The sequence below is a fragment of the Eptatretus burgeri genome, chromosome 2, assembly GCF_056783735.1.
Source record: "Eptatretus burgeri isolate ZD-2024b chromosome 2, Ebu_testis_v1, whole genome shotgun sequence".
Classification (NCBI taxonomy): Eukaryota; Metazoa; Chordata; class Myxini; order Myxiniformes; family Myxinidae; genus Eptatretus; species Eptatretus burgeri.
The window spans coordinates 56752895-56820394 of NC_140962.1; the positions used below are offsets into that span (position 1 = coordinate 56752895).

At 41.5% G+C, this 67500-nt stretch overlaps 1 protein-coding gene across 8 annotated transcripts; it reads left to right on the forward strand.

Annotated features, from left to right (window-relative positions):
* The first annotated feature begins 21380 nt into the window (after positions 1-21380).
* LOC147032095 (inositol-tetrakisphosphate 1-kinase-like) lies at positions 21381-51621 on the forward strand. 8 transcript variants are annotated; one of them, XM_085869400.1, is made up of 12 exons: positions 21541-21812; positions 21924-21999; positions 26682-26794; positions 26881-26905; positions 28412-28537; positions 28620-28737; positions 29523-29621; positions 30992-31032; positions 33054-33219; positions 40186-40253; positions 49335-49500; positions 51155-51621. In XM_085869400.1, the coding sequence occupies exons 2-12, from the start codon at positions 21937-21939 to the stop codon at positions 51304-51306; spliced, it is 1137 nt and encodes a 378-aa protein (XP_085725526.1). In that variant the 5' UTR covers positions 21541-21812; positions 21924-21936; the 3' UTR covers positions 51307-51621. The 8 variants fall into 8 exon arrangements, with proteins under 8 accessions (XP_085725531.1, XP_085725527.1, XP_085725532.1 ...); XM_085869405.1 differs by lacking the exons at positions 21541-21812; positions 21924-21999 and adding an exon at positions 21381-21505; XM_085869401.1 differs by lacking the exons at positions 21541-21812; positions 21924-21999 and adding an exon at positions 21450-21482.
* Positions 51622-67500: the final 15879 nt, after the last annotated feature.

Below are 67500 nucleotides of genomic sequence, written 5' to 3' on the forward strand. Positions count from 1 at the left end.
CGACCAACCAATATACTTCAAAAATGTTAGATTTTCGCAAGTAACAAACAGACAATCAAGAAAGATGTCGTGTAATCTGTCCAACACCCCCACCCCACCCCCCAGCCACCCCCCCCACACCAAAAAAAAGTTGCCATGGATACATCAAATTCTCCATTTCAGTAAGATTAAAATTGATGGTTTTAATCAAATCTCAGGTCAATCGAATGAAAAATTATTATTTTTCAGATGAAAATTGATTTCAGAAAGTTGACTTTGAGTTGACCTTTGACCTTTTGACCTCAAAATAGTTGGATTCCCAATTCAGTGACCCAATATGCAAATCCTGTTCAACTTTCAAGTCAACCAAGTAAAAAAGTCAATTTTAGAAATTTGACCTCAAGATGACATTTGATCTCAAAATCAATTGCCTTCTAAAAACCAATTGACCTCAAAAGTATAACGTGTGATAATTTTACATTTTGGTAAAGTTTCATGATTATTGGTTTGGAATTGTGACCTGTACGTGATTGACAGACATAGAGACAAACAAACAGACAAACAATAAAAAAATCGATCGACTAACCGATACATTTGCAAATGCTCGATTTTGCAAGTAACAAACAAACAAACAGACAGACAAGCCGGTAGGCGACGAGGGATTCGCTAGGATCGAAGCACTGGTTACGATGCTTTTCATTCTGACCGATCCACCGACGAAGATTCATTGCCAAGACGTATTGGTTAACATACAATTGTTCCTCTGCCTGGCAAGATTTTTCCTATTGCGTATTTTGCCAACTGGCACTCCTCATAAAAATGACGGTAAATAGACACCCTATTTTTGAAGGACTACCATTTGAAAAATAATCGGTTTGTTGGTTTGTGCTGTGGAGCCTCCCGTTGCAGACACACACACACACACACACACACACACACACACACACACACACACACACGCACACACACACACACACACACACGCACACACGGAAAACCCGATACGCTTCTCTCAATCCTCTTGTTTGACCACACCTCCTGAGCCACACAATATTTTTCCTACGCCACTCCGACTTTTCATCAACCACGTCCACTTTCCCTAAGTTCCGCCCACTTTCCTAAGCCCCTCATAAAAAAATGACGGTAAATAGACACCCGATTTTTGAAGGACTACCATTTGAAAAATAAAACCTCAATCAAAAATCAGCTCAAGTACAATTTTCTAAATATCTCGAAGTGTTTAATTCCGAAGTCTGGCTTCTCTACATTCAAAACTGAAGGAAAAGTATTGAAAATATTGTACGCGGTTTTTCGGCCGCTGCACAGCAACGGGTGGTTGCTGGGAAACGAAATTCAAACACGCACATTCCGAACAAATACTGCACATGTTGGCAAAGTTTCATCAAAATCGGTTCACTGGTTTGTGCTGTGGAGCCTCGCGTTGCAGACGCACACGTACACGCACACTCGGACGAGCTAACTGGAAGGGCACTCGGCAGAGTGCATCCCTCAGACAGGCTGAACAGTTTACATTTTGTATCCCACAGGTAGGCTGATCCGCATCAGGACATGAACCAAAATCGAATCTGCTTATTATTGTCACTTAACCAATCATCCACCTAGTTTTGTCATCACTCGTTTTGTCGTCACTCCTCCACAACTTTTTGAGTTATCATGCCATATATCGTTTTTGGCCCCATCTCTCAATGGTGTAGAATCACTTGGTAATTTTTTTTTAATTCTCATATCCAAATGAGATTTTCGGATCGTCACCAAAATCGAATCAATTTGTCCTTGTCACATACCCAACCTACCCACCAAGTTTCGTCTGAATCCATCCGCAACTTTTTGGGATACCATACAATATCATTTTTGGTCCTATCTCTCAATGGTGAAGTATCCCGATCCAGATCCGGACCAAAAAATTAGCGTTGTTGTCCTTGGTCGGTCATCTACACAGACATAAATATTTTCAGAACGATTTCTGGAAAACTGAACAAAAATTAAGTGACAAACAGAGACAGACAAACAGATGGACAGACAGAACAGACAAACATACTTGGCAAAATTATGTTGCCAAGTAACAAGCGGTCATAGATCTATACTTGTGAAATCCGTCGTTGTGATTTTACCATCGACCAGGGCCGGATTGTGGTCCTTGTAGGTCCTTTAGGTGGATGCATTTTTAATCTTCATCTTCGATGGCGGAGGTTACTGTTTTCACCCCTTTCTGTTTGTTACTTCCGAAATCGAAAGATTTCGTAAGTATATTGATGACTTCCGTTTCTGTTTGTTTGTTACTTCCGAAATCGAAAGATTTCGTAAGTATATTGATGACTTCCGTTTCTGTTTGTTTGTTACTTACGACATCTAAAGATTTCGTAAGTATATTGATGACTTCCGTTTGTTACTTACGAAATATAAAGATTTCGTAAGCATATTGATGACTTCCGTTTCTGTTTGTTTGTTTGTTTGTATGTTTGTTTGTTTGTTTGTAGGCACAATAACTCGAGAACGGAAGAAGCGACCAATGTCAAATTACACCACGTGATTCAGGAGGGTGATGGCTAGTGCTGATTAGATTTTGGTCAAAATCGGTCAAAGGTCAAGGTCACAGTGAAGTCAAACATCCAAAAAATGATAACTCGAGAACGGAAGAAGCTACCAATGTCAAATTACACCACGTGATCCAGGAGGGTGGTGGCTCGCGCTGATTAGATTTTGGTCAAAATCGGTCAAAGGTCAAGGTCACAGTGAGGTCAAACATCCAAAACATTCGATTTTTGATGGTTTGGTACAGAATCATCGTAGAAACTTGTGGTTTGCGTCGCTACCTTCTCAAGAGACAGCTTTTATTAGACAAGCTCAGAGGTCAAGTTGATGATTTCGTAAGTACCAGTCTATGACTGCTTGTTTGTTTGTTTGTTTGTGAACAGTATTACGGAAAAACTCCTCGACGGATTTCGACAAAACTTGGTGAGGGGATTAGGTCTGGTCCAAGGATCATGTCATTAGATTTTGGACTTGGTCCAAAGTCCAATATGGCCGCTATGGCGGCCATTTTGAAAAAATATTTGAATTTTTATTTTTGCATTTCTTCATATTTTAAGTGATTTCCAACCCCCCCCCCTAGAAAAAAAATTGTTAGAGAAAAAAACCCAGAAAATTTTGCAACCTTTTTTTTCAACAAAATTTCGATTTTTTTTGCATTTCCACATGTTATAAGTGATTTCCAACAAAAAACATGCCAAAATTATAATTGCAGCTGATTTTGCAACTTCAGGTGGATATACCCACGTAAAATCAATTTGTCTCAAGGAATCTAGTTATGACGAATGAATTGAGTATGTAAAAGTTGAAAGTAAAAGGGAAAGTTGCAAACTATAACTCTGTGAGCACTGTTGACATCAAATTGAATGAATAGGATATCAGGTTCACTTGAGTGACCTAGCAGTATTGGCGGCGGAGGTTTTGCACTCTACCGAAAGCTCCCCCTCTCGGTATGGATGTATCTCTGGTGTTAATTTCTTGCACTTTATGAAAACAAGCTCAGATTAGCTAAGATCCTCGTCCTCTTAATGATGACGTCATAAAAACGAATATGACGTCATTGTGATGTATCAGGTTTGCGATAAATTATCTGTGCTAATGCCCGGCTTGATTCCCGCAAACAAAATTCAAACAGCTTGCCTAGTTTCGGAGATAATGGTAGAGGCAATTTCCATTAGCGGCGATATTATGACGTCAACTTTTTTTCTAGGAAGAATTTCCAAAATCGGAGATGGTTACTGCCTGTGTGTGGGTTTTCTGCATATACATGGCAAGTTTCACGAAGATCCCATGAAAACTCTGGGTTGTGAAACAAAAAATGTCAAAAAATAGGAATGACGTCATAAAAATTTATATGACGTCATAGTGATGTATAATATGTGCGGTAATTCATCTATGCTAATGCCCTGTTCGATTCCTGCAAACATAATTTAAAAAGCTTGCCTATTTTCGGAAATAATTTTTTAGGCGATTTCCATTAGCGGAGATATTTTGATGTCATAACTTTTTTTCTCGCAATAATTTTCAAAATCGTAGATGGTTACTGTCTGCGCAGGGTATTTTTACATATATACGCCAAGTTTCAGGAAGTTTCGATGAAAACTGTAGGTTGTGAAACAAAAAAGTCCACAATAAGAAGCAGAAGAACAACGTGAGTAAGACTTTGAGATCCTCCACGAGGATCTAAAAATAACTATTGACATTGAAATGACTGCCTCGTTGTACGAACACTGTGCCTATCCTTCATATATATATATATATATATATATATATATATATATATATATATATATATATATATATATATATATATATATATATATATATATATATATATATATATATATGTATCCATCCATCCACTGGGACCATACTCTGTGCAGAGCGTTGGTGCTGCCGAAGCAGTCTCCTTGGCTATTGGGTACAATCCTGGACGGGTCGCCACTCCGACACAGGATACCAGATTGCTGGCACTCATTTTGCCGACCTCGGAAGGATGACAGGCAGAGTCAACCCCACCTGGTATTAATTCAACAGCCGAGTGGGATTTGAACTCAGGATACTCGGATCCTAAGCCCACCACCCTAACCATTAAGCCAACACCAGGCATATATATATGTATGTATATATATTTTTTCAAGAAGACATCTTTGTTCCAGCTTTTATCATACAAATATAAAAAAGGCAGTGAAATTTTTGTTTTGCAGGCCCTTTAGTTTTAGGTGGCACGAGGCACAGTTCTTACTGTGCTTATTGGATAATACAGCCCTGCTTTGGATGTGAAAAATAATAAGGCTTCAAGCTTTTGATTGGTGAACGTAATTAAGTGACCGAAAATGCAAATTTTCTTCAAATTTCCAAGTTAATCAGATGAAAATATACGATTTTATGCTACCTTTGACCTTTTGACCTTAAAAGAATAAGCTTATAGTTTTACCTGTCTCTTCCAGGTGGTTAAATTTTGTGAAGAACGGTGGAGAATTGTGACCTGGAGGTGATTGACAAACAGATAGATAGACAGAATAACAGAGTAAACAAATTCATCATTCAGACAGGCCGATAGCAGCCTCTCTCTTCCATGTCTTCAGATCATGAAAAAAATCACACGCTGGTCAAACACAAGCTGTCATCTCTCAGACCGGCAAGCAGCAGCTTCTCCGCTCTCTGCTGATCTGAATAAAATCACAAACTGGCCCAACATATGGAACATGTCTTTCAATACCAACAAATCTCACACTCTCACTCTGTCTCTCCAAAAGGACCATTTGGAACCCCCCCTCCCCCACCTACTTTCATTCAAGCTTCTGGGGCTCACTATCTGCCATGATCTTTCCTGGGAAAGCCACATTTCCAACCTGGCCTCCAAAGCCAGTCCTCCAAAGCCTCCAAAGCTGACTGGGCATCCTCCATTGTGCAAAGTTCTTCCTTGGCCCTCTTGAGCTCCTGACCATATACAAAGCTTTCATCCACAGCCTGATGGAGCACTGCTCTCCCCCTCTGGGCTGTTGCTCCTGCCTCTCACCTTTATCAGCTTCACAATGTGGAAACCAAGGCATTTAGGATTATTGGTATCTCCCACGGTGAGGCTGAGTCTTTGGGCCTCTCACTCTCTCACCACAGGCAAGTCGGTGGTCTTTCTGTCTTCTACCATCTCCTCTCTGGTATCGCCCCTCCTGCTCTGTATGCGAGTTGCCCCCCCCCCGCCCCCACTTCCCCCACATTTTCGCAGGGCATTCAAGGTCGGCCAGCAACCACCTTCCGGTAAAACTACCGAAATCATGAATCACTGCTCACCTTCACCCTTTCAGTCGTCTTTTTCCCGCCTTTGGAATAAACTCCAACACTCTCTTCAATCCCATTCTTCCCTCCAGGTCTTCAAATTAGCTGTTCTCCACCACCTCTTATCTTCCCCCATCCAAAACCACAATCTTTTCTACCCCCGTTCGTCCACCCCAAACTCACCTCCTTCAAAATCCCCGCTGACCTTCCCGAAAGTTCTCTGTCGTGTCAGGTCCTGAAAGTCCCTGTAGTTTCCATCTTGTATACCCCATGTTCCCCGTCCCATCCCTCTCCCTTCCACAGATCTCCTAATGTCTCTGTTCCCCACTGTTGTGCTCTTCCCTCTCCCGCCCCTCTTTTCTCCTGCCCCTCTTGTTGTGCATTGTGTGTTAGCTGTCATACGAGCCTCGACAAGGTATACAAAAAAAAAAAAACACTGAGCATATGTTTTTCAATCCTGACAAATCTCACACTATCACTATCTCTCTCCAAAAGGACCCTCTGTCCCATTCTAGTGTAACAGGTGTTCTCAGTAAATACATCGTACATTAATTTTTAGAACCTGCTGCAATATAATAAACATGTTTAAATGGTTAATATTTTGCCATTACATGTAAGCTCCTGCCTGGCCTAGAGGTAAGCACCCTCACCTCTAAGCAGTCAAACCTCGGTTTGAATCCCAACCCAGCTATAAATTGTAGTCATGATATTTCATCGGCAGGATGATTCATCAATGTGTGTGCCGTTCTTTGGATGGCTGTTAAACGGGAGACCCATCTGCCTGTATTCCTTGATGGACCTGAAAGATCCATCGGCGGCACACTGAACAAATTGCAAATTCCTGTCATAATTACTGCTGGGTCAGAGCGATGGCAAACCACCAGCCTAGAAGTTGTTCCGGGCCTAGAAACTGCTTCAGCAGAACCAACACCTGCGCACTGTATCACAGAGTATGGCACATCGGAGCAGAATTTTCGAACATGAATAGGCTTTCTTTGAGCCTTGACACCTTTTGTCATTATCAAAATATAATATTGTAATTTTATGTCGATTAAGAACCTGCTACAATGTATATGCTCCCCCTCCTGCCGCATTATATTTGTTTCCATTTGGTTCCCTTCCATTCCGGTCTAGGTCTTCCAAGATCCTCGATTAGGCCCATGTATATGAAAAGTAACCCCCCCCCCCCAAACAAACATAACAATTTCAATGTTGGTCAACACTGATTTACTTTTTACTATAGTGTATAACCGAATGCCCTTAATGAAATGGGTGCCCCTAATCTCTTGATTGGGGTATTTATGTTCAGCTATATCCCAGTCTACTCGAAGAGGTTGTTTTATAACAACACCAGGTGAAACAACAGGAAGACTGGTTTATAGCTGGGTTAAGATTCAAACTCAGACTCGCCGGCTTCGAGGAGAGTGTGCGTACCTCCAGGTTGAGACTCTAGGGCCTATACGCCATAGTAAGACAAAATATAACGTGAAGAAAGCAACGTTAAAAATTCGCTGCCATGTATTTCGAGCGCCACCTCATGATATTTCTCAAGTATACAATCGAAATCGTTCATGAGAATGTTCATTCATTAAAAAGGAATATCCTTGAGCACAGAATAACGGTATCTAATTTTCAGGAGTCATCTATATTAAAAAAAATTTTAATTGGAAGAGTCAAATTCCCTCTCTGTCCTCGACCCTGCCAATACATTCCTTCTTCCTGCTTCATCTTATCCCTTCCTGGTTCATCTTTTCCCTTCCTGTTTCATCTCTTCCCTTTCTGCTTCATCTATTCCTCTTTTTTTTTTGCATACAATGTCGAGGCTCATATAAGAGCTAACATACAAAATGTATAACAAAAAAAGCAAGGAGACAAGAGGGGTGGGAGAGGGAAGCTCAAAACAGTGGGGAACAGAGACATTAGGAAATCTGTGGAAGAGAGAGAGAGAGAGAGAGAGAGAGAGAGAGAGAGAGAGAGAGAGAGAGAGAGAGAGAGAGAGAGAGAGAGAGAGAGAGAGAGAGAGAGAGAGAGAGAGAGAGAGAGAGAGAGAGAGAGAGAGAGAGAGAGAGAGAGAGAGAGAGAGAGAGAGAGAGAGAGAGAGAGAGAGAGAGAGAGAGAGAGAGAGAGAGAGAGAGAGAGAGAGAGAGAGAGAGAGAGAGAGAGAGAGAGAGAGAGAGAGAGAGAGAGAGAGAGAGAGAGAGAGAGAGAGAGAGAGAGAGAGAGAGAGAGAGAGAGAGAGAGAGAGAGAGAGAGAGAGAGAGAGAGAGAGAGAGAGAGAGAGAGAGAGAGAGAGAGAGAGAGAGAGAGAGAGAGAGAGAGAGAGAGAGAGAGAGAGAGAGAGAGAGAGAGAGAGAGAGAGAGAGAGAGAGAGAGAGAGAGAGAGAGAGAGAGAGAGAGAGAGAGAGAGAGAGAGAGAGAGAGAGAGAGAGAGAGAGAGAGAGAGAGAGAGAGAGAGAGAGAGAGAGAGAGAGAGAGATGGGCAGGGAACATGTGGTATATAAAATGGACACTACAGGGACTGTTAGGAAGGAAAGCAGGGAATTTGAAGGAAGTGGGTTCGGGGTGGATTAATGGGGGTATAAAAGATCATGGTTGAGAGCTGGGGGAAGATAAGAGATGGTGATGAACAGCTGCTTTGAAGTCCTGGATGGAAGAGCATGATTGAAGAGTGTGTGGGAGTTTGCACCAGAAGCTGGAAAAAAACAGAGGAATGAAATTTTGAAGGTGAGCAGTCATTCTTGATTTTGGTAGCTTCAACAGAAGGGGGTTGCTAGCAGATCTTGAGCACCCTGTGTAAATATGGGGGCAGGTGGGAAACAGATCACAGACAGAGCGGGGGGGGGGGTTGGAAGTGCGAGGCTGGAGAGGAGATGGTAGAAGACAGGAAGACCACTGACCAGCCTGCGGTAAGAGGGTTAGAGATCTAAAGAGTAAGCTTCAGCACAGGAGATAACAATGATCTTAAATGCCTTGTATTCCACAGCTTGAAGTCGAGAAAGGTGTGAGGCAGGAGCATGAGCCCAGAGGGGAGAGCAGTACTTCATAAAGCTGCATATGAAAGCTTTGTATGTGGTCAGGAGCTCAGGTGTGCCAAGGAAGGACTTTGCACGACAGAGGATGCCCAGTCAGCGTCTGGCTTTGGACGCCAGCTTGGAAATGTGGCTTTCCCAGGAAAGATCATGGCAGATAGTGAGACCCAAAAGCTTGAATGAAAGGACTTCTTCAAGAGGATTTTTGAGAAAGTAGATGCGGGTTTTTCCAGATGTTCCTTTCAGAGAGACATTGTGAGAGTGTGAGATTTGTCAGGATTGAAAAAACATGTTCCACGTGTTGGACCAGTTTGTGATTTTATCCAGATCTGCAAAGAATGAAGAAGCTTCTGCTTGTCGATCTGAGGAATGACAGATGTTATGGCAGAGGGTGGAGTCATCAGCAAAGAGATAAAGAAGATTTTCCAGAGAGGCAGAGAGATCATTTAAGAAAACCAGAAAAAGCACTGGGCCCAGAACACTGCCTTGAGAAACTCCAGCCTGGACTGGAAGAGAGGATGGGAGAATTCCATAAAGGACCACACGTTGACTGCAACAGGAGAGGAAGTCTGTGAGCCATGAGTGGAGATTGACTTGGATACCATAGGAAGAGAGTTTGGTGAGCAGGGCAGGGTGCTTGACCCTACTGAAAGCATGCTTTTTGCTTCAAATCTTCCCTTTCTTCTTCATCTCTTCCCTTTCTGCTTCATCTCTTCCCTTTCTTCTTCATCTCTTCCCTTTCTTCTTCATCTCTTCCCTTTCTTCTTCATCTCTTCCCTTTGTGCTTCATCTCTTCCCTTTCTTCTTCATCTCTTCCCTTTCTTCTTCATCTCTTCCCTTTCTTCTTCATCTCTTCCCTTTCTTCTTCATCTCTTCCCTTTGTGCTTCATCTCTTCCCTTTCTTCTTCATCTCTTCCCTTTCTTCTTCATCTCTTCCCTTTGTGCTTCATCTCTTCCCTTTCTTCTTCATCTCTTCCCTTTCTTCTTCATCTCTTCCCTTTCTTCTTCATCTCTTCCCTTTGTGCTTCATCGCTTCCCTTTCTTCTTCATCTCTTCCCTTTCTTCTTCATCTCTTCCCTTTCTTCTTCATCTCTTCCCTTTCTGCTTCATCTCTTCCCTTTCTGCTTCATCTCTTCCCTTCCTGCTTCATCTCTTCTCTTTTTGTTTCCTCCATTCATCAAACAAAGTTTTTGCCCTTTTCTCCCATTCAACTCCACATCTAGCATTCCCCTCCTCTTCTCAATATTATACTCTCCCATCCCACTTGTAAGCAATATGTGTGCATATGGGCATATAACAAATGTTTAAAGGCACAAAATTGGTGTGTTTCATGAGCAAGCAGCTTGGTATATTTTTTTTTTTTTTTTTTTTTTTTTTTTTGTATACCTTGGTCGAGGCTCGTATGAGAGCTAACACACAACTCACAGCAAGGAGGCATGAGACAAGAGGGGCGGGAGTGGAAGGGACAAAACATTGGGGAACAGACACAGGTGAACTGTGGAAGGGAGAGGGATGGGGATGGGACGGGGAACATGGCGAGGGGAAGATGGACATTAAAGGGACTTTCAGGAAGGAAAGCAGGAGAATTGAAGGAAGTGGGCTTGGGTGGATTATCGGGGGTAGAAAAGATCGAGGATTTGGATGGGGGAAGATAAGAGGTGGTGGTGAACAGCTGTTTTGAAAGCCTGAAGGGAAGAATGGGAAAGAATAGAGTGAGGAAGTTTATTCCAAAGGCGGGAAAAAAGAGGAATGAAAGAGTGAAGATGAGCAGTGATTCGTGATTTTGGTAGTTTTACCAGAAGGGGGTTGTTGGCGGACCTTGAGCGCCCTGTGGAAATGTGGTTGGGACAAATCGCAGAGAGAGCAGGGGGGCAAGGCTGGAGAGGAGTCGGTAGAAGACAGAAAGACCACCGACCAACCTGCGGTGATTGAGTGAGAGGCCCAAAGACTCAGCTTCATTGCGGGAGATGCCAATGATCTTAAAAGCCCTGGTTTCGACAGCGTGAAGTCGAGAAAGGTGGGAGGCAGGAGCACCAGCCCAGAGGGGAGAGCAGTACTCCATCAGGCTACGGACAAAAGCTTTGTAAGTGGTCAGGAGCTCAAGAGGGCCGAGGAAGGACTTTGCACGACGGAGGATTCCCAGTCGGCGACTGGCTTTTGAGGCAAGGTTGGAAATGTGACTTTCCCAGGAAAGGTCATGGCAGATAGTGAGACCCAGAAGCTTGAAAGAAAAGACTTCTTCCAGAGGATTGTTGAGAAAGTGGATGGGGGTTTTGTAAACGGTCCTTTCGAAGAGACATAGTGAGAGTGTGAGATTTGTCTGGATTGAAAGACATGTTCCACGTGTTGGACCAGTTTGTGATTTTATCCAGATCTGCAGTGAGCGAAGAAGCTGCTGCTTGCCGGTCTGAGGGATGACAGATGGTACGGCAGAGGGTTGAGTCATCGGCAAAGAGAAATAGAGGATTTTCCAGAGAGTCCGAGAGATCATTGATGAAAACCAGAAAAAGAACAGGGCCCAGAACGCTACCTTGAGGAACTCCAGCCTGCACAGGAAGAGGGGATGAAAGAACTCCATTTAGGGCCACACGTTGACTGCGACAGGAGAGGAAGTCTGCGAGCCATGAGTGGAGATGGCCTTGAATACCATGGGCAGAGAGTTTGGTGAGTAGGGCAGGGTGCCAGACTGTGTCAAAAGCACGTGATATGTCCAGGGATACGGCTCGGATTTCCTGTCTGGCATTGAGGACCTCCATCCATTGATGGGAGAGCAGTAGCAGCATATCTAGGGTAGAGTGACCTGGTCTGAAACCAAATTGATGATTGGAAATCAAGCCATTGGAGAAGAGGAAGGATTTCATGTCTGAAGCGATGATGGATTCCATAACCTTGCTGATGATTGGGAGAAGGCTGATTGGTCTATAGTTACAGGGATCTGTTTTTGCACCTTTTTTATGCAGGGCAGTGATGTTAGCAGATTTCCAAGCAAATGGCAGATGACCTTGGGTAAATGAGAGAGTGAATAGAACAGAGAGAGGGTGAGCAAGAGCAGAAGAGCAGGCTTTGAGGACACGTGGGGCTGATGCCGTCTGGAACGGTTGCAGAATCTGACTCGAGGTTTGAAAGCAAGCTCTCCACCTTGTCAGGAGAAAAGGATACAGAGTCCAGGGACAGTTTGGTGCGACTGGGTAAAGTGGGTTGAGAAAGTGATGCGTTTTGGACACAAGATTTAGCTGCAAACACCGAGTTTAGACATTCAGCTTTATCACGTGTGGAATCAGCAGTGCGGCCATTTGAGGTAAGGGAGGGGATGGAGGGGGAACATACACCAGAAACAGATTTGATTAAACGCCACCAGGATTTTGAGGAGGGAGAGAGGTTTGAGAGTTCAGACTTGAGATGAGAAAGATGTTGTTTTCTGGCTCTCCTGAGGGTAGCTACACACTTGTTCCGAGCTTTGTGGAAAGAACTGAGATTGCCCTCAGTTGGGTTTGCTTTCCATGAGGCAAAGGCAAGTTGTTTCAGGACAACTGCCTCGCCACAAGCTTCAGTAAACCAAGGGCGGGAGGAAGGGTAAGACAACTGAACACGAGAGGGGATAAATCTGTGCATGAGGGAGAGCAAGTTTCTTTGAAAGAATTCCCAGGATGAGTTGATGTTTGAGAAAGTAGTGATAGGAGACCAGTCTGTAAGTTTGATGGCTGCTCGGAGACCCTGCCAGTCGGCTTGAGTGAAATGCCAGACTCGACGGCGGTGAGGTGGTTCTCTGATAACAGCCAGAGAGATGTCCACTTTGACAAGGACGTGGTCAGAAGAACCAATTGGAGCGAAGGAAGAGCAGCAGATATTGTCAGGGAAATTTGTCAAAATCAGATCCAGAAGAGATGGAGTACCATTGGTTGAGATCCGGGTCGGGAAGTTGACCGATTGAGTCAGTCCCAATGAGTCACAGAAAGCTTTTGCTGATGTCCCATGGCAGGTGAGAGAGGTACCCACACCTAGCCAACTGGCGTGATGACAATTGAAGTCGCCACATAAGAGGAAGAGAGAGTTTGGATGAGAAGATAGAAGATGGTCCATGTTTTCGGAGAGTGAGGTGTAGATGGAGTCATCACTGTTCGGTGGACGGTACAGTACACATATAAACATGAGGTGGGAGTGGAGGGGAAGCCGAAGCCAGAGGTATTCCTGGGGGTGTGGGGGAGTGAGAGCAGTGCAGGGAGAGTGAGGAATAGAGTCTTTGATGAAGAGAGCAACACCCTCCCCAGGACGAGGCTCAGGGCTGTCATACCGGAAGAGGGAGTACCCAGGGAGAGATTCTTGGGAGTCAGACACGTCCTTGGGAGAGGAAAGTTTCTGTTAGGCAGATAATGTCTGGTTTGTCAGTGGCAACCTGCATGGAAAGATCTGAAAGGTTTGAGCGAAGGCCCCGGATATTTGAGGTCCACACTTTTAATGAAGAGGTAGGGGAGGAGGCTTTTGGTGCAGGAGGTGGAGGGGGCGGGGGAGGGTCGGACGAGGGACGAGGGGGGAGGTAAGGGGGGTTGCTGAAGGAGTGTGGGGTATTGCAGAATAGCGAGGGGAGGGGGCCGAATGAGGAGGAGAAAAGGCTCTGTGGTGCTGTGAGAGAGGGGGGACAAGAGACAAGGAAGATGGCAGTTGAGGATTTGAGGAGGTGGAGTGAAGAGATGGAGATGAGAGGGCAGTGGAGGGAGGCAGGTTGGTGGATGAGAGGGGGGGCAACTTAGAGAAGGAAGAGTGAGGGGGATGAAAGGTGGGAGAAAGGTGAGGGGGGAATTTTTGAAAGAGGTGAGAGGGAGGCTTGGAGGGAGAAGAGTGGGATGGTTGCTTTGAGAGTGAGAGTGAGGGGGGATGCGGGTGAGTTGGCACTGAAGTTGGAAAAAAAGAATGGTTGATGGAAAGCGAGCATCCATGGCAAACTGTGGTTTTTAAAAGTTTTAGGTCAGATATACGATTTAACACAATTCTTGATGGATGCAATGAAGGCGAATTCAGAGCATGGAGAGAAGAAGCGCTGTAATAGTTGGATTTTTTAGGCAAGGAATGAAGGAGAGGTCGAAATGAGAGCAGTCTGTTAAAATAGCAGAAGAGTAGTGCATTGTGAAACAGTAAAGAGTACCACATGTGTGAGAGAGGAAGATGAAGCATTATAAGATCGTTTTTGTTGTTAATATTAATGTATGAGAGAGTTCAACAGATTAGGTCATGGAAGTGTAAAAAAAAAAAAAGAAATCGAGGAAGACGAGGAGGAAGTTAAGAGGAAGAAGTAGCAGAATCGGGAGAAGGTTGTTGTTGTTGTTGGGTTTTTTTTTTTTTTTTTTTTGAGATAAGAAAGAGATTAGTTGGGAGAATGGGGGATATTTGGAAAGTGGGGAGGATGAAAATTGAAGGTAATGGGGAGGATAGAAATTGAAGGTAATGGGGAGAAAAAACAAACAAACAAAAAAAAAAAACGATCGAACACCAAGTGGAACCGGTAGGCCTCAAGCCTAGGACTAGGCCTCAAACACCAGGTGAGAACGTCGACATAAATACTCACAAAATAGCACGATTTTTGAAACAAAACCGAACTAGGAACACACATTAACATGTAGGTGAGAAAATTAAACAGTTAAAACGGGACAAATAACAACCGGAACTTAACTTTGAGAATGTCAGCAGGGAGCCCCGAAGGAGACCTCTTGCCGCTCAAAACCGGAACCGGAAGTCATCATTTTGCCAAGTGGCTTGCTTGATTCAAAGCAATCAAGCAGCACTCCAACGGAACGGAGTGCTTGTCACCGCTTAACAACATGGTGGTATCCATGTCAACTATGCTGTTGTAGTACTCGAACAAATGCTGCCCAGGCCATCGTTTTTAGTTTTACTCGATCCTCTTATGACAACTTCTCCAAACAAATTTATTTATCCCTTTCTGCTTACCCCATATACGATTGTGTGAGCAGTGGCTGCAGAGTACAAGGAAGAGGGAAATAAAGACAAACAATAGTGAGAGTCGCTTTGCAATACATGTCCGCTACCGGTCCAAATTAATGTTCAAGAGATTAAAAAAAAATTGTTTGCGTTTAACGCATTCTCGAGCCGATACTGGACAAAAAATAAAGATTAAACCCTATTACGCAGTCTGCTTGGGTCTATTCAACAAAATAAAAGGAAAAGCAATTTTCATTCACTGATATCTTTTGTAGACAAGAAACCAATAAAGAAAATTCGGACAACAAACCGGAGATAAAAAATTAGGTTGCTTTAACGCACGCTCGAGCCAATACCAGAACCAAAATGAAGAAGAGGAACCTCTTTAACCCACTGAGTTTCGTTCATTTCTCGGCTTTACCTATTTCATATTAAAAATTTCACCCATGTCCGAAGGAGGTGGTTCAGTTTCCCATTTTTAATATGAAACAAGCAAAGCCTAGAAATGAACGAAACCCATTAGAATTACCCTTTATAATTAACCCTTAGAATCCCCTACAAATCTGTAATTACATTTCAGAACCCTTTGGAATTAAACATGGTGGGTTGGAAAGGTTCTTCTTTTTCATCATTTTTGACAGAAGGATGGACGGATGGATGGGAGGACTTCCCAAATATTGAAGCAGCTTCACCGCTTAAAAAATAACCGAATGTACATATATGAAGTAAAAGCATGTGCACTGATTATATCCATATAAAATACATCGTGGTTGTATACCTCGGATCATTCCAATTGCACTGATCCATGGAATAACCATCAGTTCTAAGGCCTGAGGCCGACTGATCTAAAACTGCTTCATGCAATTGTGGCACATTATTTTAATTGGGGTGGAGTCAGGGCAGCTGTCGAGCCAATGGGTGCGAAGCAGTGGGGGGGAGTCAGGGCAGCTGTCGAGCCAATGGGTGTGAAGCAGTGGGGTGGAGTCAGGGCAGCTGTCCAGCCAATGGGTGTGAAGCAGTGGGGTGGAGTCAGGGCAACTGTCCAGCCAATGGGTGTGAAGCAGTGGGGTGGAGTCAGGGCAGCTGTCCAGCCAATGGGTGTGAAGCAGTGGGGTGGAGTCAGGGCAGCTGAACACTCACCCAAGTACATATGTGATATTTTCTTGGTCTAAAATGGACATAACTCTGTGAAAATTTGACAAAACGCCCTGAAACTCAAACTTGTTCTGTAACTTATCATAATAAAACCACGTACCGAGTTTCAGTTGAATATGTTAAAGGGTATTGGGGGGAAAAAAATCTGAAAAACCACAGATGGGACGGACAGACTTACGGAGAACAAACCTTTTGACTGACCAAAGTCCTCTCTGATGAAACCGGTATGGGAGTCATAAAGGGTGAGTCAGGAGGAGCCCCTTGCCAATGGATCCTCCCTCCACTGTGTGTTTTTGGGGACAAGTTTTGCATGTTTGTCGATCTTGAAGAATTAGGATGAATATTGAAAAGTATCATGACAATGAAAATTTGAAATGCTTTTCAATAATAATGAGTACACTTAACAGGGATATGCCTCTGAACATTTCATTGGTTGTAGTGACGTTTTAAATCCGACTGCAGCAGACATTTTTTCCAACATACCTGTTAAGTATGTCCGTAGCCGTAGCCTGGTGGAGTACTTTGTCCGTAGCCTGATGGAGTACTGCTCTCCCCTCTAGGCTGGTGCTCCTGCCTCCCACCTTTCTCGGCTTCACTCTGTCGAAACCAAGGCATTTAGGATCATCGGCATCTCCCGCAATGAAGCTGAGTCTTTGGGCCTCTCACTCAATCACCGCAGGTTGGTCGGTGGTCTTTCTGTCTTCTACCGACTCCTCTCCAGCCTTGCCCCCCCTGCTCTCTCTGCGATTTGTCCCCACCACATTTCCACAGGGCGCTCAAGGTCCGCCAACAACCCCCTTCTGGTAAAACTACCAAAATCACGAATCACTGCTCACCATCACTCTTTCATTCCTCTTTTTTCTCGCCTTTGGAATAAACTCACTCACTCTATTCTGTCCCATTCTTCCCTCCAGGCTTTCAAAACAGCTGTTCAACACCACCTCTTATCATCCCCCATCCAAATCCTTGATTTTTTTCTACCCCCGATAATCCACCCAAGCTCACTTCCTTCAATTCCCCTGGTTTCCTTCCTGAAAGTCCCTCTAATGTCCATCTTCTCTTCTCCATGTTCCCCGTCCCATCCCTCTCCCTTCCACAGATCTCCTAATGTCTCTGTTCCCCACTGTTTTGTCCCTCCCACTCCCACCCCTCTTGTCTCATGCCCCCTTGCTGTGCATTGTGTTTTAGCTCTCATACGAGCCTCGACAAGGTATACAAAAAAAAAACATAACAAAGCACGTCTCCTTATCGCTTGCTCCACTTCCCGAGCGGCTTTCAAAGCGGTTGGCATGGAACGACTGGCTTGGAAAGCGATAGCAAGCTCCTTGGTAATGGAATACACCCCTGGTGCCAAGCATTGTCTCAGAAGACTGGACCACTCTTGATACCCACACCAAACCCTTACTGTGAGCATCCAGGGCAATGGAATTCCCACGCACACCATTGAGGGCAACACTGTTGATGAAACGAAGCTTCACCCACTCAACCGGTGTGACTCGTTCGCTGCATAACCCCCATCCTCGAGCAGTGACGTCCCAAGAATACCGAAGGTCAGGATCTGGGCTTGTCAATACCATTGGGCTGGGGCTATCAACAAACTTCAGGAATGTTTCTGCAACGTTGCCATTTGGTTTGAAATGTAACAAAGGCCCCCGGCACAACGTCACTGACGAGCGTCACAAACACCTGGATTGTGTCTGAAGAGTCATGGCCGGTGAAAGGTCACGCTCTGCTTTCTTTGAAGTCCCACGTTCTCGCGATGTTGGCCGGAAGAAGTTTGGCTCAAACCTTTCACGAACCAGCTGGCCAGGCGTGACGTTCGATTAAAGTTCAGGCAGGAAATTGTAATTTACCAAGAGTGCCGGCAATAGCTTGCCCACTGTTCGTCAAGGACACCGTGTGATCTTTATAACGTCCACCGACTAATTCCAACAGACAGGACACGTTGGTTTAACGTTCATCCGAGGGACGGCAAACACATTGATGAATCATCCTGTTCCTGTTTGTGAAACACCGGTGAAATGAGAGCGAGAGATGAACCTTCAGAGTTTAGGCTTTATTCCATTTGATTGGAGCCGCTTCTGTGGGCACACCAGGAAATACAGGTTCAGCTAGGAGTACATAAGCAGAAACGTATACATGTGCAGTTAACCATTGCAGACTAAATCCGCGTAAGCACGGAGTTCGATATAATCTCCATTCTCACCAGTCAATGAGCACCTTCAGTTAACGAGCATCAAGTGGACAGCCGATGTCAATAGCAATGCCCCGGGGACAATCACTCGTGCCGCAGAGAGACCTCCCCTTATACGCGAGACGCACAACATGTGATCCCGCGTCATGTCCCTCGATTCACGTTAATTCACCACATTCTCCCCACCTTTAAAATGTAACTAGGGGCCCATCTTACACACCATGATTGCTTTAGCACTATAGGAGTATACATTTCAAGCAACGCGGACTAATAGATCTACAGGAGCATACATGCCAAGCAGTGATTATTTTGAGTTGTAGGAGCATGGAAATGAGCATCGATATATGATATAATGGGCATATAGGAGCATGAGCAGCGAGAATGCCGATAATCCCCTTTACAGATTGAGTCGTCGAGGGGGCCTTATTCGTCGACCTCTCCGGGAGTAAATGGCAGTTTCACTTGAGGGAGACTCCCGATCCTCTTGGTGAGCCTCGACTTGTGCCGGGGATGACTCCTCGATCGCTCTCGGGGGGAACGCGGCAGCCCCGTCGCCTGGCGGAGTTCCTGGGGGGGAAATGTCAGAAGGAGTGCCAGGAGGTGGTGTACCGGCGGGAGGAGTACCTGAGGGAGCCAGATGGCGAACCGACACAGTGGTCTCCCTGCCATCCGGGAGCCTGACATGAGCATACTCTGGATTAGTGTCAATGAGTTCGACCCCCTCCACCAGCGGTTCATACTTGCTTTGTCGTACCGGGCGTTTCATGAACACTGTTCCGGGATGGGTTAGCCAGTTGGGCACCGTTTGACTGTCAACATAACGTCGTTGGTGAGTAAACATACGTTCGTGAGGAGTGGCATTTGTGGACGTGCAGAGCAAAGAGCGTATGGAATTCATTGCGTCAGGAAGAGCAACCTCCCATCGCTCGGGGCCCAGTCCTCTCGATTTCAGCGCCAGAGTTATGGCTTTCCAAATTACTCCATTATACCGTTCCACCTGCCCGTTTCCCTGTGGGTTGTAACCCGTCGTTCGACTAGTTGCTATGCCGAGCTCTAGTAGGAATTGTTTTAGCCCGGCCGACATGAAACACGGCCCTCTGTCTGAATGTATGTACGAAGGTCTCCCAAACATAGCGAAGAGGTCAGAGAGACATTTTACGACAGTGCCCGAGGTCATATCCGAGCACGGAAACGCGAAAGGGAACCTTGAATATTCATCAACAACGGTGAATATGTATCTGTTGTCTGTTTCGGTCGGTAGGGGCCCTTTGAAGTCGATGTTTAGTCTCTCGAAGGGGGAAGTAGCCTTGATCAGTCTGCCAGATGCCGCGCCAAAGAATCTGGGTTTTAGTTCAGCACAAACAGGGCATGAAGCATTCATTTGTTTAATATCTTCAACAGAATAGGGAAGATTTTGTCTGCGTACGAAATGTGCCATCCTGGTTACCCCTGGGTGGCACAGAGACACATGGAGGTCTTGCAAAGCCTGACTGATTGTCGCCGAACTGTAGACCCGGGAGAAGGTATCTGCAGCAGGGTTTTCCTTCCCGGGCCGGTAAACAATGTCGTACCTGTAGCAGGCTAGGTCTATCCCCCATCTCATAATTTTTTCATTCTTAATTTTCCCGTTATTTTTCCCATCAAACATGAAAGCCACGGATCGTTGGTCCGTAACGAGCGTGAAGTGGTTTCCCAGTAAATAATGTCTCCATTTACGCAGCGCTTCGACGATGGCGTACGCCTCCTTCTCTATTGCCGAGTGTCTCTGCTCGCTTCTAGACCGAGTTCTCCTGACGAAAGCGCCCGGCCGCCCAGACTGATTAAGTGTTGCAGCTATGGCGTGATTTGAAGCGTCGGTCTCCACCACGAAGGGCACCGAGCTGTCGATCGATAAAACCACGGACTTACTGATATCATCCTTGAGATCGTGGAAAGCTTTCACGACAGCGGCATCTGGTGGAAAGTTTTTGCAATGCACTAGGGGATGTATTTTCTCGGAGTATTGCGAAATCCATCTTGCATAGTAAGCGAACATCCCGATCACCCAGCGCATTGTTTGCAAGTCCTGAGGTGGTGGAAGCTCACGGAGCGGGCGCAATCGCTCAGGATCAGGCTTAATTGTGCCGTCGGCTATCGTGTAGCCGAGAAGGTCAATTGACCTTGCCGAGAATACGCATTTCTCGTAGTTGAGAGTCAGATTATATTTTCCAGCAATGCTCAAGAATCTGTCCAGATTCCTATCATGTTCCCTCTGATCCCTACCGCACACTGTGACATTATCCACGTAAACAAAAGTGTCTTCGAGGTTTTCATCTGAGATGATGTCGTATGTATACCTCGTTCTTGGGCTTCACGTAGAGCGCCTGCAGCACGTCAATCGCTGCTTCGTAAGTGTCGCACCCCGAGAAGAGCCTGTACACGCCGGGCGAGACATGATTCACGAGAGCGGCAAATTTGTCAGCTCCCTCCGCGATGATGGTCAGATAGTGTGAGAAGGAGCAGAACCAATGTGACCATTTCATTTCTGCGTCAGTCGTGTTTGGGTCTGCGTCGAACCTCTCTGGTTTGTAGATCTTGTCCATCGTTGGTTGAGAGAGCCGAGAAAATCAAATGGAATAAATTGAAATGAGAGCGAGAGAAGAACCTTCAGAGTTTAGGCTTTATTCCATTTGATTGGAGCCGCTTCTGTGGGCACACCAGGAAATACAGGTTCAGCTAGGAGTACATAAGCAGAAACGTATACAAGTGCAGTTAACCATTGCAGACTAAATCCGCGTAAGCACGGAGTTCGATATAATCTCCATTCTCACCAGTCAATGAGCACCTTCAGTTAACGAGCATCAAGTGGACAGCCGATGTCAATAGCAATGCCCCGGGGACAATCACTCGTGCCGCAGAGACCTCCCCTTATACGCGAGACGCACAACATGTGATCCCGCGTCATGTCCCTCGATTCACGTTAATTCACCACAACCGGGATGACAGGTCATAGCTGGGTCGAGATTCGAACCCAGGTTAGACAGCTGAGAGGCGAGAGGCGAGTTAGACTCTTGACCCTTAATAATTGCAGTCAGCCTGGCCTAATAAATGGATGAATTAGAAGAAAACAAAGACGAGAGCGTCAAAAAAGTGTGGAATTTTGCGTACGTAGTAAATAGATAGCCCCCGTTGAAGATGTTGCTTCATTGCCACGCCCACAAGAGAAAGGGGCGGAGCATGCTTGAGCTAGAGATCCGTTCGTCCAATTGGATCACAGACAACGGCAATGAACGCCGGAAGCACAGGAAACGGCTCTTCGGACTCAAAAGGAAATTTTGGATGTCGACTTCCGCCTGTGGAATCGAATGAGCGGCCATGGCAATGTAGTTAACGCGCGTTGCATCAGGTTGTGCGTGAAGGAATTTTTCTTTTCGCGGTTTACCGCAACAAATACCCAGAATCGATCGTTTTGTATCGGTTTGCTTTGTTTTATCGATCGATCGGTTATGTTCGATGCGCGTTATTTGCCTTGAAAGTGAATGAGGGTGAAAAAAGGTTCGGTATGGACATCCTTTGAGCCGTTGGAGAGACTCTTGAGAGGCGGTTTTGGGCGGGACACTCGATCGGCAGTTTTGGTGCGTCGGTGTTCGGTGTCCTTGTCCATCGGTGCGTCCGATACGTCCATCCACACGTCGAAGGACGGCAGTCACGGGGTGTGTCTTCACGTCAGCGTCGTCCTTTAAAATGTCGTTCTTACCCACTTGATGCGATCGAGTTCTGGGTGCGGATCGAACCGCTCGAATCGGTTGTCGATGTTTCCACAGTAAACTCGAACGCATGAGAAGACCACTCGGCCCATCGCGCCCGTGTCACTCCGCAAGCTCCGCTTGGCTTGGCCCGGTTTGTTTCGTCGTTTTACGGTTTATTAACGTCCCGTGGCCTACTCAAACGAACCGATCGGTTCATGTTTGCCTCGAACATCCAGTTTATTTGAGGTGAATAATCGCCGCGTGCTTCCTTGCAAACGTAAATCGTGCACACGCACCTGGAACACCTGATGCCTGTTTTTGATTGGCTGTTTTTCCTACCGGTCAACTGACCTCTTGAGGTACACACAGGTCTTTCTGTTGAGATGGTAATTGCTCAGGGCTGGACACAAAATGTCACTTTTTTTGGACTCCCGATCCCTCCATTCCGTTATGCTTTCATTGCTTGACCACCAAACCAGAAAACACGTGACTGAATGAGAGCAATGTTTGTTTAGCCCGTCCTCCACGCAGCGCGACACGGCGTTTTGAAATCTCTTTGTCTGTGTGTCAAATTCTACATGACTTATTGTCATCGTTCACAGTCTGTCTGTCCGTCCGTCCCTTTCCTGGTGGTCGTATGGCAGCTTAGCTGCCGGGGTAGCTATCGTTTCTTGAAGCGTGACTATGTCGCTGATGCAGTGCCCCTCTACCAGTACACACACTGGAACTGGTACTCATTTTGCCGACCTCGGAAGGATGACAGGCTGAGTCAACCCCCTGGTGTATGAATTCAGCGGCTGATGGGGCTTGAACTCAGGACCCTAGGATCCCAAGCTGCCACCCTAACCACCGAGTTAATTCAGCGGCCGACGGGGCTTGAACTCAGGACCCTAGGATCCCAAGCTGCCACCCTAACCACTGAGTTAATTCAGCAGCCGACGGGGCTTGAACTCAGGACCCTAGGATCCCAAGCTGCCACCCTAACCACTGAGTTAATTCAGCGGCCGACGGGGCTTGAACTCAGGACCCTCGGATCCCAAGCTGCCACCCTAACCACCGAATTAATTCAGCGGCCGACGGGGCTTGAACTCAGAACCCTAGGATCCCAAGCCGCCATCCTAACCACTGAGTTAATTCAGCGGCCGACGGGGCTTGAACTCAGGACCCTAGGATCCCAAGCTGCCACCCTAACCGCTGAGCCAACACCAGGCTCGTCCCTCTCCTATTTCAATTTCTCCGGCCAAACCGGGCGATCCGGCTGAAATTTGTCAGCAACATGGATTGTTAAGCTCGTTCCAGTCACGTGTCATTAGGTAGGTCGAAATGGAGGACTTGCTAAATTCCTTCAAAAATCTTCTTCTCCAGACCCACCCCTTCAGAATGCTGGATTATAACATTAGGATGGGGTCGGGATGTTACATTTCAGAGGTCATGCCGGTCACGCGTCTGAAAGTGTGTCAAAATGGCCGACTTGGTCAATTTGGCCGAAAAATGGTCGAAATGTGGTGCATATGCACCACATTTCCACAGGGCACTCAAGGTCCATCTTACAACCCCCTTCTGGGAAAACTACTAAAATTACGAATCACTGCTCACCTTCACTCTTTCATTCCTCTTTTTCCCCGCCTTTGGAATAAACTCCCTCACACTCTTCAACCCCATTCTTCCCTCCAGGCCTTCAAAACAGCTGTTCACCATCACCTCTTATCCTCCTCAATCTTTTTTATCTTTTGAAATTCAAGAAAAATCTGAATCTGAAAAACCACAGGTAGCATGGAAGGCAAAAAGGTAAAATGAGTACCCCCATCCAAATCGTCAATCTTTTCTACCCCCGATAATCCACCCAAGCCCACCTCCTTCAAATTCCCTGCTTTCCTTTCATTGCAGTTTCCATCGCCAGCTGTGAGAGATCATTCAACAAGTTAAAACTAATACTTTCGTATTTGAGAGCCTCCATGGGTCAAGGCAGACTCTGTGATCTTGCTCTGCTGAGCATATAAAGAGAAGAAACTGAAAAAACTGACTTTGAGCACATCATAGACCAATTTGCATCAGTGAAAGCAAGGAAGGTGTCATAATTTGTTAATTAAAAGATTAACGAGCTTGGGTTGTAATTTTGAGCTGATATTATGGTAAAGTTATCTAAAAGATGGGTGTCAGATGTTTGGACAGGGGCGCACTTTCAGTGCTTGCCGTAGGCGCTATTCTCCGGAGATACACCCCTGTGTGGCTCTGACACCCTCTTCCCACTCTGACACACTGTGATGCTCCAGGAAATGTCCCCACTCCCCAAAGCATCACAAACTTTGTGTAGGGCTTTATAGAGCACCCGCTGTGTCTGGGAAGTCGACAGTTCGAACCTCGGCTGAGTCTTGCCAAAGACTTCAAAATGGTACATGCTGCTTTCTTGCTTGACGCTCGGTGTTTAAAAGGGATGGAACACTGAAACGGACGAACAACATTGGGTTGACAATCATAGTGCAGGCTTGATGCTGCGGAATGGCCTCCTGTGTTGAAGTTCCTCGCAAAGAAAGTCTTATTATAATATATATATATATATTTTTTTGGCCAGTGCTTCCCTTTCCCACCTGCATCTGGTGCGTTTTGTCATTTATCAAAGATGCTTTGAACTTTTGCTCTTCCCGTACATTAATGTATAAAAGTCGAAATTTGTATGAGACGTAATTTTAACCTCAAGTGCCAAGTATGTGCATCATTGTTGAGGACAACAGTAGATGCCTTAAAGTGTGATGAAGAAGAAGGAGCTCAAAATTATAATCTCTGTATCCTTACAATAGTAATAGCCATATGTGTGGATTTGGTCGTCGTCGTCGTCGTTTCTTGTCAAGGGGGTGCTTTGTAATTGTCTTCCCAGTATGGCAGAAATTTATGATTTGTTCAGGATGCTGGCAGTAACTCGCCAATCTATGTGAAAGACCACCAATGACTCGTGCTGACCAGGTGGGTCTCTGGGACAAATGAATGGTGCACAAATTTATTAATCGCCTTGGGTATATATATATGTACCATGGTGACAGACAGTTTGTAGCTGGGTTGATTTGAATGCGAAACAAGTGTGCATACATATAGGCTATCCTGCTAGCCAATGGGTTTCCTCATAAGTGATATAAATCGGTTCAACCCAATTCAGAAACATTGTATTCCAGGAATGGGATGGAATCTACTTGAAAACTGATCAGCAAAATTCTAGCCATCAAATGTTATTGTTCAAATTATTTCGTTGTAAGAGAAGCATTGCTTTATTATTCATTTTGTTGGTGATTAACCATCCGATCCTCCTTGGACAACCCTCTTCACAATTGTGTCTGGAGGAGGCTTCATGATCGGACTTTCTCTTTAGCCACAGAAATCTGACTGCTCTTGTTTCGGTACTTTTCTTCCATTTTTTAATGTTGGTGTCCTCACAGCACCATTATTCCTTGTGCACCAAACTGATCTCTCATCTTTTTCTTTTTTTTTCAAGCGGCACATCACAAAATTAGTTAGTTTTTAGTATTGAACTGTATCGTATTGTTTAATCTTTCTTTCTGTTTTTTTTTCAGATCTAGAGAATAATGTTATAAAGCACTGGATGCATTTGTAAGTTTATATTGGTAATCACATTGTCATGGGTTTTGTAAAAAAATAAAAAAATAAAAACTCAAAGGCCTCTCCTGGTATGACAATGTGAGGAATATTACTCAAGTATACAATGCTCTGAAAGTGAGAGTGATCTCTCAACATTTGTTAAACATGAACTGTTCAGAACAAAACGTTAACAAAAACATTGTTGGTTTATCGCATTGTTTTGCTGAGTTCCAGCTTGTGGCATGGAAGGCAAAATCGATCAGTCATTTGGTCTGGAGCTAAAGCCACAGTTGACAAAAAAAAATTATGACTTAGCCTTGTGTCTACGAGCCTGGTGTTGGCTTCGTGGTTAGGGTGGCTGGCTTGGGATCTTAGGGTCCTGAGTTCGAGCCTTGTTTCGCGTTGAAACAACACCAGGTGGGGTTGACTCAGCCTGTCATCCTTATGTGGTTGGCAAAATGAGTACCAGTATACTGGTAATAGGAGAATTGCGTCAGCGGTGCAGTAGTGCCCTCATCCAATGATGCTACCCGCAGCCTTGCACTGCACAAGGAGGAGGAGACTTGTGTCTACGATGTGATTGACATTCAAGGTCCACAGGAGCAAGAATCATCTCAGGCCTCGAAGCACACATCAGGCCACAGGCTCAACTTGTCCACCCAGGCTCACTAGTCAAGTCTGTCATCTGACATGTGCTGCTTGGGCCAAAATAAATCCAATATCTATGAGCTATTTCAGAACTTGTGTGTTACTTTTCCATGTCCTAGTGATAAGTTCACATCTGCATGATTTACTTTGAGTTGTCTAGTCTGGATAAGAATATTAACCCAGCTATAAACTGTTACCTTGGTGTTTCGCATGCCTGACGGTTCCGCCATGTGTTTGTCGTCCATCGTGGGGATGTTAATTATCGGAGGACTAATCTGCCAATACTGGTCCATGGTGGGCATTAAAGATCCCACGGTGCAGTCTTTCACAAGAGTAAGCAAATTATCATCGGTACCCTGGAGAAAAAAAATTCTGATTTCTTGCCACCGTTGAACATCAAGCCTGGCCAGCATGTTCATGAAAAATCTAGGCCAAAATCGGTTCCGTGGGCGACCCCACAAGGACGTGGGAGTAATTGTGGCCATTAATGTAATTGTGGTGATGGTCTATAGAATTGAGCACACAATTGTTATTTTATGTTTTAAATTCCAAATGGAGACGTCGTCAATTAATATGTCAATCATAACTTACCCACAGATGCACACAACCATGGAACACCCCAAACAGCTCCAACACAGACGTATTGGTCTGTGGATCAGCAAGAAGAAGATGAAGAAATTTGCATTTGGTGTTTTGGCAGAAGCTTGCAGGTACGGTAAAGGTACTTTATTATTGTGCTAAAGCTTTTGTGTAAATTTTTATTTTCAGGAGTAATGTTTGTGTTTTTCTCCTGTAGGAATAGAAGATTGGAACTTGTTGAGGTACAGTTTTTATTTTTATTTTTTAAACACTTTTCTTTGATTACTGTTATTAGAAACACCCGCTCCCTAAAATGGAAGGGTGTGTAGTGGGGGGCAATTTTCAGTGTGGTATTGGCCATCCCAACTTGGTGGAATGTTTCCATGCACATACACCCCTTTTATTGTACACCGCTCCTTCCCAATTCTATATCCATGTGATGGATGACACCATCGCCAGGCGCTGAAGGAAGGGAGGACTCAGTTTTTTTGTTTGTTTGTTTGTCTGGGCGATATTTCAGCCGTCCTTTGAGCTAAGAAGCTGAAATTTGGGAACAAAAGTGAAGATGTTCTTTGGCAAAACAATATTTTCTATTTTTTGATTAATCAATTAATTGATTAATTACTTAATTATTATCGATTTATTAGTTATTTATTCATTTTATTTCTCATCTGGGCAATATCTCGGGCACCTTTTGAGCTCGGAAGCCGATATTTGGACATAACAGTGACCAAGTGATTTTGCTATAAAGAGTATTTTTGATTTAGTGATTAATCAATTAATCGATTCATTATTCATTTTTCGATTAATTACTTAATTTTCAAAACGTTACAGATTTGGATGAAACGGTGGTGGTTTAAGTCTGCTATTCGGCAATTGATTGAGGAATTCGTTATTTTATGATTATTATTTAGTTATTTTAATACTGCAATCAATCAATTATTGCACACCGCTCCCTCCCAATTCCGACTCCACTTGCCGTAAAGTGGGTGCCCCGGTGATGTCACTCACTGGAGGATTTGTTATTTATTTATTTGGCATGGGAGCGGTGTACTTTGAATGTACCGCTACTTGTTATTATTTTGTTTTCTTCAAGTCTGACTGATGGGGATTAAGTACATCTTCACCAAAATTTAATCAATTCTTCATTGTCACACACCCAACGTGTCCACCAAGTTTTGTCCGAATCTGTCCACAACCTTGAGATATTCTGCACACAAACAAATAGACAAACAGACAGAGAGGGGTGAAAACATAACCACCTTCACCTTTGGTGGTAGAGGTAAAAAGGTTCATTGAGTAGCCACGCCCACTTCCCTCACTTTAAAACCTTACGATTTTTATGACATTGAGCTTGGCCAGAATTGCAAAGCTTTTGTTTTTTGACACCTTTTGTCCGTTTGACTTTTGTTTTTTGTTTTTAATCGCCTCGCTTATCAAGAGATCTTCGACGGTTGTGCGATACATCCTCGTGACTTTCAGTGACAGTTTGAAATGTTGTCCTGAACAAACTCCTTTTGGATCATCATGTCATCCCCCTTAGAACACCCTCTTGATTGTCCCTGGATACCCATACAAAGTTTTCTCAGGATCAGCCAAACACTGCGATGGTAAACAAGCAAACACATAGATTGCTTACACTTAATAATAAATAATACTATTAAAATTTAAAAGAAAATTGGATTTTCATGCCAGTATTTTATGCGAAGAGTTTATTCCCACATGTTTTTGTAATCCTGCATTTCCAGGTTGATGGCAGCTGTTCCCTATGGCGCCAAGGTCCATTTGACGTCCTGGTGCACAAGCTCACTGATGTCATGATTGGTGCTCAGCAAGGCAATCCAGAGGATCAGACAATGATGCAGCATGTTGAGGCAAGATTGTGCCTTAAAAACTGGAGCCTTTGTCAACATTTGTTTTGAACCTTGCAGCGATAATCATTGGTGTTCTTTTCAGGAGTTTTTACAGAGTTCTCCCCATCTAATTGTGTTGGACCCCTTGCCTGCTGTGTGGAAACTTGTTGATCGCTATGACACTTACACCCTCCTGGAAAAACTGCAGCCACACTTTGCAGGTCTTTAATGAAGTAGTTCTCCATCTTTTGTTGTTGTATCTTTTGAACTTTAATTGTTGCCCCAATTTTAGGAGTGAGGGAATCTCTCATTTTTTATTTTTTTTGCATCTCCACCTCATAGCCTTGAGCACTACTTAGGCCTAAGTCACATTTGCTCTACGGCGAGAATATGGCGGCCGTACGCCCTCTGAATTGAAAGAAACGTGTGGCGGCCGCAGAGTTTCTGCGGTGGCCTCAGCGTGGCCCTATGCCGTTTGGCTATATTTTACAGGTCGTAAGGTCGCCGTGGAATTGTAACGCGGAGTTATAACTTTTTTTCATTTCTACGTTCGCCGTAGCAATTCGACAAGCCGAAAAAAATAAAAAAAATTAACCCATTCGTTACCGTCCGTCTGGTGCACTTTCACCTTAGGGCCCCCTGCGGTCGCCTTGCGGGCACCTTGAGGCTACCTTGCGTCTGCCTTGAAAATTCTATGGCCGCCGCAGGGCCCCCTTAAGGTTACCGTGCGACATCAAATCAAAGACCGTACGGCAACCCCACGTTTTCGGTCTCCACAATTTATAAATACGCCGTGCAGCTCCCCGAAAAATAAAAAAAACATATGTGACTGCTACATTGTGTGACCGTGGAAATACTGCGGCCGCCGTATAATTGCTAGTGGCCGTAGATTTTGGAGACCTCACGGCCGCCGTGGCAAATGTGACCTAGGCCTTTGCCAAGAGAAAATATCTTCTTTTTTTCTGTTATCTTACCCAATTTTTATTCTTGCTTTTCTTTCAAACAGATTCGCTGATATATACGCCAAGTTTTGCACTCCTGGAGAGTACTGACCCTCAGAAAATATTGGAAGCACTGAAAGTGAAGAATGTCACATTTCCTTTTGGTACATTGTACAAATCCAGTTACATTTCCTGCTGAATCTAGTTCTCTGTGCAAAGCTTCTTTTTGTGTGAGGTTTTGCGCAAGTCAATTTTTTGGAGGAACAGAGGAATTTTCTGATTATTATTATTATTATTATTATTATTATTATTATTGTTATCAATAGTAGTGGCTAGCAGATAGCCTAAAAGCATGCGCACTCACCTCTGAGCTGTCTCGCCTGGGTTCAAATATCATCCCAGCTATAAACTGTCACCCTGGTGTTTCACAAGCAAGGCCATTCATTAACGTGTGCGCCATCCCTCGGATGGACGTTAAACTGGAGTCCCATCACCAACAACATTAGTTGGTGTCCTTCGTGAAGAGTCTGTGAGCTATTGCCAGCACCATGAACAAATTCCAAATTCCTGCCCTGATAACCATTGGAAAGGCAAAGGCATACCACCTCGAGTAATACTCTCCATGAAGCTTCTTTGGCAGTACTGAAACTGACTTTGGGCAGAACACCAGAAAGAAAGAAGAGTAGTCATATTCATCATTGTAGTCTTCTTAGTGGCATTAATATTCAAATTATTTCTGTTCCACCTCAGCTATCTTCATGCAAGGAGATACAAGACCATCACCGAACATAAGTCGATCAACAAAATTAATGATGCTGCTTTTCCCCATATATTTTCACTGAAAGTTTCCGTACTGTCAACTTGAGCTCCTTTGAACAAGTTTTCACAAAATCTTTTGGTTAATCACAAAATCCTAACAATAATATTTCTTAAATCTTATATTGCTTGCAATATTAATGATATATTTCTTTACGTTTGGGTTGGTAAAAGTCTTAGATTGGCATTCATGGGGAGGAGGAAATTCCTCCTTAGGAAATGCCCCTCTGAGTGCAGTGAGAAAGACAGCACCATTGTTCTGACGTCGCTGGCACCCAGAGTGCCCCTGGAAGTGATGCCACTTCACCAATCTCAGTGGCTGTGTTTGTCTTGTCTCACAGACCTCTGTTGTGTCTCACGTATTTGTCTTTTTTAACGTCTCCACTAAGAGCCTTAGATCCTGCAAAATAAATAAATAGAATGCTTCTTTGCCTGCTTCCATGATCCCTCAGTAAAAATCAGTCGCCCTGACATTCAAAGTCACCCATGTTGACGGAGGTCAGTTTATGATTTAAACCTTTTCATAAATAATTCCCAATATTTTATTTGTCGTCTTTTATACTTTTATTTACTTCTCTCCTTTGGCAAATGGTTGGCCACCTCCTTGCTAATCAACCTCTTCCACACTCACAATTGTGTTGTATTTGAATAATAAATCACAGAAATAAAACGAGAAGATAAATGTGATATATTCACACTGTGATCATTTATTTTACAGTTTGCAAAACGAGAGTTGCCCACGGTTTGAATTCCCATGAGGTAAGGGCATTAATGATGTACAAATGGTATTTGTTTGAAGAATCGCCCAATATGATTTGATGATTGCAAGAGAGCACTGAGTTGTTTTCTTTTTTTTCTTTTTTTTTCATTTTCTCACCAGGAAATTATCTCCTTAAGCACTGAGAAATTATTCTCACCAGGAAATTATCTTCATAAAATTATCTAATAGCTTGCAGCATCTGACTAATAAAACATAATCTTGGATTCCCCTTCTCTGCCATATTGCAACTGGAGCCACACCGAGCATGGGATTCCAGGAGGTTCTTCCGAGACCACTAGTTACCTCCACCACCAAAGGTGGACGGATGTTATGTATTCATCCTTGTTTGTCTTTGTTTGTGTGTTTGTCTGTTTCTGGGCAGGATATCTCAAAAAGTTAGGGATGGATTCAGCCAAAAGTTGGTGGACAGGTTGGGTGTATGACAAGGGCGCCTTGATTAGATTTTGGTGAATACCCGGATCCGTATACGAGAATTATGTGATTCTTCACCATTGTGAGATAGGGCCAAAATGATATATAGCACGATATCTCAAAAAAGCTATGGATGGATTCTGACTAAACTTTGTGGACAGGTTGTGTACTTGACAAGGAGGAATTGATTTGATTCTGGTGAGGATCCGGATCTGAATACTCAAATGTTTTTTCATGTGATTCTTCACCATTGAGAAATGGTGCCAAAAAACATACATAGCACGATATTTCAAAACGTTGTGTGTGGATTTGGATGAAACTTGGTGGATGAGTTGGGTAAGTAACAAGAACAAGCCGATTAGATTTTGGTTAAGTTCCAGATGCAAATCCAGCCTATCAGTGGGATACAAAACGTGAACTGTTCAGCCTGGTGGAGGTATGTGCTCTACCAATTGCCGTTCTAGTTTACACTTATGGCCATCTTGGACGCTCCTCGTTTATCTGCAAAGTTCCCCTCCTTTGTCTCCAAAGCTCCTCAACCCCTCTTTATTTTGCTGTAGACCAATCATCTACAGCACAGACAATCCTGAATATATTTTCCAATCTTTCTTGGCTTTTACATCCAGTGGGGCCCTATTGGTTTTGGGGCTCAACCATTCCCCTGTGCTGCTAATTTTTATTTATTTATAAACCACCTCAAAGCCACATTTTCAGCTCAAAGTATTAATATATAAACCAAACTGACGTGTTCTCTTATCAAACAGAGATGCAGACAAGTTTCAGCATGTACGAGTAAGAATCTGACTTCGTAGTGCTTAAATTGCTGCATAGGAACTGTATCACCACACAGCACGATGGATAAATGAACTTATTGCAGATGAGCGACAACAGTTAGACAAATCAACTCCCAGTAAGAGCAACATTTGTGTGACTGACACTCCATGAGGGCCGAGTATAGTTGGCTTGGGGAGGAAGCCATCATGTTATTGCATCACCACAGCACAGCCATGAATATGCCATTCCAATATCACAAGTTTGCTCGATGGAGTTGCAATGTTCAGGCAAGATGTGTGATGATCATTCTAAAACTTTGCGAATTGGAACTGGAGTTCTGTCATCCAGAGGTGATTTGTTCCATCTACTCTTCAGCTACCCTCCATCAAAAAATTTTTTTTTTTAAATAACAGCCCAACGGAGTGTCTTGATATGCATGTCAGTGCAGTTTCTGCTATGAGAGAGATGTTGGTTGCATGGGCATTTATCGTATCCCTTGTGAACGTGCTTTTTGATTAATGAAGACTATTGTTGAATATTTGTTTTGAACTTTTGTACAGTTTTTTTTGGGGGGGGGCGTGGGGGGGACTAGTGGATGACATAACATGTCGCATGAATGATTGTGTTTTCGTACATTGTAGACATTCCCTTTTTATTCAGTCTCAATAATTTACTATTTTGGGTGGTAACAGCCATATATTTGTTTTCCTCGATTACAAATGTTTAGAAGAAAATACCACTTGTGTAATTTTTGTTTAAATGGTAAACTGTAATTCAAATTGTTTTGACTATGTACCATTCTTGTGGTCACCAGATGGCGGTGATATTTAATCGTGTTGGACTCAAAGATGTCTCACCACCCTGTGTGGCACAAAGCTTCGTAAACCACAACGCTACTCTCCATAAGGTGTACATTATTGGAGACTCGCTGTCTGTGGTGCAACGTCCTTCTCTCAGAAACTTCCCCAGTGGGGAATCAGGTGCAAGATATTGAGAATTTCCATAATGATCTGTGCTACAATACCACATGGATTTTATATTTATATATCCCTCATTACAAAATACCTGACACCACAAATTCCAAGCAGGAAAATGTCATTTTCGTCTGAAAAAAATGAAGTAAAATGAGGCTGAAAAAGCACTTTGTTATTTAATACATTAAATAATATGAATTGCCCCCCTCCCCCCTTACCTCCATCATCCAAAATGGTATGTACTCGCGAATAACCCATCTGCCCACAATAACAGATGGGTTGATTGAGGCGTAAAACTGTACGTGCGCTGAGGGTGGACAAGGAAGTGTCTGTGCGAGGAATCTGTGAGGGGTTAGAGCAGTGTTTCTCAACCGGGGTTCCCCGGAACCCTAGGGTTCCGCAAGAGGTTGCTGGGGGTTCCGCGAGAAACAGTAATAAATAGGCTAATGTATTTTTGAATAGTTTTTGTTTGATTTAATATTCGTAATTTTACAATACACGTACGGCTTATTGTTGGAAACTCCTTGGTTATTATAATAGAGGCTTCAACCTCTTGTATTATTTACAATTATAACAACCATAGGGAATGTTATATTATAACAACCACGAAGCGCGATGGACGCCCGGAATAACGACGTGTCATTGAACACTGCACACGGCCTGTACGTGATGACGTCACCCACTCGAAGCACGATGCGCGATGGACGCCCGGAATAACGACGCGTCATTGAACACTGCACACGGCCTGCACGTGATGACGTCACCAATGATGACGTGGTCTGTCTCATTGCCAATAAATTTGACAAAAAGGGGGTCATTTTTACCTTAAACCAGGTATCCAAAAAATATATATTATATTTACCACGTGAACTATGATAAAAATATAAAAGAGCTAGATATTAATAATGGTGTATAATAATTTTTATGCAGGGGTTCCCTGAGACATGAAAACTATTTCAAGGGTTCCACAAGGGTAAAAAGGTTGAGAAACGCTGGGTTAGAGCATCAACTATGGTCAAGTGATTCTCGTCCTGCTTAGAGGAACTCGCGCATTTCGTTCCTCCAAGTCCATCCCTCGATGTACTGCAGTTGGAGTGGAGGGTGGTGGGCTCTTGGAGTCCAAAGTGAAGGCTCGCTGGGCCGGTTATTTTGAGTGGCTGTACCAGGCTGATCCACCAGCTGTTGAGTTGGCTGTCAGGGGTGTTACAATACCTGTTGATGACCCTCCAATCAACTGTGCTCCACCTTCGTTTGTGGAAACACAGGCTGCGGTAAACCGGTTGTAATGGGGTAAAACTCTTGGGATCTGTGGCATCCATGTTGAACTTCTCAAGGCTGGTGGAAATGCTGTACTCTGTCATTGCATGCAGTCCTGTGCTCTGCCTGGAATACAGGCATCATCCCAACTGACTGGAAGAGGGGCCTTGTTGTCCCTCTTTGGAAAGGGAAGGGTGATCACCAGGACTGCAAGAACTACTGAGGGGTGACGCTGCTCTCAGTGCCAGGAAAGGTCTTTGCTCAGATAATTGTTGAAAGTGTTTGCTACCATCTGCTTGAGCACCAGCTCCCAGAGCAATCAGGCTTTACACCAAAGAGTCAACGATTGACCGTACAATTCCCCTTCGGGTCCTCACCGAACACAGATGAGAGTTTCGGCAGGGGCTGCTTTCAGCCTATGTTGATCTCTGCACAGCGTTCGATTTCAGTGAATCGGGATGCCCTCTGGAGGATTCCTGGTCTTCGTGGGGTACCACCAAAGCTGATCAATCTGATGGTAGAACTATACTCTGGTACTGAGAGTGCTGTGGGATGTGGGGATACCATATCCGAGTTATTTCCAGTTACTGGAGTTTGTCAGGGGTGTGTTCTGGCCCCCACACTTTTTCAGCGTGTGTATGGACTGTATTCTGGGGAGGACGTTGGAGAGATCAATCTGTGGTGCATCGTTTGGGAATGTCAAAATCCCTGACCTTGATTTCGTAGATGATGCAGTCATCTTTGTGGAGACTCTTAATATCTTTGGGGGGGGGGGCTCGAGGTGCTGAATGAGGAGTCGGAACCGCTGGGATTACGGGTTTCTTGGTCAAAACTAAGATTCAGGCTTTCAATGACATCTTGGATGCTGCCATCTTGTCTGTACCTGTTTGTGGTGAGGATGTTGAAGTCGTGGAGAGATTCACTTACCTTGGCAGTGAAATTTATGTCTCTGCTGTCTGTGAGCCAGAGGTCGATATACGTCTTGGTTGGACCTGGGGAGTCATGGATTCACTGGAGCATGGGGTGTGGTGCTGTCGGTACCTGTGCAGGACAATGAAAGTCCGAGTCTTCAGGTCCTTGGTGCTTCCAGTCTTACTCTATGGATGCGAGACTTGGACTCTGACCAAGGATCTGAGATGGAGACTTAATTCCTTTGGTACGAGGTCTCTTCGGAGAAGTCTTGGCTCTTGCTTGTCGGACTTTATGTCCAATGAGTGGTTGCGGAGTGAGACTCAAATGAGATTTGTTACCTGCATAGTCTGTGAGCGTCAGGAGCAGCTGTATGGACATGTGGCTCATTTTCCTGACACTGATCCTACTCAACAGATTCTCTCAGCGAGGTAGCTTCGTGATTGGAGGAGGCCAATCGGCCTACCACGAGCCTCGTTGTTGTCACAGGTTGATCGGCATCTCAAGGAGATGGGGATGGGCCAGGCATCTGCCGGGAGGATATCCCCTGGAGTACCAACAGAATGTGGACCCAGCGACATGCTGCTCTGGCACATGCTCCCATACCTGACCTGACCTGATTTCCCCCAGGATTAGGGACAGGCTGATTCCCAACGGAATTGGCATATTTCTTTGTGAATTGAAATACCCTCTTCCACTGGAAGCGGCACTATGCCATTCATATTTACATAGAGAGAATTGGGCTCATACCCACCCCCTCTGAACCCAAAAGCTGTTTTTTAACCCCTTTAAAACATCCACATGCACACCCCACGACAACCACCAGTTTTCAACTCATTACTTCGAACAGTTCAGGAGTGCACCCAAGTCAAACAAACATGAACAGACACTTCTCTTATCATTGTACGATTTTACTTTCAAAATGTTTTTTTGATTTATTCTCCAAATAAATATTGTTACGAATTTGGAATTCGATTGCACGCAACATTCAGGTTCCTTTAGTCAGCTATGTCGATAAGTGCTTGTTCCATAGAAAGCTCACCTTTCATTGTTTAAATGTTCAGAAATCGATTAGATGCGCTGCGGATCGATTTAATAGTTAGGGAACGAACAATGGAGACATCCCTCCCCCTCTTCTGCGAAGAGCAAGAAGAACCCTGCCGTCCCGTGACTCATGATGTCAACAACTCCCTCCCACCCGTGGCTGAGCGGGGGATGGAGCATGAGGGCATGAGTCATGAGTCACGCCGGGAGCAGGGGAAGGGCGGGAGAAGGATAAGAGGAGATCTTTTCTTTTGTTCGTGGGCGGGAGTTGGAGTAATAAGCTTTTTGCTTCGGCAGAGAGTAGTCGTTCGGCAGACCGTCGGGTCCTGCTTGGCTTGCGTTAGGGTTGAGGCCTTCGGAAGCTTTTTGCTTTGGTGGTTCAGTGAGCTTCGGCTTCTGATTGGCTCGGGAGAGCTTTTTGCTTCAAGCTGCCCTGTTTGGAAGAAAGTTAAGCCGGTCGCTCGGCTCGAGCTGCGAGTGGTGGCTTCTTCTTCTTCTTGGTTTGTGGAGCTCTTTGTTCTCCATTTTGGTTCCCGGCTTGGTGCGACTCATCGACCTCTTCTTGGAGGTGGTTCCTTGGGGAAGCGACGCATCAATGGGAAGGATCTGCGCCTCATCTCACCAGCACGTGTTGAGAAGCGCGGGAGGATTCGCGGGAGCTCGGGAAGGATCGCAGCTCACGGCTATTTGGATCCAGCTCGCTCGCGCTGGAGCCCGGATCCGAACAACTTGAAGACCACACGAGGTGGAGAGGTTCGAGATAGGTTCTGGGTTTCAGCTCACCTGTCCTCTGAGCTGGAACTCGTTATTAAAGGCCTCTGCTACCATTTCTTGGGTGTGTGTGTGCGTACATGTGTCCGTGGGCCCGTCTAATAAGTAGGAACTTCCGTTAAGTGCAAGTGACTGTACATAATAAGTAGACGGTTGTAGTTCTATTGTCGTGCTTTTGTTGCTTGTATAATTGCATATGTGTTTTGCCTTGTTTAATTGCATACGTGCTTTATTATTATAAATGTCCTTGTGTGAATGTAAACCTGTTCGTTGCGTCCATTCCCTCATTGAACTCGGAATATTCACATCTTTTTAAATAGCCGGTAAAGTGATCGGGTCCAACGGGACTGCGCGATAATACCCGCTCGGTTATCCCAAAAGGAAGCGAGCTGCTTAAGCGGCTCGTTTCCAAGTGATCCCGTTGAGGTAAATCTCTCGGTAACTTACCCGCGCGAATAAGTAGGTAAATCAAAGATTTGGCGATCGGACCCTGTAGCGCGGGTAGAGTGCGGAAAAGGTTGTGGTGTGGTTGAAAACACACCCGTGGCTGGTTTCCGGCGGTGATCCGGAAAGCCGTGACTGGATTGTCTGTTCGGTGGGCGAAGCGACCGCTATTGGTTAGACGCGGTCGTTCGCACGCCGGCGGGCGGAAATCTACAACAATATTGTGACGGTTCTGCGAAACCATCATCCTCCAGTGGTTTCCACGATGGTCATGTTATTATGCCCGGTGTTGGCTTAATGGTTCGGGTGGTGGGCTTTGGATCCTTTGGACCTGAGTTCAAATCCCGCTCAGCTGTTGAATTAATATCAGGTGGGGTTAACTCGGCCCGTCATCCTTTCGAGGTCGGCAAAATGAGTGCCAGCAATCTGGTATCCTGTGTCGGAGTGGCGACCCGTCCAGGATTGTACACAATAGCCAAGGAGACTGCTTAAGCAGCACCAACACTCTGCACGGAGAATGGTCCCAATCTCCTCCTCATGTTGTTATTATTCGTTGTATGTTGCCCTTCCTTTATGTGTAATGAGTTTATGGATCATTTGTGTTGTGTGGGATTAGCTAGTATTTTTCTCCTCATTTCTTTCCTCTCTTGCTTCTCCACACACGAGCCTCTCCTTCATGCATGCATGCAAGCAGTTCATCAGCATACGCATGGCAACTCCCATTATTCAATGTCTACTTCACTTCAACCTTCACCATACTCTAATCCCAACGCGACAACATTCATACGACAATCCAAACGCCTTTATGTAATCTCCACACCATTGAAACATATCCCATGTTCACTCCACCCTCACCATTGTCGCCTCAACCATAACAAACGGCCACAACAAATGACCACAACCACCACCACAAACCAGCACACCATAGACTGACTGCTATGCTGCCATTACCATCACCTCAACCACAATCATCACCACTACCTTTTGGACCAACAATGAACAGGGGAATGCGGCGTACCATTACAGGCACTTGAACTTGGAACGTTCAGACATCTAACTCGGAGCGCGAGTGTGCGTTGAACTTCATGCAACATTGTATGGTTAGTCTTTGCATTCTGCTCAATTACAGCCCCCATTTGGTGTTCGACGCACGTTCGCGTGACCAAACACCCCAGTGCCAGGTACAGTGCGGAGCTCCATCCCATGACGAGGACTACAGGTGAATGGGGCCACCATCACAGCCGTACCCTCACATGGGTGAGGCCAGCGCCATGGTAATCATCCGTATGCCAATGGAGGAACTGAAAAACACCGACCGACCCATTTAATCTGCTGTTAAACTCCTCCCTCGCCAGGGGATTACAAAACGCTATGTGTTCCACACAGAGAGAGACAGAGCTCCATGAGTCACGTGATTAATATTGACTTGGTAGTGATAGGTGGAACGGGTCGGAGTGAGGGCAGAACTGAGCTCACGGAGCAGAGTTTTGAACGAGCGAGAGATCCAGATTGAGCGCAGTCATAGGGTCAAGCCAATAACAACAAACACTTCCAGACTTTCTTACACCTCTTTAGTCTATCTTCTTACATGTTCTTCTTTCTTTCCGTCTCATCTGCTGTGGACGCATATTCATCAAAGGAACATCAGCGATTACCTGGGTAAGTCCATAACGGTTGTCCCTTTCAGGGCGGTACCACTGATATGCACCTTATATAGCTTCCTCTCTGCACCTCACTTGCACATCATCTTGCACCTCACTTGCACATCATCTTGCACCTCACCACATATTCACTTGCACCTCCTCAGACCACAAACCTTAGGCGCCCCCAGTATTTCTCCTCTTTCCCTCTCCTCAGCGACTGGGTTGTGTGGGTTCGTCAGCCCCGCCTGGTAATCAAGAGGTCACAAATACCTCAGACTTTCTCTCATCTTTCTTGCTCTCTAACTTTCTTCGGAAGTGCTTCTCATGGCACCTGTCATAGTAAATTAAGTAAGTTTGTACAAGTATCAGAACGGTTTACCTCTGCACTGTCTCATTTCTTTGAATATAACTGTTTTCTTTTGCCGCACTTCACCAATCCTTCCTTTCCCTGCTGTGGGTATCATCCTTGTGTCAAAGCCCTTGCTTGGACACATACTTTTCCTCACCCTTTCTGTAAATATATTGTTATTATGGTAAATGTACCCACTTCGAAGTGTATTTTCCTCCATTGATCTAGTACAGTCTGCACGTAGTGTGAGCCAGGAAGTTCTACCCAAATAATTTGCCTGTTAGCCAACGTACATTCACTGTATTGCTCAGCAGTAATCCGAGTGTGCACTGAGGGCATGAAACCCCCTTTGTTCGGTCGTCCAGAGTTAAGGTAACATGCAAAGTAGTGATAACCCTGCCAGGCTTGACGGTACTAACCGGTATAACCCAGGTTGTAACAATATGTTTGAAACTAGTTGTGCGTTGTTGCTGAATATAACCTTTTGTGTGAGTTCTGACTGTCAGAAGTTGATTTGCAATGTACTGACTTTCCCTGTTCTCATTCTGTTGCCAGAAATGGAAACGTTGTTCTTTTGCAGTCAAGAGGTGTCTAAGGCAGAGTCGTCATCTGAGCTGACGAAGGTAAAAAAAATAAAAAATAAAAAATAAAGTCTGTGGTAGCATGATGTCTCATAGATTTGTTTTGGTGTGTAAATTCATCAGGTGTGTAAAAAATGGCATCAGTGTTCATGTCCCCACCTGATATTGGGTTTAATTACCATCATCACCATCTGGAGCTTGGGGTGATTGAAAGATTTGGCAATGTAGTAGGACTGAAGGAAATTATGCTGTGGAAGGTGGACAAGGTAATTTGTCCCTGATTTTCACGAGCCACATATTTGAGACGAGACTGTGTGGTGAACAAAACGGGTGAATCGTGGTACAAACAGTACATCATTGAGCTTTTATGGTCTCGAAGTGCATTTTGTGATAAAACACCAAAATTGCACTATTTGTAAGCTAATATACAGTGCCTTCAAAGAGTGTTCACACCCCTTGACTTTATTATTATTATTTTTTACATTTTGTTTTTGTTACAGCCTGAATTCAAAATAAAATGGATTAAAATGGAGATTTTGTTTTTGTCACTGATCTACACATAATAACTGATAATGTGGAAGTGGAATATATCTCTATTTTAGAAATTTTTACAGATTGATTGAAAATGAAAAGCTGAAATGTCTTGGGTCAAAAAGTATTCAGCCCCTTTGCTACGACACTCCAAATTGAGCTGAGGTGCATCCAATTTCCTTTGGTCATTCTTGAGATTTCTCTACAACTTCATTGGAGTCCACCTATGGCCAATTCAATTGATTGGACATGATTTGGAAAGAGACACTCCTTTCTATATAAGGTCCCACAGTTGAGAGTTCATGTCGGAGCAGAAACTCCACCATGAAGTCCAAGGAACTGTCCGTATAACTCGGAGATAGAAGTGTGATGAGGCATAGATCTGGGGAAGGGTATAAAACAATTTCTAGAATGTTGAAAGTTCCCAAGAGCACAGTGAGCTCAATCATTAGGAGATGGAAAGAATATAGAGCGAACCACTCTTCCTAGAGCTGGCTGTCCGACCAGACTGAGCAACCAGGCAAGAAGGACCTTGGTCAGGTAGGTGACCAAGAACCCAAGGACCACTCTGACAACTATTGAGTTCCTTGGCTGAGATGGGAGAACCGGCCAGAAGGACAACAATCTCTGTGTCACTTCACAAATCTCGACCTTATGGAAGAGTGGCCAGATGGAAGCGACTCCTAAGAAAAAGGTACATGGCAGCATGCATGGAGTTTGCAGAGATGCACATGGATGACTCTGAGAGCATGAGGCAGAAGATTCTGTCGTGTGATGAGATGAAAATTGAACTCTTTAGCCTGAATGCAAAGTGCTACGTCTTGCAGAAACCCAGCACACTAGCACAACTCATCATCCATCGAACACCATCCCTACCGTGAAGCATGGTGGGGCAGCATTAAGCTATGGGGATGCTTTTCAGCGGCAGGGACTGGGAGACTTGTAAGGATAGAGGGAACAATGAATTGAGCCAAATTCAGCCAAATCCTTCAGGACAACTTACTTCTGAGTGCAAAAAAATCTTAGACTGTGGCCAAGATGTATGTTCCAACAGGACAATGACCCCAACCATACAGCCAAAGCAACACTGGAATGGTTTCAGAACAAGAATGTGAAAGTGCTGGAGTGGCCCAGCCAAAGCCCAGATTTGAATCCGCTTGAGAATCTGTGGCACGACTTGAAGATTGCTGTTCACCGACACTTGATTGCTGTCCAACTTGACGGAGCTTGAACATATCTGCAAGGAAGAATGGGAGAAAGTCCCCAAATCCAGATGTAAAAAGCTGACACAGACATACCCAAGAAGACTCGAAGCTGTAATCGCTGCCAAATATGCTTCTACAAAGTATTGACTCAGGGGGTTGAATACTTATGGAAGTTAAATGTTTCTTTATTATATTTTCAATAAATTTGTAAAAATTTCTGAAAACATGTTTTCACTGTGTCATGATTGGGAACACACTCACACACTCTCATTTTCAGCCTTGTGGCTGCCGGTTGCATTGTTGATTAGGGACGTAGCTATACCGCTGGTGCAGTGCCCCTATTATGTGGTATTTTGTGTCGATCGGTGACAATTTTTTTTTAATGTAATCCATTTTTAATTCAGGTTATTAACACCATAAAATGTTTAAAAAAAGTCTTGCGGTGTTAATACTTTCTGAAGACACCGTATGTTCATTTTCAGATATTGGGACATTTAATATTGCACGTGTGCACATGTCAACTCAATTGAATAACGTGTTTATTTTAGCTTGGGATAACACACGGTGACTCGTATTCGAAATGAGAAGATTCACGAACGCTTTATAAATTAATTAAAAACACAGGTAAATCTGTAAACAATTATATAATTATCATTTTCAGACACTTTTTTGACATGATACACATGTGCCCATTTGCTGTCATTTGAAATAATATCTATTTTAGCCTGATCTGATCAACCGAGGCACATATAAGATGCAAGTAGAAATACAGTTCAAAAAGTGATATTAGTACTTTATATCTCTGCGCATTGGTGGATATCTATTTGCGCATTATATAACTTTATATCTCATTGGTGGATATCTCTGCGCAGAGTTCCTCTTTGCAAACAGCTTTATTCCTGGCCTTGTCCGCATCAGTGCAGGTGCTTGTTCAGTCGTAGAGCAATATGATGAACCTCTCAATATTATGCATACTCTCTTCTGGAATCTCCGGAATAGGGCACATGGCACTCTTCAAAGTACATCAGTAAGCTCTGGCAGAGCATTCCATGTAGCTCTGTGTGTTATCTTGCCATGCCCTGCAAAAGTTGAAATTGTGTCATACCCTTTAAGTGCATGGAACATTTGAAGGGCATGGGGGTTCTCAGGTCCAAGGCAGGTGGATATTTCACAAGTGGTCAGATAATGTTCCAAAACTTCTTCCTGTTCCAATTGCAACCATAGTTCATCATCAGCTAGAAGTAGTGTCTGTGCTACCACACAGACAACACCAAAACATCAGTATCTTGTGATGACCATGTTGTGCGGCTGTGCAACATCTCCAGTAATATATGAGTGCCTGCTTATTCGTGTTTGCATGGGGCAAGTTGGTAGAGATCAGATTGTGGTGATGAACTGAGACCTGCTTTCCATCTGTGACAAAAATTTCATTGTCTGCCTCATCAAATGTCGAGATTAGTGTTTTTGAGAGTAAGCTGAATAGCTCATTCTTATGGATGTCTACACAATGGAAGTCATTCCAGTTTCCTGTTACGGGCACAGCCCCTGCAACACACCTTTGTACTCCCTTTCCTCTGGCTGTTCCTTTCACGGAGTCTGCTATCTAGCTAACCCACACAATATTGAGGTGTGATGCATTTTGTAGTTACCCTGAGACATATAGGATAAACACTTTGTGGGTATACTCATTAAATGTTTTTGGAGTACCGGGAGTTGGCATTTGAATGATTGCAGCTCCATCAAGGAATACTTGATTCAGGGTGGGGGGAGAGGGAGAGAGAGAGAGAGTGGGGGGAGGGAGAGGGAGGGAGAGAGAGGGTGGGGGGAGGGAGAGAGAGAGGGTGGGGGGGGAGAGGGAGAGGGAGAGGGAGAGTGGGAGTAGGGGGGAAGAGAGAGAGGTATATGTATATATGTATGTATGTATATATATATGTATATATATATATATATATATATATATATATATATATATATATATATATATATATATATATATATATATATATGTATATATATATGTATATATATATATATATGTATATATATATATATATATGTATATATATATATATATATATATATATATATATATATATATATATATATATATATGTATATATATATATATATGTATATATATGTATGTATGTATATATGTATATATATATATATATATATGTATATATGTATATATATATATGTATATATATACATATACATATGGGGTGAGGACCGGGCGTAGTGACGTGCGCCTGTAATCCGGCTACTCGGAGGCTTGCGTTGGAGGATCGCTTAAGGACGGGTGCTCTGCGCTGGGCCGCGCTATGAGAGGGTGTAGGGCAGCCCAGAATAATGGCGAAACCCAATCCTTATCCCTGTGTCATAAGAGGTGACCAGGGTTGCGTCAGGAAGGGCATCCGGAGTAAAACCTGTGCCAAATCAGTATGCTGATCATAACGGATGATCCGCTGTGGCGACCCCTAACGGGAGCATCCGAAAGGAGAACAACAACATAGATATGGGGTGAGGGTGGGGGAATGAGAGAGAGTGAGGGTGGGGTAAATGAGAGAGGGGTGGGGGTAGAGAGAGAGCGAGGGGTGTGGGGGTGGGGGGAGAGGAAGGGAGTGTGAGGATGGGCGGGGGAAGGGAAGGTATGTGTGTGGTGGAGCGTAAATTCCGATTCATACTGTGTCATCAAAATGATTCTGCATTGAATAATGGTGAAGATGGACACAAAGTAACGTCTGAAATCCATTTTATACCGATCAAACTACAAACACCGTCTAGAAACAAACACCGCCTCAAAATGTCTGAAGATAAACTCCCGTCTTGACATCAATACTGCCCGAGCACGTCCGGAGACCAGGGAAGGATTAATGCATGGGCATGCAAGGCCCCAAGCTCAATGAGAGCCCTGGGAAAAATACATTTGCTGTGATAAAAATTTCTACACCACTGTAAAGGTGCTGTCACACCTTAACGATTTAGCCAGCAATGGCAACGTATAAAAATGTATGTAAAACGTTGGCATACACTGAAATTTTAATGTTTTTTTTTTTAAGTTTTGGTCGTATTCATAACGTGTTGGTCGTATGCATAACGTATTCGTAACGGGCACAGAACGTTTCGTTGTCTTATAGATAACTTATACCAACGAATGCTTAGCCTGTTGTCGGCGTTCACAACCTATGCCCAACGATAGTTTAACTTAGGCATAGCGCGCTGCACGTATCGCCGATGAACTCGTGGCATAGCCTGTTAAAAACCTGCCGCACGCCAATTTAAATCACATCCGCCTGAGAATTGGAAGTGTCAACATTGCAGTCACACCTTGACGATTTAGCCAGCATATGCCGACCTATGAAAAATGTGTCTAAAACGCTGGCACAGGTCAAATACGGTATGGGTAAGTTGTGTATACGTTAAGAGCACGCTGAAAAACGATGAAGTATGCTGTCATATTTCGTGGTACGTTTAGTACGTCATGAAATTTCAAGCATGCTGAAAATTTTACGACGTACTCGCCGTATGGCTCACACGTTCCGCTACGCTGCAAATGAGTTGTAGGTACGATATGCGATCGTTGACACACGTCGACACAAGTTCCTTGTAAGTTACTCATAAGTCGAAACACGTCGAGGTAATGTTTAGCATACCCGAAACTTATTTTCTCCGTCAAGGCACATTTTCTTTTTTCTCCTTGGCTCCGTGAAGGCACGTGACGAAATATCTGAAGTTGTTGTTGTTGTCGTTGTCGTGTTTTTTTTTTTTAAGTCTATCACGGTTTTTAAAATATATTCTGACATTTGCTTTTAAGTTTGGATGTCGACGTGACAATATCCTCAAACAGAAAATATTCACAGAGGAGGAACTAAGAATAAGACATGAGCAAACTGAAGAGGCAATCGGACGTGACATAACAGCACGTGACGAAATATCGGAAGTTATTGTTGTTGTTTTTTTTAAAACGCTGCCAATACGCCATTATACAGTAGCTGTAAATTAGAAACACGTTCAGTAAGTTCTGTGGTCGTCTGGAAGACGTCAATGAAATACGTTTACATACGTCAATATGCGTTGGAGGTACGTTACACATAGATTCAAAGCACGTTACTCATAGGTTAGAAATAAGTTTTGGGTATGCTAAGCATTACCTTGACGTGTTTCGACTTATGAGTAACTTACAAGTAACGTGCCTCGACATGTGTCAACGATCGCATAACGTGCCTCGACGTGTGTGCAACGATCGTGTAACATGCCTACAACACGTTACTCATAGGTTATAAATAAGTTTCGGGTACGTTAATCATTACCTCGACGTGTTTCGACTTATGAGTAACTTACAAGTACCGTGTGTCGACGTGTGTCAACGATCGCATAACGTGCCTACAACTTATGTCCAGCATAGTGGAACGTGTGAGTCATACGCTGGCATACCTCGTAAAATTTCAAGCATACTAAAGTTTGAGGACAACCGCAAAGTATAACGATGAAAGCCAGCATACTACGACGTATGGCAGTGTTTTTCAGCGTGCTCTTAACGTATACAAACTTAACCATAACGTATTCAACGTGTGCCGGCGTTTTAGCCCAATTTTGCATACGTCAGGCACACGTTGGCTAAATCGTCAAGATGTGACAGGGCCTTAATACTGTACACCGATCCTTCCCAATTCCACATCGAGGCGATGCGTGACGCCATCGCCGGGCAACGAAGGAAGGGAGTACTCAGTTTTCACTCCTGCTTGTTTTCCTGTTTTCTTGTTGGTTTGTCCGGGCAATATCTCAGCCATCCTTTGAGCTAGGAAGCTGAACTTTGTGGACAAAAGTGAAGATGTGCTTTGGCAAAAACGGTATTTTTTTGTTTGTTGATATATAATTGTTGATTAATTACTTAATTATTATCGATTTATTAACTCCTTATTTATTTTCTTTCTCATCTGGGCAATATCTTGGGCACCCTTTGAGCTTGGAAATTGACATTTGGACACGACAGTGAACAAGTGATTTGGCTCTAAATGGTATTTCTGATTTATTGATTAATCAATTCATCACTTAATTATTCATTTTTCGATGAATTACTTAATTTTTACTTAATAAAGCCGGACCAAATGTCCGTCCGTACGTCCGTACATCCGTCAACAATTTTTCTTTCCGATCTTGATGAAACTTGGTATGTTGGTAGAGGTCGATGAGTGTTGCACAACGATATAACTTTTGTCCGGGTTCAAGGTCAGGGACGAGGTCACGTAAGTTATAAAAATCGCCATTTTCAAAACCTATCTAGTCTGCCACTTTACAAGATATTTGGCAACTGTTTATTGATTATGATAGTAAAATATATTATCTTGTATCTAACCAGACAGATTTTTGAATTTCCTTCCAGTTTGATCGTCACGTGATCTGGAAGATGGCCAAAAACGCCGATGCGATTCGCAAAGAAGGAAGGAAGGAGAAATGAAATATAAATATAAAACACATTTTTAGCCTTTTATATTTATACATTTTCCGCCGAAGGTGCAAAAGTTTCAAAACCCGAAATGTAAATGTCAGCATTTATTTTCAAAATATAATTTCATGCGCTCGTGCCAAATTGCCAAGTCATCTTTAACCAAACTGCGCAGTAGAACTGCGCAGTAGTCCGGTCATGGCGTCTGAGCAGTGGCCAGCGTGGTTCAGATTGACTGTGGTTTCTGGGGCGAAGGTGATTGTTAAGAAGTATGTCGGCGGTATAAATTCGAGTGACTGTATTGGTGATTTCATCACGCAACTTCTTGACAACGAATATTCTGGCCGAACGATTGCATCAATTCAGTGCATCAGCGGGGATAATTCGCAGGCTCCTCTCGATCGTGCCGATATCTAACATAATCACCGGCGGGCATAGGGCTGCAGGCTGTGGGGCGAGGCCACGGATCCCGGATGAGGGGATAAGTGATAAATTATGCTACATGTTTCGGGCTTTCTGATTAATATATCAATGAGTAGATTCCATAATGAATGAATGAATAATTAATGAATCTGGCATACAAAATGTTTTTTCATGCCTGACATGTTACTTTGTGCAGTGTCACGAAACTTCTGTGGAATTAATAATTAATGAATTTGCTAGCTCTAACGGTTTTTCAAACCTCAATATCTCTATAAATACTTGACCAATTTTCATTCTGAAAGTTGCATTATAATCTTTGAAGAATAATCTACAGGATTATGATAATCTCCGAGAGCTAAGCCTATGTTTTCTTTTTTTTCTTCTCCTGGAAGTGAAATGTCCCCAGAGAGTGGACAGACCAGAAAACCACGTATTGCACTTACTGGTGATTATGATGTGTTAATCCGGGTACTAAATGAACAATGCATATTTATTAATCATGTCATTAGTAGTATTATCCTAGTGTATCTCTGTGAACTATTTCAATCTAAACGGTTAGTTTGGACTGTTTCACGGTTAACTGAACATTGAGAACTTGTGGTATTATAGAGATGACCGTCACCCCCACACGGGGATAATTTTTAGTTATAGATTCGGCTGAAACGGTGGTGGTTTCGGTTTGCTATTAGGTAATTGATTGCGAAATCAATTATTTTATGACTATTATTTATTTAAATTACGCAATTAATCACTGAATCGATCAATTAATGCACACCGATCACTCCAAATCCGTCTCCATATACTACATGGCGAGCAAGTATCATTTGTACACATTAGGCAAGTATTATTTGTACATCTTTACAGCAGTATCATTTATATACACTCACCTCAGACGTACACCGCTCCCTCCCAATTCCGTTTCCACGTGCTGCATGGCGGCTTCGGCACCCTGCCAATATCGTGTGCTGGAGGATTTGTTATTCATTTATTTGGCATCAGGGTGGTGTACTTTTATCTCCATTTGTTTTTACTGCTTTTAAGCCCTCCACCCCCCCCCCAACCTTCCTTTGTATCCCTTACCCTTATCCTTTGACTTTCTATGCTGCTTCATATCATAAATGGTCATTGTCACTGGTTATTTATAATAATGTCATTTCGTTTCTGTTCTTGTCAGCCAATAATAAGTTGCTTCTAATTGAGGTATTGTTACTGCTTGACCTCCATGGTGCAGTTATGTTCAAAATTAAACTTTTTAGGGAAATTAGGAGAACTTGTATCCGCTTCACCTGATCGGCCATCTGGGCTCACAACTGTAAGAACTCTGCCATCATGACGTTACTACCTGCCACCCAAAGTTGTGTCACAATATGTAGCTATTATGTTAACTTGTGGTTTTGTTTTGTGTTTTCCTTCATTTTATTGCTGGTAAGTGGTGGTTGGTTTTGTTGAATGGGGGGTTGATTGTGGAATACAAACGAGCATATAATAAATGAGCCTGTTTTTCATTCTTTGTAGCCCCTTCATGGAACTCATCAAATGGACTCAGAGCTGCCAAATGAGGTTGCACATCAACTGGTCACAGCCATACGACCTGTTCTCGGAGCCTCTCTCATTGGTGTCGATGTCATTGTCGACAATGGAACGGGGCATCGAGCTCTCATCGACATCAATGTTTTCCCAGGTGATACATGTTGGTGATTAAATCTGCCATTTTGGCCCCCAATCGGGCATCATCTGAGCTGAGGGCTTATATTTTTGTGTCCCCTGTCAGTCTCTCCATAGTCTCCACTCAAAAATAATTGGACACATTTCTTTCATAATCCACACAATATTGGCAATATTACCTGGACATGAGGCGTGTCAAATTATTTTGGTATTCGAGCCAAACGTCCTGGGACACATGATTTTTATTTCTGAATTTTGGCAATTAAAAGAAAAGAGCAGTGCAGTTGAAGTGAATATTTTATGCAAAGGAAATATTTATTATTATTTTTTAATCACAAAGGCAATTTAGGTATATGCTTTTGGTAACCATTATTTATTTATAACACTTTACTACAACCTTACAATCGACATGCTTATATGTATACACTTTACAACTGACATGCATTGGATTATTTATTTATTTGTATACAATTTACCATCTCTACTACTAACATGCAAGTTTGAATTATTATTATTTATGTTTACACTATAAACAGCTGCTTCCTATACAAACAGCCAAGGGAGGCAGGTGGAGGGTGGGGTGGAGTGGTCGTGTATATCTGCACATCTACATAGTTGAGTTACATTTCTATTCAAATTCCTTTTCACCTTATCCAATTTCACATTGCTTAGCCTGTGATGTTTTAGATTTCGTCATGTTGTTATTATTATTATTATTATTATTATTATTATTATTATTATTATTATTATTATTATTATTATTATTATTACTACTACTTGCAGACTACCCACCCATTGGGTGATGTTGCTCCTAGCATGCAACACGTTCTTCTGACACATCCCTTTATTTTGGTGGTGGAAAGGCTACAAACCGCTGCCTCGATCGCTCCTCAAAATAATAAATAACCCAGGTTACGTACATGAAGTAAAAACGTGCATACTGCTTATATGTGCATTTATAATATATTGTGGGTATGTCGCACGGATAATTCCAATTGCATCCTTGATTATCAATTTATTAATTACTTATTTATTTTATTTCTCATCCTGGTAATATCTCAGGCACATTTTGATTGAGGAAGCTAATATTTGGACATGATGGTGACCAAGTGATTTGGCTATAAAGAGTATTTTTGATTAATTGATTAATCAAATGATTGATGAATTATTCATTTTTCGATTGATTCACTTTCAAAAAGTTACTGACATGGATGAAACAGTGGTAGTTTAGGTATGCTATTTGGCAATTGATTGAGAAATCAATTATTTTATGATTATTATTTACTTATTTTAATTATGCAATTAATCAATCATTTATTGTACAACACTCCCAATTCCGACTCCATGTGCTGCAAGGCTACATCGCCGGGTGCTGAAGGTGCCCCAGCGATGTCGTGCGCTGTAGGATTGTTATTTATTTATTTGGCTTGGGGGCGGTGTACTTTGACTGTATCGCGACTTGTTTTCATTTGTTATCAGGTTATCAAACTTCATTTATCAGTGTTCTGAAGAAATCTCTTATCCATTATTTGCTGAGGTTACCTTTTTTCCATATTTTAGAGAGTTTGGCAGTGGAAAGGGAAGAAAAGGGTGAATATGGAATTCTTCATTGCCAGTGTATTTTTGGTTGTTCTTATGACACCATTGACTGAAAAACCAGTCCCTTGCAGGTTATGATGGCGTTGCTGACTTCTCAGAGCACCTTGCCGATCATATTTCAAAGTTGCTCGAAGAGAAAAGCCAAGAAACTGGCGAGGCTGCGCTGAATGGAACAAATGCTGTTAGGTTGGCGCATCATCATAAGATTGAGGCAACTGTGTGACACAAACATAAGTAAAGATCAACCAGTGAGTTTTAAGATTTTTACCAGAAATGTTTGTTTATTCCTTCACCTTGTCTAATTGATTGGTGAAAGAATTATTAAAGCCACTGTGATTTGTAACAGTGCACATCATTTTGATTTTCTTATGGGACCAGAAGCAAAATGCACATCGTATTGATAATTTTTTTTTATTCGCTGAAGAACAAATGGACATTGGACATTACCAGGGTTGGCAAAAATAATATTTTGAGTTTCATTGTTTGTGTAAAAGGTTGGAAAAATATATTTCATTGAATAAAGACAATCCTCATCAGATTTTAGAGGTTTTTTTTCATAACAAAGGCAATTGCGTAGTTATCTGTTTTTCAGGAATATTAGGAAATTTATTGTTGGTAATAATAATTTATGCAGAGCTCAACTTGCGGCGTCCTGGGGACAGCTCTCTGATTGATTCCAATAGCCATTCAGGATGTTTCTCAAGATGATCCTCCATAATTCTCCATAAAGTTTTCAATTTTGCAGTGAAGCACAGTTTACAGACCACACTACCATCATACAGATAGTGTTATAGCCAATAGCTTGCCCATTAAAGGTATGTAGTCATTATGAATGAACTCTTGTCAGGTGGAATTTCCATTTCGTAAACAGAGTGGTGGCATTTCTGGTGAAATTGATTTGGTTAGAACTTGCTTGCTTGGAATTACTTCACTTTGTTGATTATTGATAGTTCACCTCCGCCATCGAAGATGGACGGAGGTTACTGTTTTCACCCCTGTCTGTTTGTTTGTTTGTTTGTTTGAGAACAGTATTACGGAAAAACTCCTGGACGGATTTCGACGAAACTTGGTGGGGGGACTAGGTATGGTCCAAGGATCATGCCATTAGATTTTGAACTTGGTCCAAAGTCCAATATGGCCGCTATGGCGGCCATTTTGAAAAAATATTTGAATTTTTGTTTTTGCATTTCTACATGTTTTAAGTGATTTCCAACCAAAAAAAAAATTTGTTAGAGGAAAAAAAAATTTTTGCAACTTTAAAAAAAAAAAAAAATTCGATTTTATTTGAAAAAATTTAATTTTTTTTTTTGCATTTCTACATGTTTTAAGTGATTTCCAACCCCCCCAAAAGAATTTGTTAGAGAAAAAAAAACGAAATTTTGCACCTTTTTTTTTTCAAAAAAATTTTGATTTTTTTTTTTTTTTTTTTTTTTTTTTTTTTTTTGGCATTTCTACATGCGCGTCAATCTACTTTAGTTTATTCAATCGTGGTTCAGTAGAGTCTGATCCGTTTTGACCGACAATGAATAGGATATCAGGTTCACTTAAGTGACCCAGTAGTATTGGCGGCAGAGGTTTTGTACTCTACCGAGTGCTCCCCCTCAAGTTTTGGGTTGTTTTTTTGCCTTGTTTCATAAAAAAAAATTTGGGGGGAAAATTAAGGCTAACATGGATTTGAGAATATTTGGTTTTGCATTTGGTTTGACTAAACGTGGTGGACAAGAAGGTTCTTAATCCTGAGCAGTAGGTGGATGGGGGTGAGGAAGCTTGGGTGTCCAAGAGTAAAATTGTTAGACAGTCACTGTGATACAAGGGTATGAAGTGAAGTGTGGCAAAGGCAATTTCTTTCCAAATGGCAAAAGATGTATCATTGAGATACCTTTGGCAACTCTGTGGAACTTGCAGAACTTGCCTCTTAATTGGCTAGCAACAGCTTCTATTTTGGTGATACAGGAAAGAGAGTTAGAATTCAAAACTCTGAAGGACTATTGTAGCACACAGAAGTATAAAGACTGGAGCTGCATTGCAGATGCTCAAGTCCCCTTGATGAAGCAACTCACCTTCTGACCTTGCAACACATGAGAAAAGCATGACGCCTTAATTCTTGCCACATCCAGCAGACTTTTCCCAACAAGCACGTGTTATATTGGATGTGTGTCACAATCTGAAACTGATAAGAACTCCTTTGCTGGTGAAGGAATCTTGAAAGACAAGGATGGGAACACCTTTACAATGGGAGTACTGTACTTGGAAAAACTTAACACTCTGTGGAAATCTGAAGTACTTAGACTAGGAAACAAGTTAAGGCATGCTCACATTGAATTGAGGAAACACAAAATGAAGGTAATTCTGGTGCACATGTTAAAACTGGTTTTTGTGCAGTTGTTGCTTATGAGTACGAGTGTTGCAGTGATCATCTCAAATTGCCACAGTTTTCAGACTGTGTGGAAACGGTCATGTTTCTTCAGACTTTCGATGCTGATTTTGATCTTCCAAACAGCAGTAATCCCCCTAAGACAAGGTACCGATGAGATAAATGAACAAGTACAGAACCATGCATGTTCATATTTGGTTTGTGGAAACATTTTGATCACTAGATGTCGTGGAAGTCACATTTTAAGAGAGGTTGGGTTGGGGTCGTTTATTTCATCAGAGCAGTAAAGGTGGTAAGATGAAGTGAGTAGAACTCGATGTAACATTGGTGAGGTAGAGGGAGAATTTCTTTGTGCTAAGTATGTAGAACAGTCGCTGCACTGAAGGAAAGGGTGGCTGTATTGCAGGAGTGTAAATATTTGGTAGGGAGGGTAGTGGTGCATGAGAATGGATTTGTTTGTGCAAGCAGGCATGGGTGAGTAAGAGCTTGCAAAGCAAGAAAGCGGAGATGAGGATGCAGTGGGTGGTGGCAGGCAGCAGGGGTGTGGGTATTAGCAAAAGGAATGGGTAGGAGTTGGCAGGATGATGGGAAGGAAATACCAAATATCTTTGTTGGAGATGAGACAGTTCCATTTGTAGATTCAGATTTTTATGCAGGAAGGATTGTAAAATAGAGTCGTGTACTGTCTCGCGTAGAAAGGGCTGGAGTGCTTGACATTGCAGTAAAGGTGGATGGCAGATTGTTGGGTTTTGGTAGGACGTCTATAATCCAGCATGTATGAGCAAATGAAATGGGTAAGATTCACAATGAGTTGAAAAAAAATATACGAGTTAGTTGCTCGCCAACAATGAAAGCAAAGGTTTGTAAAGCTGTTTACTGGTATTCTTCCAAGAATAGGAAAATGAACATAAGACGCAAGCAGAACAAAAGCTGTTAAATTGTGGTTATGAAAAGTGCATGCAGTATGCTGTTGCACGTGGAAAATAGGAAAATGTTTTGGTGCAAAATCATTGTTTTCAGAAGGATTGGTGGAGCCGAAACAGACAGAAACCAGAAAGGTTTGGGGGAGGGATAAATGCCTTTTTTTTTAGATGAGAGGAGGGAAGAAGGCTACAAAGGTGGAAATTACAAATCAGCACAAGTAGTCAAACTATACTCTTTCAAAGGCAACACCTGGCTGCAGGTTTGTATCATAGCTATACGTAGCAGAGGTTGTGCCGCTGATGCAGTGCCCCCTATCCGACTTTTAATCCCCCTCCCTGCCCCCCTTGTTTTGGGAAATCATTTTTCTTGTCTGGCTAGGATACTGACGAGCAGTCACGTACAATGCTGAAAGACACCATAGGATATTTAATGTCCACCAAACTAATTCTAACAGACAGGAAACCCAACTCAACATGGTGCAATTTTTACGATACAATGCCCAGCCTGTAAAGTATCAGCCCGACAGTTTATAGTTGGGTTGGATATCGAACCTTCAAGAGACAATGCAAATGTAAGTGCACTTACCTCTACACATTTGTGTCAGTATGTGAATTCGTGTAAGTGTGAACGACCCTCAGACATTGTGGTGTGTTCTGCGCATTGCACGAACGACCCCCAGACCTTGTGGCGTGTCCTGCACATGCGCGAACGACCCCCATACCTTGTAGTGTGTCCTGCACATGCGCGAACGACCCTCAGACCTTGAGGTGTGTTCTGCACATGCGCGGACGACCCCCAGACCTCGTGGTGTGTTCTGAGCATGTGACAACGACCCCCAGACCCCGTGGTGTGTTCTGCGCATGCGCGAAAGACCTCCAGACCCCGTGGTGTGTTCTGCGCATGCGTGAACGACCCCCAGACCCCGTGGTGTGTTCTGCGCATGCGTGAACGACCCCCAGACCCCGTGGGTGTTCTGCGCATGCGCGAACGACCCTCAGACCTCGTGGTGTGTTCTGCGCATGCGCGAACGACCCTCGGACCTCGTGGCGTGTTTTGCCCATGCGCAAAGGACCCCCAGATCTCGTGGTGTGTTCTGCGCATGCGCGAAGGACCCCCAGACCTCGTGGTGTGTTCTGCGCATGCGCGAATGACCCTCAGAACTCGTGGGGTGTTCTACGCATGCGCGACCGACTCCCAGACCTCATGGTGTGTTCTGCACATGCACGATCGACCCCCACAGATCTGGTGGTGTGTTCTTTGCATGCGCGAACGAACCTCAGACCTCGTAGTGTGTTCTGCGCATGCGCAAACGAACCCCAGGCCTTGTGGTGTGTTCTGCGCATGTGCGAACATGTTCTCCCCCCCCCCCCAATACAAATTAATGGGGAAACCTTTCTGACTCAAGGCCCATCAGGTCAAAAGAGGAGAATGATTTTCTCTCCCCCCTCTGAATCTTGGTCCATGGGGTCAAAAGAAGAGATCGATCTCTGCCCCATTACTTACTGATTTACTTTTATATTTTCACTCCACTCAAAGAGTGAGCCAATGAATATATGATCATGTTCTACTTCAGGTAATAAATTAATTTTCCTATTGCATTCATCACCATCGAGTATATTCACAAATATTATTTTGGAACTTAGTTCTTGCTCTAAAATGATAAACTTCTCTTAATGCTCTTGTTTGACTACCTTCTGAGCCACATATCATTTTGAGATTATAGTAAATTGTTTTTCCATTGTTTAATTGATAACCATCAAAGTTTTCAGTCCATTGAAGAATATAATTATTTTTTCTTTACATCCTCTAACTTATTTGCAATTAAATTTATCCGCTTATTTGTTTCATCTACTTTTACCCCGGTTATTTCTTCAATAAGACTTATTTGATATTTCTCACATTCTTTATGTTTTCCATTCAAGTACCAAGGTTGATTACATCTCCACTCTTTTGTTTGGTTATTGCTTGGTTCTATCATCTATAAATCAGTAAAAGATGGTCGTAGTCCCTCAGCACTTATCCTTATAACCATAAGGGAGACGATTAATTCCATTCTTCAAAATATATCTTTTATCATCAAAATCTCCTCATGCTTTCTTATTTATTTCTTCTGTATATAATTAATGTTTATAACTTCTTATTTTATTCATTTTTATATACTCTTTTTTTTTTTTTTCTTTAAGATTAAACAGTTGTAATAATGTTTAAAGTTTATTGTTTCATTTCTTATTTTTTTCTTTATTCCCTTTAACTTCTTTTTACACCTTTCAATATTATTGTCAATATATGTAAAATCACAAGCCTTTGATCTCAATCCTATAAATTCACTCAACCTTCCCAACCAATTCATCTTTAAACTTACCAATAACCTTTTCGTTATTTGATGAAAACAACACATCACCAGGTTTATAATTACTTGTATCATATACAGTATATCAATATTATCAATCATATACTCATCTACATCTCCAGTCTTTATCTCTAATATAAAACTATCTGTATCCATATATAACAACGACACATTATCCTTATACTTTAATTTAAAATTATTATAGTAATAGTCATACAAAAACTACTTTGACAAATCAAGAATTGATGTTCCTATATAAATAGGTTTATCCATTTCAATACTCTCTTTTTTCAAATGAATAGCACAAAAGTTCTCTGAAAATACCTCCACCCATTCAAAACTTGGTTTGTTAATTAACTTTGAGGCCTGTTTCCAAGATGTAGCAAGTCTTATGTTTTCTCGATTCCTAACATTTTCCATAGTCTTTCCAAATACAACATTATTCATTAATTTATAAAAGTCCTTCTCAAAATCAGTTTCTGCATTTTTTTCTCTTTTCTATATTAAAATCAATATACTTCTTTAACCATGGACTTTGATTAAATTTCAAAATCCTATGAATTTTCCTCATTCTCAACCCAGAAGATAAATATTGTATCAAGTTCCTTTGATGTAAAACATAACTTTCTTTATCATTTAATGAAGTGAGTAGTTTTTCTGAAGATTTACCCTTTATATGAAATGACTGTTGGTAATCACTTAACCATTCCTTTCTTGGACCTTCTTTATCAGAGGCATAGGGTAGGTCTTTATGTTTATTATTAAGTTCTTCAGGGTATTTTAAATCAACCTCAAAATAATATCCAACTTCAAACTCATCCAATTTTTTTTTGAGAGGAGAAAACAATATCAAGTAAAACTTTTTCATAATGTTTTTCTTTAACCCATTTAAGTTTCCCATAAGGTAAAGATTGAGATAGAGCCCACCCATACAAATTGTTAGCATCATGATACATCAGGTAAGAGTTGTCCTCATTCTTATAATCAGGAAGATATTTGTTATTTGCTTTAGCATATCTCTTGGAACATACTTGAGATATGTTCCAAATTTTGTTTTGTCATTTTTAACATAGCACTCCAAGGCTGTGTAATAGTGAGTGGGGTCTAATCCATAAGAATTTTTATTATGACAGACTGTTCTAAAAGATTCAAACCCATCACTTAATAACAGTACATCAGTTTTATGATATAAATCATGATATTCCCCAAGATTCTTTATATTAAACTTCTCCCAAAACCTTTTAGCTTGTGTATAATCTTCATCAGAAATATGAGTATTATTCAACTTACCATAGAAACTCTCCCTTGAAGGAAGTTGTGTTTCTTTAAACCTTTCAAATGAATCCATATAGTCATATGGATATATTTCCTTTTGTGATAGGAGATCAATCTCTTCTTGATTTGAAAAATATGATTTAAGACTCAGGAAGTTTTTAATATTTGATGCTAACTCAGATAATGAATCTCCCATAAACTTGTATGTGTCAAGAAATCTGATCTGGGTTATGGGGGATGTATAAATTGTTCTTGTGAATGTGATGTATTTTTGATCTGTGTTTGGAATGGCGAAAATATTTCCGAATGTCTTTGAAAGTTCATTTTTAAATAGATGTGTGTCATAGTGAGCGTTGTTGTGAAGAAAGACGGGAATAAAGTTTGGGGGTTTGTAATTAATATTAAAAACAAGAATGAGCAGGACCTCTATATGTACCAGTAAGATGACAATGATCTCTAACTTTTAACTCCTTAATTTCCTTATCACAATTATGACAGGTACTGTTTTCTCTAAATTCCTTTTCCTCTTCCTTTGTTATTGACATTGGTTTATCGGTTTTCACCATTATTTCTCTGAGTCTTATACAATCTTTTTCCAATTGTCTAACAAACTCCTCTAAGGCATCTTCCCCTCTATAAAGTTCTAACTTGTTGTATTCATCACCAACAGATGATTTGATATAATAACAGAAACCACAAGGAGTATGTTTTTGATATTTATTTGTGTATGATTTATTTGGATTTGGAGAAACAGTATCTATCTTTCAAGGATACTTTCAAAATCAACATATATCACAAACGGATGTTTTATAGATTTGTTAAAATCTTTGAATGATATGTTTGAACCTGCTTTTGGTAAATTGATTATGGTTGATTTATGATTACGACAATATTTTGAATGTTGATTTAATCGTTCCTTTGTGTGAAAGGAGTTGAGACATCTCTTACAAGGATACGTTTTATATTTTCTCTTATATATTTGTGATTTGGTTAATCTTGAGAAATTTTTGATGATAGGATAATGTGATTTTTTCCTCTGAAGTAAAGTGGAGAAGGTCAATGTGTGTTTCATCATTTTTATAGTTGTTTGAAATTTTTAATATCTGAACTTTGTTTGTATCCGTTAATCCATATACATTAACAGATAGATTATTCATTTTCTCAAATTTAGAAATATCTCTCAATGACATTGGAAACTTTAAATCTTTAACATTTAATGTATTCTCGTATTTATTATAATGTTCAACCCTTTCAGATTTCCATTGTGGAGGATGTAAGTGAGCAAGAACAGACCATAGAAAATATTTATTATCTTTGTTTTGAATATTAACAACCGCTTTCTTAAGTTTTATCTCTTTTGGTAAATCAATACAAGAAGAAGCTTGAAGAGGATCTGATTTTAAGATGTGTATATCTAAAAAGATTATTTTTGTGATAGTAAATCCACTACCTACTACAGTGTTATCAACATCTTGTTCCTGTCTCTGGAGATCATCGTAAACATCACATCTTACAAAATCTTGAAATGATGAGATAAAGTGTGGGTTTGTCCTCATATAGGGAGTAGTTTCATCGTCTTGTCTTACCATTTTCAATTTTCCTCCCATATAAAACTTTAAAGTTTTCATTTCACTTAATGTGTTTTAATTATAGTTTCAATATTTTGTTTAACCATATCAACAGCTTCCATGATTGAAGATGGTCCAGGGTCTTGAAAACGAAACAATCTTATTTTTATATGCCCTTTAAATGCCCCATCAGTGTTTTCAATGGAGAATTTAGCTTCCCTTTTTTTCATTGTTCTTGTGTTTGCGTGATTGAAGGTGTTTATTATAAAAAAAATTAAGAATATCATTATCACATCTATCACAATGTTTTGTTTCTTGGCCAAGTGGAGATATTTGTTTGAAAAGATTGAATGTGTGTTTGTTGGTTTGAAGGTGTTTTTTTTATAATATTTATGTTCGTGATTACAAACATCGTACTATGTTGTATTCACCATATTTATATAATAAAACTTTGCTTAAAATAAACTGTTCTTTATGAAAATTTAGTTTAATTTATTGATGAATCTGTGCTTAAAACCATTTTATCCTCCAACTTTTTTCACTTAATAAATACAATGTATCAAGACACAAAAGACAAGTTTCAATCAATCTCTTCATTTGTTAAAGATACTGAGAAATATGTCAAGGATGTAAAATTGAACAAAGATAAATATAACAACTATTGGATAAAAACAATTATGGTGAATAATATGAGTTCTTCAATTTCCTTCGGTGGAAGGGCTTTTATTATATCTGGAAGAACATCAATTAAATTATCTCTAACAAAAGTTTCTCCTCTCCTTCTGGTCATATATTCAAAACTAGAAAAAGCAGTGAAACAAGAAAAAGTATCAAAAAATAAAAACCTTTTGGATGAAGCTTTAGAAAGAAAAGATAAGACTATCTGTAATATGCAAGGAGAAATTTGTATTTTTTTTTCAACAACCTTAAAGATATAAATCCTGATGAAATAAAGGATGTTAATATATCAGGTGAAATGACATTTCATTCAATAGTAAAGGATCATTTTAAAATTACCTTTAATATAAAAATGTAGTAGTTGAATCTTTTTATGAAAAAAAGTATATAGATATCGATGGTTATGTTTTTTTTCTACGAATTAAATATGAGTCATTATTCAACTGAGGATTTTGAAGATTATGAGAGTGATTATGATACCAAGAGTTTGTGTTCTAACGATAGTTATGAAAGTAGTTTTATAGATGATGGTGAAAGTGCCGAAGATGATACCGAGAATTTGTGTTCAAACGACAGTTATGATACTGAGAGTTTGTGTTCAAACGACAGTTATGATACTGAGAGTTTGTGTTCAAACGACAGTTATGATACTGAGAGTTTGTGTTCAAACAATAGTTATGAAAGTAGTTTTATAGATGATTGTGAAAGTACCGAAGATGAATTTCAGTTTTAGCAGAGTTTTACTTTATAAATATGCTAGATTTTGAGCCTCTTGAATTCCCTGATTCTCCATGTGACATATTTGAGGAGTGTCCTGCGTGTGAAAGACGGGGATAAACAAAAGCCTATAAATAAAGTATATTCTGTGATTATCTTCTAATTAATGATAATAAAAAATATAAAAAAGGAAAATAATTATTTTAGATTTACACCAAAAATGAATTACTTTACAAGATTGATTAGAGAAATGAATGTAAAGTATGAGGGTGAGAACACACCTTTCCTTACAAGGGAAGAAACTGAACGTATTAGAGAAATGTTCAAAGGATTGTTGTTATATATTATTCATGATTGTCATTTTCAGGGAAATATCAACACAAGATATTGCATAAATAAAATAATGGATAATCTTGAAATTAAACCTGAACTTAGGTTAAAATATAGAGTTTCTAAAAAAGCCAATAATAAATTAAATAACCTGTTTTCCAAATATCCTGGTGTTGGCGCAGTGGTTAGGGCAGCGGCTTGGGATCCAAAAGGTCCTGAGTTCAAGCCCCGTTGGGCCACTGAATTAATACACCAGGGGGTTGACTCAGCCTGTCATCCTTCCGAGGTCGGCGAAATGAGTACCAGTGTACGGGGCTGGTGTATACCCCGGTTAAAATAGGTGTACCATATCCCTGTGTCGTAAGAGGCGACCAGGGTTGCGTCAGGAAGGGCATCCGGCGTAAAACATGTGCCAAATCACTATGCGGATCATACGGATGATCCGCTGTGGCGACCCCAAACGGGAGCAGCCGAAAGAAGAAGAAGAAGAAGAAGAAGAAGAAGAAGAAGTTTTCCAAATATATAAATGAATGATTTTTTACCCATTTGGAAAAATAAGATAAAATTTAATCATAAAAATTTTCCAAATTCATTAAGATGTCTCATATTTGGTTCAAGCGGATGTGGAAAAACCTGCTTTCTTTTAAAGATGCTCCTGACTCCCAACTTTTTAGATTATGATAATTTAATAATTTTCACAAAGTCGAGTTTTCAACCTGAGTATCAACTACTCTCACAAGGTTTTAATGATGGTCTTCATATCATCATGGTGATAACAGTACATTGTTCTTGTTCAATAACAGAAGATATAATCGGTCTATTTAAACTTCAAAACAATCTAAATGATTATAACATTGAAGATATAATACAACTATTTTGTGATACACGGAGATATAAAAAGAAATCAAAACTGATAACTTGTATTCTTAGTGATAATACGGATGATATAGCTTTTTCACAAGATTTGGATAAATCAAAAAAGAACCTCGTTATCTTTGATGATTATGTTAATGAGAGAAACCAAACGGTAATGGACAGCTACTACACAAGAGTGAGACATTCTTCTTGTAATTATATTGATCTTAGTCAATCATACTTTCAACTTCCTCGTCGTTCCATCAGAAACAATGCTCATACTTTTATTTTATTCAAGTTAAACTAAATAGATATAAACAATTTTTGGAGCGATAATTGTTCTACATTATGTAGTAAAAAGGAATTTGGGGATTACATGAAGCACACAACTGAAAAATATAAATATATTGTTGTGAAACAAGAGGAGTTATTAAATTTTTTGTTTTAAAAACAATTACAAATATAAATGACAACTATTATTATAAATCTTGTGGGTAAATCTGCTTCTGGAAAAAAAAAACTTTCATAAATCAAGGTTCTTGTACAGTTCAAATGAGAATATTGTAAATTTACTTAAAAAAACACCCCGTGATATGCATTGTATCAACAACAACTAGAGCAGTAAGACCTGGAGAAGTAAAAGGTGAAGATTATCACTATATTTCAGTAGAGGAACATATGCGATTGAGGAATGAAGGTCAAATATTTGAGGAGATTTCTCTTGGTACAACAAAATATTCACATTGTAAGAGTGAGTTAAAGAAACTAAAATCTGGTGGTCTTGGGATATTAGAAACTAATCCAGAAGGAATGAGACAAATTATTAAACATCTGAGTGGGGTTAAGATTTTATCATTCGGTTTTGATGTTGATGAAGAAGCTCAACGCAGATGTATGAAAAGCAGAGATGCAAGTATTAGTGAAGAAGAAATTACAACTCGTATTAATGTTAATAAAGAATTTGATGAAATATTTAAAGAAAAGGATTTATTTCAACACATCGACTTGGATGATGAAGAAAAGGAAAATTTCCCTGTCCATCTTTACTATTCATTAAATTATATTTTCCAATAAATAAATGGATGTGAAAGAAAGAGCAAGAAGATTTAAGGAACATCAAGAGTTGGTTTCAAAAGTTGTAAACAACAGGAAGACATAAAGAAGAAACGCTGACAAACTAATGGGTGAAGAAGCATTTGAAAGAAAACAAGAGAAATTTTTTAAACCACTTTTAAAAAACTTCCCGATAAAAAAATTACAGATGTTTCAGCAGTTCCCACAATAGAATATACTCCTAAAAAACTTCAAATGTTAAAAGATTTCAGTCAAATGACGGAAGAAGAATTAGAGCATGCATGCTGGAAGGCGACAAGGGATTCGCGAGGATCGAAGCGCTGGATACGATGCTTTTCATTCTGACCGATCCACCGACGAAGATTCATTGCCAAGACGTATTGTTTCACATACAATTGTTCCTCTGCCTGGCAAGATTTTTCCTATTGCGTATTTTGCCAACTGGCACTTCTCATAAAAAATGACGGTAAATAGACACCCTATTTTTGAAGGACTACCATTTGAAAAATAATTGGTTTGCTGGTTTGCGCTGTGGAGCCTCGCGTTGCACACACACACACACACACACACACACACACACACACACACACACCCACACACACACACACACACACACACACACACACACACACACACACACACACACACACACACACACAAAACCCAATAAACTTCTCTCAATGCTCTTGTTTGACCACACCTCCTGAGCCACACAATTTTTCATAAGCCACGCCCACTTTCCTACACCACTCCCACTTTTCTACACCACTCCCACTTTTCATCAACCATGTCCATTTTCCCTAAGCTCCGCCCACTTTCCTAAGCCCCTCATAAAAAAATGACGGTAAATAGACACCCAATTTTTGAAGGACAACCATTTGAAAAATAAAACCTCAATCAAAAATCGGCTCGAGTAGAGTTTTCTAAATATCTCGAAGTGTTTAATTCCGAAGTCTCGTTTCTCTACATTCAAAACTGAAGGACAAGTATTGAAAATACTGTACGCGGTTTTTCGGCCGCTGCACAGCAAGGGGTGGTTGCTAGGCAACGAAATTCAAACGCGCACATTCCCAGACCATTTGGCACCGGTTGGCAAAGTTTCATCGAAATCGGTTTGCTGGTTCGTGCTGTGGAGCCTCGCGTTGCAGACACGCATACACACAGACAGACAGACGGAAAACCCGACAATAAGGGATATCTAGCATATATAGCGAATCCATTAAGAGAATTAGAATATGATGATGAAGGATTATTTCAACAACTGGAAGAGATTAATCAACACCCTGATTATATTGTGAATGCTCTTCAAAACAATGAATATTCAGTGGAATCAAAAACCAAAGCAGGACTCATTCCAACAGAACAACCAGCAATATTTCATCTTGTTCAAGAAAAGGTATTGATATTTAATGATGAATTAAGGTTCTTGAGTTCTGCTCAACCTCCTGTTAAACTAACTCTGAGATTAATGTTTCTTCTCACAAAAGATGGAACACAAGGTTCAACTGTGAGGGATGAATCAAAGTATATTGATAGACCATTGGATATGAAAAATAATGATGATAGAGTATATATTGATCTGCTGGACTCTGTTAATTATAGTGTTAGTCTTTCTGGTAAAAGTAGGAAGAATGAGAAGGAGAAACACATTATTCAGGCTTTAAGTATCCTTGGTTCAGGTGTTAGTTTTCTTCCAAATGACCCATCACAATTAATTAATAGACTGTTATTGTTGTTGGGTAGTAAGAAGGCTGGAAATAACAATTGTTTTAAGGAAGCTTCAGCCATTTTAGACCAGTTGATGAACATGAAAATAATTAATTAATACCAATATAAAGACATTTTATCTCGTATTAAATAAGATGGGAAGCACAATCCTTAGTTTTAATTTCACAACAGCGACCACACATCTTCATTCCCATACCCACTACAACTTGACACAACAAAAGAATATGAGGCATCTTTATTTTCCATGGAAACTTATAATACTTTATTTAATATAACTGAGAAAAATTACAAATTCAGTTATAATCCGGGAAGTGGATACAAAACGATAACAGTTTCACCCGGAACATATGAGATTTCTCAAATATCTTCCGAAATTGTTTGTCTTATGAAAGAACAGGGTGATGAACGAAAAAATATTGTTATAGATATTCAAAAACATACTTCAAAATCAACGATTAAACTTAAAAATAACTACAAGGTTGATTTCACAATTGATAATTCATTTAGAGAGTTATTGGGTTTCTCCTCAAAAAAGAATGAAACTAATGGGATGTTTTACACTGATATTGTCATTCAAATATCCTCAGGAATAAATTCGGTATTAATTCACTGTGATTTGATTGATGGTGCTTATCATGATGGAATAAGAACAAATACAATATTTTGATTCAGCGCATACTCAACCCCAATTGGTTATAAATTAAATATGGAACCCAAAAATCTGGTTTATCTTCCTGTGTCAGGAAAAACCATACACAGAGTAAATTTTAGGATAACCAACCAAGATAATCGTATGATTTCTTTTAATGGAGAAGTTATATCCATTAGAATTCACCTACGTGAAGTTTTCCAAAAAATAAATACGATGGTTATTGTGAGGAAACATGAGTTGGGAAAATAAAAAATAATTACAGGGGATGGGATGTTCCTTTCCCCATACTACAAGGGCGAAGGTATGTATCTTGGCAGAGGCTACTATAAACCTAAGAGTCAAAGGGGTGTCGGACATCAATTTAGAGATGGGATAATTGATACTCTAATGGGTATCGGTTCAACTATTCTTTAACATAAAGACCTAATTGGTTCAACTGCTTCTGCTGTGGGAAATGTAGCAGGTGCTATAAAGAGTATAAAATATGCCCAAAAGGAATCTCATAAATTACAAGCAATAAAAGAAATTAAGAAAGGCAAAACTCGGTTGTCTCCCAAAAATACGACAGAAAATAATTCAAATACTTGGGTCAGGGTTTCAAAAGTTTTAACATCTTTTTTCCTCAATAAATACAAGTATGGAAGCAATTGATAATATCTATGATTTGGATGATACTATTATCATCTCAAACTCCACTAAAAAAGAAGATTACTTCAAGGTAAATACAATAACTGGAACAGACTGGAATGCAAATGGTACAAAAAGTTTTGAAATAAATAATCAACAAACTTATTTGAATCTATCCGAAAGTTTCTTGTTGTGTAAATTTCAATTCACTAAGGCTGGGAATAACACAAACGCTACACTCGTAAATGATTTCTTCTGGAAAATGTTTGATAGTGTTCATTTATACATTGGGACACAAGAAGTTGAAGTGGTTGATTATGTCTCTGCTCTATCTGAAATGATGAAATTTGCACTATATTCACTCAGTGATAGAATGGGAAGGGGTCTGTCGAAGGTTTTATTCCTGATATGTCAACGGGAACAAACACAGACCCTGGATATAGTCAAAGGAAAGGGATGTATAATGATGATGCAAAAGCAGTTCATAGTTTTACTGTGGCAGTTCCTCTTCAAGGTATATTTGGATTTTGTGATCATGATAAAGTTCTGTATGGTCTTAAAATTAGATTTCAACTACACAGGAATGATAATGAAAATAGATTACTTTTGGTGTTGCTAGTGCTTTTGGTGCTCAGAATAAATTTGTAATTGATGAAATGAGTTGGTATATTCGTGAATATACTCCTAATCTTAAAGCAGAAGAGATGTTGAATAGAAGACTTAACTCAAAGAAACCATTCAATGTATCATACTTTAAAAGAAGATATCAACATGTTAAACTAAACCAAACCACTTACACGTGGAATTTAGGTGTTCTGGAAGGAAAGCCACGATATCTGTGGATCATTTAAAAAAAACAGATGGCGATACTGCTACTGATAAGAATAATGCATTGAGTGATAATGCTAAAGTGAAACAACTTCTTGTTTCTCTCGATGGAACATTTTATTCACGAGATAGATTGGAAATTAATTGGGAAAAAATTGATTATGCTGAAGCATGCAAGTCTTACCAAAAGGTGTGTGAAAGTAATGGAAATAATGAACCTATTTTGGATATGACAGCATTTAAATGTTTGTGTACAATCTATGCATTTGATCTGAGTGCTCAAAAGGAAACTATAAAGTCTAATCGAGTGGATACTTCCCTATACATTGAAAGAGGGGAGAGTGAATAAGTTGATACATATTGTTTGCTTTTGGAAGAAACAATTACAGATTAATACAGGTAATGGTGTAATGATTAGTCTCACATAATTTTTTGTT

Excerpts from the sequence above, each read along its gene's own strand:
- LOC147032095 (XM_085869399.1), top strand. The coding sequence starts at position 21,639 with ATGAGGGTGAAAAAAGGTTCGGTATGGACATCCTTTGAGCCGTTGGAG. Across the intron at positions 21,813-26,681 it reads CGAAGGACGGCAGTCACGGG|ATGCACACAACCATGGAACA; the intron begins GTGTGTCTTCAC and ends ACTTACCCACAG. Across the intron at positions 26,906-28,411 it reads GAAGATTGGAACTTGTTGAG|GTTGATGGCAGCTGTTCCCT; the intron begins GTACAGTTTTTA and ends CTGCATTTCCAG.